This window comes from Gobio gobio, assembly GCF_949357685.1.
Source record: "Gobio gobio genome assembly, chromosome: 22".
Lineage (NCBI taxonomy): Eukaryota > Metazoa > Chordata > Actinopteri > Cypriniformes > Gobionidae > Gobio > Gobio gobio.
This window is the reverse complement of record NC_137118.1, coordinates 38,310,018-38,382,106: the sequence shown is the minus strand read 5'-3', so window position 1 is coordinate 38,382,106 and position 72,089 is coordinate 38,310,018. Positions and strand designations below refer to the sequence as shown.

Sequence of the window (72,089 nt, the reverse complement as noted above, 5' to 3'; positions counted from 1 at the left end):
TATATATATATATATATATATATATATATAAAGCTAATTGTCTGCAGCATTATTATATCTATCACATTTTTGTCTCCCAACTTCCATTTACTTTTTGAATAATTATTCAAGCTAAATATATAAGCTCATTTTCTGATATATCATTATATTTATCAAAGTTGTCTAACAACTTCCACCCAATTACTGTCACCATTATATAACTGTCCTCGTTTTCATTTGTCACGTGTTTCTTTGTTCAGATTCCCGCCACTCATCTGTTCCCACTCATTAGTTTGTATGTGTCAGCTGTGTAACCCATCATCCTCGTTTGTGTTCACTACTTAGGCCACATCCACACGAAGCCAGAGTTTTCCCTATTTGATCCCCCCCTCCCCCCTCGTCTCCAGAAATATCTGCGTACACACGACACCACTGATACTATCTCAAAAATTTTGTATGTGGCGCTTTAATTCTGCCACAGAGATACACTATAAATGGAGAAGAAGACTTGGAGCACTCGCGAAATGTGGGGTGATGACATCACCGTTTCACAGAATATATGGATTCGCTGTACACATGAAAACGCAAGGGTGTCGTTTTCAGATGAGGGACCCAGTTTAAAAAAATAGCAGTTTCAGGCTTCTAAAAATGCCAGATCTGTGTAGCAGAAACGGCGAAATGATACAAAATTTGTACGTATACAGCTAAACATGTCTCTGTGTGGACGGGGCCTTAAGTTGTTCCTTCTCCTGCACTCTTTGTCCGGTCACCGTTATGTTAAAGGGGGGGGGGGGGGGGGGGGATGCTGTTTCATGCATACTGAGCTTTTTACACTGTTTAAAGACTTGGATTTCCATGTAAAACATGGACAAAGTTTCAAAAATTAAGTTGGACGTTTGATGGAGTATTTCTGTGCCGAAAATACTCCTTCCGGTTTCTCACAAGCTTCGGAAAGTTTTTTTCAAGTATGGGTCTGTGTGACGTCAAATGGGGCGGAATTTCCTTATACGGGTCCTAAGGGCACTTCTCCCGGAAGGCGAGAGAGCGAAAGCCCATCAAAGCGCTTTGCTCGGCTGCGCTGCAGTCACAGGACTTCACGACATCAACAATGTCACCAAAGATGTGTGTTTTTGGTTGTCAGGGCAAGACGACCCTGCACAGCTTCAAAAAGAACCCAGCGTTAATGGGACAGTGGATGGAGTTTGTTTTTCCGGAGCAGCAACGGAGTTGTGCAATTGTTTTGTTTGTTCCCTGCATTTCTGCGACAATTGTTTTATAAACAAGGCCCAGTTCGACGGCAGATTTGTAGCTCATCTAATGCTGAAAGATGGAGCAGTCCCAGCGATAAAGGTTCATGGTCGTGACTATAATAGTCCATAAACCAAATGATATCCTCATAAACAATAAACACACACAAATGTTGTAAAACTTGCGCATGACAAGCCGCTAAGCAAGTATATAAGTTACAGTTACAGTACATACCATTGAGACGTCCTGCTGTAGTCGTTGCTGCTTCTCCTGTTCAATTTTCGCCTCTAGATCTGATTCTGGATCATATATGTATGGCTAAATCTGATTGATAGTCGTGGTTCATTTAGGATAACGTTTTTTTTCTCATGTTTAAGGATGTCACAGCTTTCAGACGGTCTCAACGCAATAGCTGTGCATGCTCATGACTCTTTAGCCCCGCCCACACGATACGCCTCCAGCTGCTCGGTTCTTTTCAGAAAGACTCTGTACAGCCCATCTTTCTTTTATAAATATAATACAACTAAAGACTTTTCGGAGATATGAATACTGTACTGACATTGACATGAGATTGACTGAAAGTGTGTTGTGCTATTTTTTTTATTTTTGATTATTTGAGATTAAACTTCTCGCCATCACCTGCCCTTCTGGATCGGGCCAAATTACCATCACCCTGTGGACCTCCCAGACACCACTGGACTGAGCTGGAGAGAAACTATAATCCGGTGTCTGGAGAGCGGCACGTCCCGGTCCAGAAAACAGTCAGACCCAGAGCCCAAATCACCTCCATCGACCGCGGAGAACTCGTGTGAGCCCCCCGCAGACAGAGAGCTACCACCTGCCGCAACACGTCATCCAGAGCATGAGAGAAAGAGGACAAAGCTGACCCTCGCCCTGGAAGTGGAGCTCCAACATGAGTCTGACCAGGGGTGTAAACGACACCAGCGGACGAGGGAGAAGTAACTATGGACGATGAGGACAGGCTGATAAACTTTAATGGGGAATTATCTACTCCTACCCTATCCCACCCAGTACCTTCATCATCGCTGTTTTCAGATCACAGTAATGACATTATGGACCATGTTCTCCTCTTTTCATTAACCTGCATGAAGTGTCCCATTCATCCCCCTTGGTCAGTCGTCACACGACTTCCACCACGGACTTGCATGACATCTGCTGCACTCCTGCCCTCCACCCCTATGGCTGCAGGGGGTTCCTCCTTCCCCTCGGCGTCGCCTCTGTCCTCCGACACACTGGCTTCGCTTCAGCCCTTGGGTACTCTGGCTCCTCCTTCGACGTTTGTCACCGCAACATCACCAAGATCTCCAGAGCCAGCGATGTCGCTTGAGTCCATCGGCTCTCCGTCTGCTCCTATGGATCCATCTGTCGAGTCTCCGTCAGTCGACCCTCAGATGCTGTCAGTCACTGCTACACCATCTCGGCTCCTCCCCTCCTCGACTCCGCTGTGGGCTATCGGCACTGGGGAGATCTGGGTCTGTGCCATCGGCCAACCACCATTGTCACCGCCAGGGGATCGTCGTCCCACCATCACCATTCCTTGGTCTCATCGGCCTGCCATCACCATCCCTTCGCCACATCCTGCCACCATCCCTTCTCTTCTGCCTCCTTGCATCGTTTTGCCATCTCCTCGTCCCCCTCCATCCCTCCCTATGTGTCGCGCCTTGTCAGGGCGTTATGTCAACATTGTGTTTAGTTCATGGACTTTCACTTTGTTTTCATTTGTCATGTGTTTCTTTGTTCAGATTCCCACAACTCATCCGTTCCTTTAGTTCATATGTGTGCAATTAATCATCGTCGTTTGTGTTCACTTCTTAAGTTGTTCCTTCTCCTGCACTCCTTGTCTGGTCACTGTTATGTTAAAGTGTGTTGTAATATTTCCTGTCTGCCTGTCTTTGGATTATTTGAGATAAAACTACGTTTGGGACTTACGCACTTTCGCACCAGTGACAATTACCTTTTAATATTTTATTTTGAAATATAAAACAAATTATCTGATTAAGTTTTGTCCCACAACTTCCACCCAAATACGTTTTAATAATTCATTTTATTTTTGAAATATTAACACATTTTCTGATGCATCATTATATTTATCAAAGTTATTTTAAGGTGTGCTTGTTACAGTGTACTATACATTTAAGTACTGAGTGATATTAATTACCATGTACTTACTATAATTATGGCAAGGGTTACACCGTGTCCTAACTACACGTGATAAAAGGTATCTTTTCCATGTTCATTAGAGTTTTTGTCCTAACCAAAACAACAACACAAAACATAATCTCAGGTAATGTTTATGTGCTTTTTTATGTTAAAAGTGTGTAATGTGTCTTTGAATATAATTTAGTGCTCCCAGCTTTGTAACGTATTCACACTAAAAGCAACAATGGATAATTCTCCTCAGATCTTGAAATTAAACAAATTGAAACAAGAACATTCAAACTGTGAACAAAAAAGGATATTCCATGACAAAGATTGTTTTTGTTATTTTTAGTAATGTTTAAATGGCGTAATATTTATGAATTTGATTATGTACTTATCCATTTCCTTGCGAGTGCACTCAAGATAAATTCTGATAAAGACTGGAGTCTGCGCAGTAGAGAGCAAGAAGTAGAGCCGCGATATCAAAAGCCCGCCCACACTCTCGCAGATACAGAACAATTAATTATGTCTGTGTGAAATAAACAGTTATGCAAATGTAGAAATTAAAGCCAAAGCTTCAATCTCCTCCCGAAAATCCAGAAAAAAGTCAGTTGCTGCCTCAGTGACTACACTAAGAGAAAAAGTCAATCTCAGTTGTCAATCATGACGTCACACCCTCTGTTTTTAAAGCATCCTCAAATAACTAACTAAAACCAAACTTATTGAAAAAAAAAACGAGCACTTGAAATTAAGTCATTGTGATAAAACTGCCTAAAATGACAGAAACCAACTCTGGGGAAAAATTATATGAAGTGTAATTTAATTGTTTAATTTGTTCTCACGTCCATTAGAATACATGGAGGGGGCGGGATTATGAGCCATACTGGGACCAACCACCATTTACTGTTACTACTGCAATAATATATGTAACAAGGACAAAAAATGTAAAATGACAACGAATGTAAAATAAAGTGTTACCAATTTTTTGAAGTTAGCATTTGTGGACGACTGCTGAGACAGTTCATCGTGTTGAAAGTGTTGTTGTGGTCTGCACATGCCTGCATGAGTGGCTTGTGTTATTGTAACTCAAGGGACTACAAGCCAAAAAGAAAGAGCTAGATTTTAACTCCCCACGTTCCCCAGGACCGCTCTGCCTCTGCTTCCTTCCTCTTCGTTCTATTGTTGAAGTTCAATTCCATATATCCTGCCTCTCTTCAGAAAGATAGAGCTACCGCTATAATTTAATGCAGCGAAGAATAGCCAAACGGATGTTTGAAAAAACATAGATATAGTTGTGGAGTGTCTCTTGGGAAACACAAAGTCAAAGTCTTGAGGGCTCAGAATGACTCAGTTGATTTTAGGTCAACTCTGCAGTGGTGGTATCTAAATCTTTACAGGAAACTTGGCAGTCACGATAGGGGCTTTTAAATCAGACTCTTTTGCAGTTGTTTACTAGCATTGGGGAATTCCACCCCACTTCAGCTGGGTGGGTTTAAGAGTTTGGTGGGAAAAGTGAGATGAGAAACCCACACTAGGAACCAGCTGGTAAGCCCTGCGGTTTAGGATTCTGCATGCAAGATATGGCAGAGTGAATGATCTGCTCTCTGATTCGTGTAAACGCTTTAAAGGAACACTCCACTTTTTTTGAAAATAGGCTCATTTTACAAGTCCCCTAGAGTTAAATAGTTGCGTTTTACCGTTTTTGAATCCATTCAGCCGATCTTTGTATCTGGCGATAGCACTTTTAGCATAGCTTAGCATACATCATTGATTCTGATCAGTCCATTAGCATCTCATTCAAAAAATGACCAAAGACACTTTCAATATTTTTCCTATTTAAAACTTGACTCTTCTACAGTTACATCGTGTACTAAGACCAACTGAAAAAGAAAAGTTGCGATTTTCGACACCTATATGGCTAGGAACTACTTTCTCATTCCTGCGTAATAGTTGCGGATCTTCGCGGCCGTACCATGGCTGCAGCGGCGTAAAGATTCGTTGGTATTCTGTGAAACATGGTGGTAGTACACCTTCGACTTACTATCACAGCCCTTTACAACACACAGAACCATGGCTATTCACACAGGTAAATCCACAACACAATTTGTCGGCTGCAAGCCTGAAACTTTCTCTGCACCTACACGAACTTAGTGCCGGTCACATTGAAAGTTACCTAGCTGGGGGCTAATTTCAGACGCTGCGTAATATCATTGTGCTGCTGCAGCCATGGTACGGCCGCGAAGATCCGCGACTATTACGCAGGAATGAGAAAGTAGTTCCTTGCCACATAAGTGTAGAAAATCGCAACTTTTCATTTTCAGTTGGTCTTAGCACACTGTAACTGATGTAACTGTTGAAGAGTCAAGTTTTAAATAGGAAAAATATTGAAAGTGTCTTTGGTAATTTTTTGAATGAGATGCTAATGGACTGACCAGAATCAATGATGTATGCTAAGCTATGCTAAAAGTGCTACCGCCAGATACAAAGATCGGCTGAATGGATTCAAAAACGGTAAAACTCAACTATTTAACTCTAGGGGACTTGTAAAATGAGCCTATTTTTTTTTTTTTTTAAGTGCAGTGTTCCTTTAAGTCAGTGTGAGTTTCAGTGCATGAGTCACCATTTGATCCCATTCCACAAACATCATCAGGCACACCTGAAAAGATGCTCTAATATCCCCCAACTCTGAATTTGTTAGAACATGCCAAAGAGGAATGCTTACACAATTCAAAGTCATACTATAGATTGCTTCCAGTAATTAATTCAGCAAAAGAATAGCTGTCCTGACATGTCCCACAGTGGCTGCAGTAACATCATATATCTTAATCTATTTTTATAAATACACTTTTATGACTTCATATTACTTAAAATATGTACTTGATTAATAAAAACAAAGTACTTTTTCCCTCTTTTTCCATACTTTAGTTTTTTTGTAAATCAAGAACACACACACACAGTCTGGAGGGCTATCTTTCTGGGGACTCTCCATAGCAAAATACTGTACAAACCATTTATTTTATCCCCTTACTACACTACCCCTAAACCTACCCATCACACAAAACTTTCTGCATTTTTACATTTTCAAAAGAACTCATTCTGTATGATTTATAAGCTTTTGTACCCATGGAGTCCCCATGAGTCTGTGTGCATTCAGGTTGAAGTCCCCACCGGGATAGAAACACACACACACACACACACACCATCTCAGGTGTGATCTACATAGCGACCATTTTTGGCGCATTTGCAACTGAAAATTACTGCGTGCGAGTGCGAAAATATATTTAGGCGCACCGGTGCGAGTAACCCGATCGATTCTCATGAATAGATGTAGGGGAGAACGAGGTAATGTGAGACATCGGGTAATGTGAGACACCCCCTGTATCTAGTCAACAGAACATATTTGTGGTCATATGACCATTATGTTTTCAAGCCCCTTCAATTTCCCCTTGGCCATGAAGGAGAGGACCTCATGGTGCTGTGGCAAGCATGTTTTTTTCGCAAAATTATTTTTTTTGCATGTAAAAGTAAATTTTCTTGCTGTCAACTTAATCAACTGTTGTGTCAAAGCAAATTGATTCAGGTAGAAAAACTTACCATATCACACATGTTGATGAACTACCAACATATAAAACCATGTGATGATGCTAGCTGAAGATTATCCTGAATTGCTAAGAGAGATTGTTTTTTCTAAAAATGTGGCGGTGGGGTAAAGTGAGACAAATGCTGTGGGGTAAAGTGAGACATGAGGCACAAGTTAAAGGAGCTGTATGTAGGACTGTGGCCAAAACTGGTACTGCAATCACTTTCAAATTACTGTAGAGCGGTGTATCCCCTCTCCCCCTCCCCCTGACTCGAGGTTGCCAGCTAGGCTGCAGGATCCAGCAGGAAGGTAGGCTGCTACACGGAGCTTTCAATGGCAAGTGACGAGTCGTACACAGTAAGTTTTTTTTCTTTCTGTTAATTATGTTTATGCTTCAAGAGCGATGTTTTGTGAAGTAATTATGAATCGCAAAAATGTACTAATGGTGATTAGCCAAATATAATCGTAAATATGAACGATCGTATGTGACATTCCCACATGAAAAAATACTATAGTAAAATTACAGCAAAGCTAAATAACATTAGCAATGGTCATACAGGTCCACTTGCAGCATGTTTTGTCCACTATATATGCGAAGAACGAATGAGGAATAATTTTTACCGAGGTAACGTTAGGCTACTGTCTCAAATACGTTTTCACATTGCCATAATAGGCGTGCTAATGTTTTTTTCCTCAGCGTCCCAGCATAATGACAGAGAAACGGGCTCTGATAATGCATTACTAATGTTAGCAATGACGACTCGCCGTTTTTATTTACCAAACAATTCCTTAACGTTACCTTTTCAATTCAATGACCCACCTCCTCCATCTGCGCTAACCAAACGTTACTTTGCACGAACATGCATAACTTTGTTCGACTGTCATGAATATTTGAAATGTCCATTTACATTAAGTACAAGTTAGCCAAACATAGATGAACCTTACCTGTCCAGGAGAAAATTAGCAACGTTGGCATCAGTCTTCAAATTGTTCTCCGTCTTCAGCCGTCTCCATCTTTCAAAGGCATCTCCTATACAAATCCTTGTTTTATTTCGGACACTGTCACAACGTTTTTCTGATTCATATCGAGGTCGTTTAGGTTTCGTAAAGTTAGACATTGTTTATCCAAAAAGTTTGTAGCTGCAGCTGTGGTAACTAGAGCAGAGCTGGCAACCCGAATGCAGAAACACTACTGACTTCGTGATTGGTAGATAGGTGGAGGGTGGCGCTTCAGGCCAAAACACAACATGTCAACATCAACATCAGTTGAGGGCTGCAACTTCACTTTTAAAATGACAATATCTTGGCCGGGCAACCGTTGTCAGTGATATAAGTATTTGAAATTAACATGATTTCTTAATGTCTAGTGACATATCAGGGCCATTTTATGATTAATTGAAATACATTTCTTACATACAGTTCCTTTAAGTTTAGTCTTAAACATATTTTAATGTAATATTACATTACATATGTTTTATTTTTAATGTCATAAACATTGTAGAAAAGCCATCATGCCAAGGCAATACACCAGGAAGACAACCTGGGGCACATGTTCCTAAAAGTGATGAGTTGAAGAAGCTGCCTCAACTTAAAAGGCCTGGAGAAGCCACACGGAGAGAGCAACTCCTCATCTTTCCCTGTAACCTTCATGAATGTAGAGTAGGCCTAGTTGTAGAGTATGACAGTAGATGGGTCTAGTCCTGTGTTGATCTGTGTGAGGCCCCAGGCTGTTCTAGCTGGTTCTGATTGACCTTTGCTCTGACCCCCAGACACTAGCTGGCTCTAAGGGTCCTGTGTACTGACCCCCAGCTGGTGTTCTAGTCTATCTGGTTCTATCTGTCATTTGAATGTTAATTACAACCTTTTGAATTATATTATGTTGTATTTGATTTTGTTCAGAGTTACTTTCAAGTGTTTAGAAAAATGTTTTGCTTAATTGACCAATCCCCATGATTCTGTTTCTAGTCCAACATTAGTTCTGGAATGTTTGGTTGTCAAGCGAGCTGTTAGGATTCAACATGTGTTACATATATATATATATATGTTACAACATGTGTTGTTAGGGTAGTTTCAGAGCAGAAAAAGTAAGTGGTACACTTTACTCCCTTGATTCTCTGGTCTGTCTTTACCCCTAAGCTGGGGTGAAGTGAGACACAAGACGACTTTTTTTAAAACAATCATATTTTCTCTGACCGTCGTCCTAAATACATTCTATTAATTTCCATTGCTAGGAAACATCCTGAATTAAGGTGAAATGTGTCAATGTTACTGATATTTCAGTTTAGCTCGCTTTGAGGGGCGCAAATGTAAAAAATGTCTCACTTTACCCCACTCTCCCCCTAATCGGAATAAAAACTACAACTGCCAAAGTGCATCAACACTGACTGAGCAACTGTTACGTTTCGTGCTGCAATCAACTGCTTTGCTTTTCATGCCTTCTGTCAGCAGAGCATGTGCAAAAAACGTGTGCAACGGACTACACTTCACAGATTGTTTACAAGGTGAAACCGGGTGTGACGCGGCCATGCGCACTTACCAGACGCCTCGCGCTGATGTTTCTTTGCAGCCAAAATTAACTAGAAATACCACATTTGGATTATCATAAACAAAGTGGGAAATTTAGCGGGGCTTGGGGCAAAAATGCCACCAAAAATGAATTAATGAAAAATTATTTAAAAACGCCCCTGTATGAGTTCTTGATTTAATCTTTATCAGCTGCAGTCCATAAAAATGACTAGATATGAGTGAGTACATCATGAATCCATTTTACAAACCGTGTTTTTATCTTATCCTGAATCACTACGGCACACAATTCCAGTTTGGGTCGCAGCGCTGCGGAGGAGCACAGTCCCTGCGTGACTCGCCATAGACATAAACAGAGAGAAGTAGCTCCGGCTGCAGTGTTCTTCCGCGAGACGCCTGCAGTTCTGTTTATTAAGCGCCAGAGCGCCTAAAGTCACGGACAGCTATTGCTCCGAGTATTGGCTTGATTGCAAATGTGATACTGACCTTGTACAAAAGTCCAATAGACAAGTTGATATTAAGTAACAACGTTTTAGCCACAATAGCCTACTGTTTATTTCGTGAAAATCAAAACTACACCAGAACTGTTGCGCATCTCCAAGCGGTTCGATTCGAATGAATTTGCGTTTGAACGATTGAATGAATGACTCCCACATAGACTTGACGCCGTCTACTGGCTGTTTAATATAAATCTTTTAACTAAGTTTAAGTTTAACTTGTACCTAGTCTATTTCTAAATTCAAAAACTTATATTTAAAACATTCATACAACATTATTTACCCATGAGCTGCATTAAATCTGTAAATGTGTCTAAACACCACTTCAGATAGAGCTGCTTTGCCACTTCTACAGTGCAAAGATTGATCTTTTGATGCTGATTTTATTAGATTGGTAACAGTCTGGATGTGTCTTATTGCTCTAACTGAATTTATTGTTTAAATTAACATTTTAAAAACAACTTTTCTATTTGAATTGAAGAAATTGACAAAAGATGATGCATATATTTAATACGATTAGAAAACATTGCTCTTATAATGGTAAAAATGCCCCTGGACATTAATTTAAAGGGACAAAGATCATCCTGTAATGGGAAAGTTATAATTGGAATGCGTGTTAGTGATCAGAAAGTGCTCCTAAATGTTTGACTGTGCTCCTCATTTTTTTTTAATTAGGAGCACAAGAGCAAAAGTGCTCCTCAAGAAAAATGTTAGCGTAGAGCCCTGCATCTAACATCTCAATATCGTTGGACTGCAAAACACTGTCAAAGAAAACATTACTGTCTATGAAGAAAACTGCAAGGCAAACAATTTGGCTCAAATTAATAATTGACGTTGGATTTGGCGGCCTCTTGTGGCCAATGGTTGCAATTCCCATTTCAGAGTTCAAGATTCAATCATTATTGACAGATTATATAATGCATGCTTATATTTAGATATAATATAGTGCTGGGCAATCGATTAATCGCATCCAAAATAAAATGTTGTGTTTTATTTATTCGTGTATATATTTTTCTTAAATATATACATGCATGTGTGTGTGTGTGTGTGTGTGTGTGTGTGTGTGTGTGTGTGTGTGTATATATATATAATTACACACAGTACACACACACATATTATGTAAACACAAACTTTTATTGGATGTGATTAATCGATTTCCCAGCACTAATACAATATAATACTTTTAATAATTAATCTGTCACTGCAGGAGCATTAAATTCAGATGATAATAAGTAACTAAAAAATGTATAGGGCCTATATGTTCAACATGAACTCATATTGCATGTTATTTGTAGGAATTTTTGTTCTTAAATGCTTTTTCAAATTCCATTTAAATATTCTTTTAAAAAAAATAATTTCAAGAGTTACTGGTTTGACAAAGGACGAGCACATCAAATGAGTATGAAATGACGCCCTCTCGTGGTCAGTGGTTGCAGTTCCGTCCGTATTCCAGGAGGAGTCAAGCGCCGTCAGAGGAAATGACGAAAGCAAGAGGGGGTCAGTTTATCAAAGTTTCAGCAAAAGCGCGCGCAGTTATTCAGAGCCTCGAGAGAAGAGTAGACGGGACAGATACAACTGCGTTTCTTTTACAGTCTGTGGACTTGTACCTGCTAACGTTACCGTTAAAACACTCCGATAGACTTCGAGGATTGAGTTCCTGCACTTGAAGACGAGCAGCAAACCAGGCCGCGCTTGTGTCATAACAGGAATTAGATAACTTTTGTTCAACCTCCCATTAGAAAGAAGCACAATGTTTGAGGCACGTCTCGTTCAAGGATCAATCCTTAAGAAGGTTCTGGAGGCTCTGAAAGACCTCATCACCGAAGCCTGCTGGGATGTCAGCTCCTCGGGCATCTCTCTGCAGAGCATGGACTCGTCTCATGTGTCTCTGGTGCAGCTCACGCTCCGGAGTGATGGGTTCGACTCCTACCGCTGCGACAGAAACCTGGCCATGGGTGTCAATTTGAGCAGGTAAAGATGGAAATTATTGTAGTTTGTTTTATTTGCCGTCTAAACGCTAAGAGCGTGAAAGTTGAGCATGTCTGTACATGTCCGACTGCGCGAGCAAACAGCAGCCCTCCATTTTTAAAATGTAAAACCAAAATATCTGTCCCTTCTCAATTTTTAGTTTTGAGATCCATTGTGTTAATGTGTTTTAATATATCTTTAGTGTGTCCCAAATATGTCTGTAGTAGTATTTGGCGCGCAGTGTGCGTTTCCTGTATTCTTCTCCCACTGCTGGTCGTGACGTCACTTACGCGCGCTCAAGCTTGTTGGCGGGAAAAAAAAAGCCGGGTTGCTGACTAACAAAATGGCTTTACAGTTAGACAAAGAACTTGTTTAAAAAGAAACGTACCACTTTTATTTTATAAAATGGTATATTTGTAGTTAAAAAAAGAACTGCGCACTCTTAAGCAAAGCATGGCATTTATTTACCAACGTTTTGGCTAGTAGCCTTTGTCAAGGTTCAACGCATATGTAGTTTAACATGGCGTCTTACAAGCAATAAGAACGTTTTTTATCTTTTATTCAGCATGTCATTCTACATGTTTCAATGAAAATCACCTGTTATTTAATTTTAAAAGGAATTGTTCTTGTTTTCTAGCATGTCAAAGATTCTGAAGTGTGCTGGAAATGAAGATATCATCACGCTCAGGGCAGAAGACAATGCAGACTCCTTGGCGCTTGTCTTTGAAACACTCAGTGAGTTCATAAGACTTAATTATGCATTTGAAAACTGGGAATAATCGATATAGCACACTAGTATACCAGAAAGAGCCAGTGCTGATCTCTGAATGTGTTTTTAGATCAGGAGAAAGTGTCCGACTACGAGATGAAACTGATGGATCTGGATGTGGAGCAGCTTGGCATTCCAGTAAGACTTTTTTTACTAAACATGATTGAAAGTCTGATATGATTGTGCATGTTTTGTCTTTCTACAATGTCCTGTTCTCCTCTTCACCTCAGGAGCAGGAATACAGCTGTGTGGTGAAGATGCCCTCTGGTGAATTCGCCCGAATCTGCAGGGATCTGTCGCAGATCGGCGATGCTGTCATGATCTCGTGCGCCAAGGATGGCGTGAAGTTCTCCGCCAGTGGAGAGCTGGGTACAGGCAACATTAAGCTTTCACAGACCAGCAATGTCGACAAAGAGGATGAAGCGGTAACATTCTTTTAACATTGGCTACATAACTAACTAAAGTCAGGTGTGAGTTTGTATGTTTGAGGTTAATTGACAACACGTTTCCTCGCAGGTGACAATTGAGATGAATGAGCCAGTGCAGCTTATTTTTGCATTGAACTACCTGAACTTCTTCACCAAGGCCACTCCTCTGTCCAAGACCGTCACACTCAGCATGTCTGCTGACATCCCACTAGGTATGGAAAATGCTCACATGCTCATTAAATTGCATTTCGAGTTGAGGCAATTAAAATGATTGTCCTTCTCCCTCCCCCCTGCAGTGGTTGAGTACAAGATTGCAGACATGGGACACGTCAAATACTACCTGGCACCCAAGATCGATGAAGAATCCTCCTAAGTCCAAGTAGAAGACTGAAGTCTGTCGTCTGTGGGGTTTCATTCCGCATATCAAATATAGTTTGGATAGATGTTTTGGGAAAATGAATTTTACTACTCAGTGTCTGCTGTGGTTTCCAGTTCAATGGATTCACAATTCTGTGACCTAAGCCATTTCATATGATTGGCAGATATATGGGCGCACTTAAATGATGGTAGTTTGGTCCTTAGCTTTACCAGGCACTGTGGGCTGAATCCAGAGTGCACCATGTACAGACCAGGCTTGGGTTCAGTCTCATTTTCTCAATCTTGATCCCTCTTGACTCCATTTCAGGTTTTTGTCCAACTGCTCATTCTAATGTATAGATAATTGTCTGTAAATATGCTAATTGGACACCGTTCATCCAGTCAACCATTAATAAAACTTTTTGTAATGATGATGATTTGTGTGCGTTTCTCCAGTCACAAGGTGTTTGATATTTGATATTTATTTAAAGGATAAAGTAAGGAAATAAGAATCGGCGCTGATGTGCTACGTGTAGGGAACCATAAGAAAGCGCTCTCCACCACAGGAGAGAGCACACCAACTCTTGAAATTTCATAAATGTTAAATTTGCATCACTTGATATTACTGTTGGTTGCTGAATGTTTTTATCGTAAAACGGTTGTTAAATATTAAATGTTTAGCTACTTGCTATAACCAAAGTGTCACGTTGGAATTCGCACTAACAGTTAACCCCGCCGCCTTTGATTTGATTGGCCATCTCACTCATTCTGACCGTGATGAGCAATGTTAGACCGTTGAGGGCTGAAGCAGGCTAACCTAAAATTGTAACATTTTACTTTTGTCATCCTAACGACAAACGGAGCAGTGTGTAATGGAGTATAGCAGAGCAGCATCAAGTATATCATATTGGCAATTTGGCCATTTCTAATTATTTGGGAGGACTTCTCCTTCTCAATGTCTATGGTGGTTATGGCTCTGATGTTCTTAAAGGAATAGTTCACCCAAAAATGAAATTTGTCATTAATTTCTCATCCTCTGGGGCCTGTTTCAGAAAGGAGGTTAAGTGAAAACTCTGAGTATGTTAACCCTGAAATAAGGGAAACTTGGTTTTCTGTTTCAGAATGGAAGTTAATGTCAAACCTGAGAAAGCAGGGTAAGTCAAACCGTTTTTAAAAGAGAGGTAACTTATATTCAGAGTCAGTTACCAGGGTAACATACTCTTTGAACCTAACCTGGTCAGGAGCAGGTTTTCTTTGGTAAACCCAGAGTTTCTTTCGTTCTCCTCCCCCTTTTCAAAGCGCCAGCAGTGTTTAAATATTTAATTAATTCAAACGCCACAAATGCTTTTCATACTGAGTATTTTGGTTGTATTTCAAGTACAAATATCAAAAAAATTATACATTTAATCTAAAGTAAGCAAAGTTTACTTAATACAAATGAAATGATCTCCCACTTGACAAAAATACATAGTAAGAAAAGCGTTTTTTGCAGTGCAGGAACATTCATTGCTGATATTTTCATCACAAGGAAACTGTCAAAATGACAAAAAGGGCATGTCCTTTTTATACAGGATCCTGACCTTCACTTAATAAACCTCTAGACGTAACCTAATATTTAGAATTTTCTTTTAGGATTTCCAGTGGTTGGACGCATAGATGACACTCATATTCCCATCATCACACTTTCTGAAAATGGATTACTGTATGGGATGGAAGGATGCTGCCAGATGGTAGTACGAGATATATGCCATAACCACCCCCACAGCTGTTAAATACATTTTTTTATGGTCATCTTTATTTCCTACAAATACTTTATTCTTTTTCCTGTTAGATGTCAATGTTCTTCCTCCATCTCCTCTTCATCTGTCAGTGGTGCTGGCAGTGGCGGCTCCAGAGATTTTCTGTTGCAGGTGCTATGGGGATGCTCAACACTTAAGAGAAGGTGCTTTGAATTTTGCGGCGTCATTATGGCATTATGGAGTCGCATTGGACCAACCTGGTATAAATTAATGCGTACACCCCCGCATTAACTATATTCGTTCCGCAACTATAGGCATATATATATTATATTATATATAATATAATAGGCCTAAGTATTCAACGCAAGGGCTATAGATACAACATACATAAGCCTGTTAATGTAAACCTCTGAAAATATTATTTCACACAATTATGTCACAGTTGAGCCCTGAATACAACGGAGCAGCAACAGAAGGCAACAGACACGCTTCGGCCTAAAATGCTCAGATCATGAAATCACATAGCCAGTTACCAACACACTAGTCTAATGATGAATCAGCAATGTTCCTATTGTTGGAGCATCATATATGTAACTATGAAGAGCCAAGATTTGTGCTTCAACCACCAAATTAATTACATTTTAACAGCCAACAGAGGGCGAAATCAAGCACTTACCATAGATGTCTTCACAACAAAACAATACGTCTATTGCTGTGATTGAGTGCGAAGGCATCAATGATGTTATCGCAGTCAAGGGTCCTCGTTCTCTCTGTGTTTATAGCCAAAAGAGCCAGATTACTGGTCCTTGCGTCTCCACTGCTGTTCCTCAGGTAGTTTTTTTACACGGCCCAGGCTAGAAAAACTGCGTTCACAGCTCACTGATGTGACAGGAAGTGTCAGGGCTATGCATATTAACGTGTACAGGTCCATAAATGCATCTTTATATGGCCGCATTAAGGATAAGAACTCCTTTGTGCTGTGGATGGCATGTCCCTGTTCTTCCTTCCTTTGTAGAAGCCGCCGCACCTGTTAGAGCTCTGCTGACAGGCTTTCCTCACTGACACCATAGTGTCGGGCCATGGGCAGCAGACGTTGTTTGTCCAAAAACGATGTGTGTTTTGGGCTGAGAGTTGGCAAACCTCTCAGTACATCATTTGCCTCTGTTGAAAAGCGCCGTTTCATTTCCACCATCAACCTGTCTATATTGGATAGAAAGAGTGCGTTTTCATGTCATCAGTATTGTCTGTCTGTGTTCTCTCTATCGGGGCCTCCACAATAAAATCCTCCAGGTGTCGAGTTTTCTGGGTCTGCCTTTTTTCTTTGAAGTTTCTTTGCACACAGAGTCTCTGCTTGTTGTTGGATTTCTTTCCACTGACTGTGCGCTTTTCTGATAGAGCATTAAAGGGATAGTTCACCCAAAAATGAAAATGTGACATTTATCTGCTTACCCCCAGGCCATCCAAGGTGTAGGTGTCTTTGTTTCTTCAGTAGAACACAAATGGAGATTTTTAACTTCAACCGTTGCTGTGTGTCAGTCATAGAATGCTTGTCAATGGGGTCTAATTCTATTAGGGTAAAAAAAACATGCACAGACAACTTCAAATTAATCCATGACACATTGATGTCTTAAGACACGAAACGATCGGTTTGTGCGATAAACCGAACAGTATTTATATAATTTTTTACCTCAAATACAACACCATGTCCGACAGCCCGGAAAGCGCAGCACTTCCGGAAAGGAAGGTCAATGTACACGATCTAGTGTAGAGACCTCACCAAGCCTGTAGAGACCTCACCAAGCCTGTAGTGCCCCTGTCAGAAACTGAAGCTTCCGTGCCTCGATCGCCCCCCGGTGGCTGGTCCCAGTATAGCTCCTAAACCCCACCCCTCCATGTATTAGAATGGACGCGAGACACACTAAACAATTCAATTACACTTCAAATAATTGTTTCCTAAAGATGGTTTCTGTCATTTTAGGCAGTTTTTATTACGATGATTTCATTTCAAGTGTTCGTTTTTTTAAATAAGTTTAATTTAAGTGAGTTATGTGATGCTATAAAAACGGGGGGTGTGACGTCATGATTGACAGCTGAGATTGAAGTTGTCACTGAGGCACTAACAGACTTTTTTCTGGATTTTTGGTAGGAGATTGGAGCTTTAGCTTTCATTTCTACATTTCCATAACTGTTTATTTCACATCAACATTATGAATTGTTCTGCATCTGTGAGAGTGTGGGCGGGCTTTTGACAATCGGCCTCTACTTCCTGCTCTATACTGCGCAACTCCGGTCCCGAGATCGCTACTGCGCAGACTCAGTCCCAAGATGTCAGCGCCGTGTACGGGCCTACGAAAGCTTCAACTATGGTCAGCGGAAGTCAATGAAGTTGCGTCGTCCATATTTTTTTACGGTCTATGGACCTCACACACAGGAAGTGATGTCTCTACACTAGATCGTGTACATTGACCTTCCTTTCCGGAAGTGCTGCGCTTTCCGGGCTGTCGGACATGGTGTTGTATTTGAGGTAAAAAATTATATAAATACTGTTCGGTTTATCGCACAAACCGATCGTTTCGTGTCTTAAGACATTAATGTGTCGTCACGAGCCGCATGGATTAATTTGAAGTTGTCTGTGCATGTTTTTTTTACCCTAATAGAATTAGACCCCATTGACAAGCATTCTATGACTGACACACAGCAACGGTTGAAGTTAAAAATCTCCATTTGTGTTCTACTGAAGAAACAAAGACACCTACACCTTGGATGGCCTGGGGGTAAGCAGATAATTGTCAAATTTTCATTTTTGGGTGAACTATCCCTTTAAGTACAGACTGGGCCAAATCCTCTGCCGCAATGAGGTCGAAATTGGGGGCCTGTAGCTGATCTGACATGAACTTTGTTGTTCTAAATAAATCCTGAAACATGATGAGATGCAAAACAAACTTGTCATCGATGATGGCTCTTGCCTCTGCCCTCCGATGTGGGTGCGACTGAGTGATGACATCACGCAGGGTGGCTCGGATAGCGGGGAGAGTTTTCTTGACGGTGCAGATCGCATTATAATGGCAAGCCCAGCGAGTATCGCACAGTCTCTTGAGTTACACTGGTTGTGCTGTCGGGTCGAGCTCTTTTTGTTTTCTCATAAATCGATCGTGCACCACGGATCCAGAAAAAATCTTGTATTTGTAGTGTCTCAAAAAACTCTGCTGCAGCGCTGACATTATGTACACAGTCCACAAACACTAAATTCAGCCTGTGTGCAAGGCAATGTATATAGATGGCTTGCGGCACCTCCTTTCTGAATTTTTCCTGCACATCATTATTACATCCTGAAATCACAGATGCTCCGTCGTAGCATTGACCAACACAGCAATGTATATCAATATTAAACTGACTGAGTGTGTGTTTGATGCTGGCTAGCAGAGAGTCTGCATCCAATCCATCTGCGGCAGTGAAATGCAAAAACTCCTCATGCACTTCCCCTGACTCTGGCTGCAAATACCACACGATAACAGAAATCTGCTCCTTTTTACTCATATCTTTACTCTCATCCACCAAAACAGCAAAGCACTCGGCATCTCTTACCTCATCACTTATCTTCTTTCTTATCATTTCTGCCATTACAGCAAATATCTCATTTTGAATATCATGGTGAGTGTATTTGGCGTTTGATGGGTTGGTAGCTAACTTCTTGTCCACTGTTGGATCAAACTTAGCAATAACATGCAGCAGCTCACAAAAGTTTCCCAAGTTGTGTGACGACTCACCCTCTCTGTGACCTCTCTGTGCGATCCCCTGGCAGGCTGTGAAGCGCAGGCTCTCCACCACAGCTTTCATGTGTTTTCTGTTCTCCATAACTAACGCAGAATGCCCCTTATCAAGCAGGTTTGCTATTTTAGATCCGCTTGTCTCTTTTTGCTTGAACTCATTCCATCCTTACATAGCAAATTTGTGCCCCATACTTTCATGATGGCTCTTCAGAGATGCTGATGCTTTCCGCCAGTTGTTAAATCCGTTGCTGCTGCTGGTAAATGTTGGCTCTACATGAAATCCGTGCCCTTTTCGTTTCAGAAAAATGCCTACACTCAAAACAAAATGCTTTATCTTTGACCACGCTGTATTCCAGCATGAATACTGATCCATCCAACTTTTGTTAAAACTTCTCTGCTGATTCCCAAATTGCTGTGTGGGGTATTTTTGAAGGACTGGCCTTCTTGGGCCCTCTTGAGGATGGTTGCTAATATCACCTGCAGCACAAACCGTAACGTTAGCATCCTCAATGGAAACCGCCGCCGCCGATTCTCCGTCTTCAAGTTCATCCCCAGGATTTTCTTGTTCCTGAGGCTCTATGACGACGAGTGTTGTGTCTGCACCTTCACAGTCTCGTTTCTCGTTTCATGATGTGACTCAGAACGTGGACGTTTAGGGAGCAAAAAACTATCCATTTTGGTGTAACGTTATTTTACTCTGCTCAAACTCGCTATCAAAAATAAGCTGAAATGAGTTAAGGTTTGCGGGCGCCGAAACCATTGGCCAAAGAAGATCACCTGTTTGGGCCTCATGTAATTTTAAATGATTATTTAATTCCTATTTTAAAAACATGAAAAAGAATAATCAAACATGACATTAAAATATAAATATTAAAAATTACAGACATTTCTTGGGGGTGCTGGACAGGTGCTATGGCTATTATAGGGGGAGCTGCAGCCCCACCTAGCCCCCCCTGGCGCCGCCACTGTTGGCTGGCCTGAGTAGAAGTCAAATGTTAATGTCATAACCCTAATTAATAAATGTAATAGGTGGGATTAGAGAACATTTCATTATGTGAAAAGAGCATAGACCCTTTTCACATTTCTGGGTTTCTTTGAAGCTGAAGTCGTCATAGTTGGGTTAACTTTTATAGCGGTGAATGAGAGAATACATTACATATATATTTGTGTCCCTTTTTGCTCAAATAGCAAAAGAAAAACTCCTCAATAGTGATTTCACAACTTTCAAAAAGAGGGAAAAAATAGAGTGAGATTGATAACGGAAGTGAAAAGAGAGAAATATATTTTTCACCATCACTCCCATAGACGCTTTATTAGAAACCCTCACAGCAGCGGTAACTTGTTTTTTGAAATTTGATGCAAAAGTAATATAATACAAAGTATTAGTGTTATAAATGTACATACATTTAAAAAAAAATGTTTTTCCAAAAAACGTTGCAGGATTTACGATATTGATGACCATTAAAACACGTCATCACAGCCTGTGAAAAGGTTCTATGTGGGAAAAGCTGCTGCACATTGGACACTGAATTATATTTATTTAATATGTCAAATGTTTGTAAAGACATTAAACCTACACCCATGAATATTTTATGCTTAAAGCTTTTCCTGATTGAATTATGTTTTTATTTTTTAATTTTTAGCTGCTGACACATTCTTTTTTTGCCTTTTGGATACCATGAAAATTAAACTTAATTAAAATAATTAAGAATTAAACTTACATATTGACCCGGAAGTATGCAAACATCTTTTTGTCGGGTGCTGTTGCCATGGTGAATCGTAATTTCAAAGCTCCATTGATCGTGGCTTTTCACAGTTGGAGTGCATGGGCTTAACTCAGAGTCAGTCTACTCAGAGTTGATTGAACTACCTCAATTTGGCTGTTCTGAAACCCAAAACTCAGAGTTTCCCATCTCAGAGTAAGTCAACACAGAGTTCAGGTTTAAACTCAGAGTTGGTTGAACCTCCTTATTGAAACGGGCCCTTTTGTTCCAAACCAAAGCCTGCAGCACTCCTGTTAAAAACTGAAGCCTACGTGCCTCGATCGCCCCCAGGTGGTTGGTCCCAGACAGTATAGCTCATAACTCCGCCCCTCCGTGTATTCTAATGGACGCGAGACAAACTATACAATCAAATTACACATCATATAATTTTTTCCCAAAGTTGGTTTCTGTCATTTTATGCAGTTTTTAACACGATTAATTAACTTCAAGTGCTTGTTTTTTTAAATACTTTAAGTTTGGTTTTAGTTATTTGAAGCTATAAAAATGGGGGTGTGACGTCATGATTGACAGCTGAGATTGACGGCTTCTCTGAGTGTAGTCACTGAGGCACCAACTGACTTTTTTGGGGATTTTCAAGAGGAGATTGGAGCTTTAGCTTTAATTTCTAAATTTCCAGAATCGGGCCTCAACTTCCTGCTCTCTACTGCGCAGACTCCAGTCCCGAGGTCACTACTGTCCCAAATCTGCACAAGATGTTAGCGCCGTATTCGGACCTCCGGAGGTTTCACTTTTCTTCAGCAGAAGAGAATGAAGTTGCGTCGTTCATATTTTTTTACGGTCAATGTTCCAAACCCGTTAGACCTTCGTTCATCTTCGGAACACAAAGTAAGATATGTGTGATGAAATCTGAGAGCTTTCTGTCCCCACATAGACAGAAACATGACGGCTTTCAAGGCCTAGAAAGGTGGGAAAGACATTGTTAAAATAGTCCATTTGACTACAGTGGTTCACAGTGCAGAGTTCTACGGCAGAACAGTGGCTCACTATTGGCTGAGGACCATATACATGAGTTGTGATGCTTACGTGAATCAGGTAGGAGAGTGTCAAGGAAGAGACTGTTGAATAAAGTTATTTTGTTTGTTTTCTGCGCACAAAAAGTATTCTTGTTGCTTCATAACTTATTCACATGGACTATTTTATCGATTTCTTTACTACCTTTCAGGGCCTTGAAAAGTGGTTGTTGCACTCTAAAAAATGCCAGGATGTTTCAACCCATGTTTGGGTCAAATATGGACAAATTGGGTTTAAAAAAACAAAGTAAACCAATGGTTGGGTTTGTCCATATTCGACCCAAACATGGGTTGAAACAACCCAGCATTTTTGAGAGTGTTTGTTGCTGTCTGAGGGGTCAGAAAGCTTGCATTTCTCTTTACATTACTTTTACATTACATTTCAAATCATTACTTTGTGTTCCGAAGATGAATGAAGGTTAGGTTTGGAACGACATGAGGGTGAGATTAATGACATATTTGAATGTTTTGGGGGAACTAATAACCCTTTAATGTAATGTGAGAATGGAGAATGATGAATTACTGTTTGGAACTATTTGAAACTCTGATCACTAGAGGGAGCCAGAGTAACATTTACATGCAGTGTTATGTTTGGACTAGCTTTATAAAAACACTAGCCTTTTCATAATGCTAATTAATAAGCATGTTTATTTTAATTTCCGGGCAGTCCAAAATGTTTTATTGTTAAATATACGTGCAACATTTCAGCCGTAAATAAATTATAAATGTTAACTTTCATTACCTGTCTAATGATTATGCTGAAATATAATAAAATAATGGTTTCTGTTTTTAAAAACACATATCGCGTGTTGTTATCGGTACTTATGTGTAGTGAGTTGGCTCGTGATTTGAGTTTCACACTAGGAAGGAAGAATCGATGCACCCTGGGTTTTGTGGTGCATTGTGGGACTTTTTAGGGAGCAAACATTTCAGTGCACTGGAAGGATTCTGCGATTGAGACTCCCTGATCAGTGCCCTACTGATCACTGCACTACTGAACTAGGGAGCTGATTGAGACGCACCCCATATCTAACACCTTCTGACTTACAAATGGAAATGTTTCTCTTAATGATCTATTCCCATGAGCATATTCTTATATGCTATTACAATGCCATTTACAATGGACAAGTGCAAATTCCCCTTTTACAGTCAATAATAAAACATAAAATATATTAAACAGCCTATCTTTGGGACCTTTCGGGACATATGTGCAAAATCGTTTTTTCAACCGTTGGAACCTTTTGGGACATAAGTGCAAAATCGGTTTTAAACAGTTCTTTGAAACGAATGATTGGCGTCATTACAGCGATGTTGTTGAGAAAACCACTGGTCTCCATGAAACTAGCCAAACACATGATGAGGAGCCTATGTATGTGGTCTATTTATTTTGCATTTTACTTTTCGTTTACTGGTAACCTGGTTGCTCTAGCTTGGATATTTGCACTTTGAAGACATCTTGTGAAGATTCCCAAAAGAGTTATTGCATAGTTAGGCCTGTGCGTGGCGTAAAAAAACCAAAACAAAACAACTTGGACATATATGCAGAGTTTAATGGTTTTATTTATTTTAATATTTCACTTATTTCCAATTCTGTCACCATTACATATTTGTTATCCATAACAATTAGCGCAGAATTAGCAGTTTATAGGAAAAACATTGATACAATTGCATTTAACCATTTGAATTTGACAAACATTGATTGGAAGCATAAATACTAACAAACCTTAATATGACAGCCTACACACTTTTAACAACTGTAGATTAACCCAAATAAAATCTTAACATTCTTAGAGAAAAAAAAAGTATGCATCCTGTTTTGAGGGTGTCCCCGAAGTGAGGTTTTGTGAGATTCAGCTTACTTCTTGGGACAATTTAGCTGTGCCCACGATACACTCAATATCTTACAAGATACTGCAGTCTCCTTTGTTCTCCTTGTGCTTCTTTTTATGACTGTAGTGATTTGCCATGACATTAGATCCCTTCATTTCAGAAATGATCTCCAGCATTTTTTTCACCTGGTGATGGCTTTTGTCATTGTTGTTAAATGCATGACATCTTGATTGACAAATTTTGACCAGTTCCTGAAGTTCTTTGTCGCTGCCACTGATGTAATCATTTAAAGACCGGTTCTTCAGCTTCTCTTTCCCAGTGAAAAGAATCACAGTCTTCGAAGTCACATCGTCACCAAACTCTCTCTTCAGATGTGGGAGAACCTCTCTCTCGCCGTCTGTGAAACGGCCGAGCTGCATAACCAGCAAATACACATCGGGCCGTGGCTGCGTGAGCTCTTTGCACTTCTTTATCTGCTCTTCCTGGTTTTTCAGGTCTTCACTGAAGAAATCCGGGGTGTCTATAACCCTAATGTTCATGTCAAGAACAGTTTCCTCTGCCATCTGGCACACCTGTGTTACTGGCAGAGAACTGGCACGGGATTCAAAATGTTGCTTTTTTAGAATGGTATTTCCTGTAGCACTCTTCCCACTTCCTGTCTGTCCCAGCAGCACAATGGTCATTGGTTTCGGCTGATGCACCTGAACTGATGATGTATAGTTAGAGTTAGTTAGAAGACACAGTCCGTTCAATTTAAGTGCATAGATACCAAACTTTTATTATCCACTAGTGTGCAGGTGACATGCTACTTAAATGTTTTCTAGTTGATACTCTCAACTCAAACTCAAAGTTTTGTTACCTGGTGGGATTGTTTTTGGTTGCTTTGTCTCCATATTGGCATGCGTCCTTCTGGGACTGAAAGAGTGATTGATATACGGTTATACAAATTGATTAATTTCTTGCTTTCCATCATAACTATTTATCACCTACCGTTCTCTGTCAGATTCAGTTGTTTGTTTCTTTTCCATGCTGTCTATGTGTTTTATCAGTTCTTTGATTAAGTCTGTATTCTTCATGTCTTTGTTGTAAACACACAATCTGTTTCCACACTCGTTCAGGATTTTGGAGTAGTCGTTTTTGAAGGATACTGGTCTTTCCATTGAACTCGAAGATAACTTTTTTTCATCGTTAACCAGCACAATTGTGTTTTCAACCATTTTCTGTCCAAGCTTGTTCTTCAGTTCAGTAAACATTTCCATCACTTTTGGTGACACCATTTTGTTCTTGAGAATGAGGAGGAACACACGTCGACTTGCGAATGATGGCTTCAACTCCTCCATTCTGTCAGCTTCTGGATCTGATGAGTTTGGTTTATGAAAAACGTCTGGAGTGTTGACAATACAGATCTTCTGACCAGCAACAATACCCACAATCTTCTCACAGGTGACTTTTTCTGATTGGAAATGATCTCTGTCAAAAATTGTGTTCCCTATGAAACATTTATTTTTGCTGTTCTTTCCCAGCAGGATCACTGTCATCGTGCATTCACCTCCATATGTCTGGATGGTCTGTTCTGTGATAAATTCAAACAATTCACAAATCTTTGAAATTCATCCTTTGCAACTTGCAGAAGCAGAATATAATTTTTTTTACACACTGCAGGATACAATTATTGGTAATTTAACATGGTGGTTTTCAACTGGTTTTGTCACAGATTTTACTTTGGCCCTATTTTAACGATCTAAGAGCAGGGTCTAAAGCTCATGGCGCAGGTGCACTATAGGCTGTGTCCGAATCCACTTTTTAACCATGGGAAAAATGGTCTAATAGGGCTGTATTCTCTTAATGAGTCTTGGGTGTGTTTTGGGCATAACGTACAATAAACCAATCAGAGTGTAATCTCCCATTCCCTTTAAAATCCAGTTGTGCCTGCACCATGGCGGATTTGTATTTACATGGCGGAATTTACAAGCGGAAAAACTGAACGTTTCTCTAGCGAGGAAACGGATCTGCTGCATCCCTGTGTGTGTAATCTAGATTCTAGATGACAGAGAAAAGTAAGTTGACTAAGAAATCTGTAAGATATACCTTTGCTGCTTTTAGGCACCCTTGACGCTTCAGGTATTTCCTTCATTGGTACATATTTATCCATGTCTTCATATAACCTGCAGCAATAAAATGATGGTACCGGTCAAATTATAAGCATATATGGATATACAGATATTTTTATTTTTAAATCACTACTTTCATATGTGTGTCTTACGCCTCATCATCAGGTGTGGAATCGCTTGATTTGATAGCCTGCATTGCCTTCCATTTTTCCATAACCTGTTTGGTCAGCTTATCATCTTTCTTGTCTTCTTTCTTGTTGTAAACACACATTCTCTGTCCACACTCATCTAGTAGTTTTTTGAGATTCTCATCAGCTTGGTCATATTGCTCTTGACTGTTAACTAGCACAACAATTGTATTATCCACCATTTTCTCTCCAAATCTCTTTTTCAGCTGGCTGAACATATCAATCTCTTCCTGTGAGAGCTGTTTGTCATGCAGTACTAGAAGGAACGCGCGTGGGCCTGGATATTGGGGTTTTATCTCCTCTATTCTGTCAGATTCTCGGTCTTGGTTGGGTCTGTGGAAAAGGTCTGGAGTGTTGATGATACACACCATCTGATCACCTAGTTTTTCTTCAGCTCTTGTGCATGTCTCTTTTCCAGCAGTGAAACGTTCTGCCTTTAGTATGATATTCCCTATCGTAGACTTATCTTTGCTGCTCTTTCCCAGCAGCACCATAGTAATCTTGTCACCTCCACCAGATTGCGCCACCTTTGCATTCTCCACTATGATAAATCGAAGAATAATTCATAGTTTTAAAATGTAGTCAAAAGAAAACTGAGTTTTGGATTAGGATAAACTTAATTCCTAATTCGAAATCCATGATGACATAATATGCATTGCTCGTTTACAAATATTTAAGAAGGATTCTGTAATCTTGTCATTTTACTTTACAAGGCAACAAAGTTGGAGTTGAGTTTGAGTATCACTTTCTGTAAATCAAGTCAAAACACTACAATTTGACAAAAAAAATTGACTAAAATGTATATTTAAAAAAACCAAGTGGCTGACTTACGTTGTAACATGTTGAGTTATTCCAATAGAGTAAGAATCATTAAATGTGTCTCTTGCACTCTAGAACGGACAGTCATGAATAAATGAAAGCAAAAATGTACTTGACTTAAATGCTTGAGAATAAAGGGCTTGTCTAAAATCTGGTATAACACGTCAAGTCACTAGTATGCTAGGGAACAGCTGCGCTTGACTTTTGCATCTCTACTGCACTTTTTTTTTGTTTTGTGAAAATGTTTCGCTTAATGTAATAATATAAAAGAACCTTCATATTCAAAGGATTAGTTAACTTTTTAGTTAACTTTACTTAATGTCTTAACTTAATTGTAAAAATCTAGTAATATGTACTATTCACATGCTATTATAACTCTCTTTCTATTGATGCAGTGATGCAACAAGAAATCACCGCTATTTGGTTTCAGAGGAAGAGAAGTAATAAATATGTTGCTTTTAAAAGTTGATAGCTTCTGACTGAATAATTAACTATATATTAACTATATGATGATTTAGTCAGAAATTAGGTCGCCTTTTAAAATTAACCTATGTAATATTTCCCTTTATGTCGTATAATGATCGTTTACAATTTTATTGCTAACACTTACGCCATAAACACCTGTGAAACTTTTACTTGGGTTGATATCATTTCCTATTTCACTTTACTTTTTTTTTTTTAAGGCAATTGGTTTGCATGCTTTTTTTAAGTAAGTCTAAGTAATTCGATTTTTACTCACCCTCAAGCCATCCTAGGTGTTTATGACATTCTTCTTTTTGATGAATACAGTTGGAGTTATATCAATAAATATCCTGATGCTTCCAAGCTTTATAATAGCAATAACCGGGTCCATTCAGTTTGAAGCTCAAAAAAGTGCATGCTTCCATCATAAAAGTAATCCACATGGCTCCAGGTTGATACAGAAAAGGTAAAGAGACCACATTCCGCAACTTACAAAAAAGCGTAACTGGCGCGACGATGACGTCGGATTTAGCGTAAGCGTTTTGAGGCGTTACACTTTCTGCGTAAGTTGAATACAGAAGGCGGTCTGGCAAAAGCTATATATTTTACTTTGTAAAGTTTTAAATATGGATATTTTTCTTGCAAAACCCCCATCGATTAGCTTCAGAAGACCTTTATTAAAGCCGCACTAGGTAACTTTTGCTCTTGGGCTCCCCCTACAGTTGTGAAACAGTATTGTCCTCTACTACTGTCGTAAACGGTCACTCTACATCAGGGGATGCATCGCACGTGCATTTGTTGACATGACAACTATGATAGCCCTGAACTCTGCAGGAGTTCACATGTAGGTGTTCTGCTTGCGTCGCGTGTGAAATGTCTTCATCCCAGGTACAGTGGCATATGTTTCAGCATGTCATATGAATACAATTTCATGGGTTTTATTTTTTTCAAACGCCAAATGATCGCGATGCTCACGTTTACAAGCCAGCGTCATTATAGTAGCCTAGTCTATTGGTTCCCGTTTTACAGAATCTATATGATACTTCAATTCAATGTTTGAGTGGTAGGTAATAACCATATATCGTCAATATTATAATATCAAGCTACCATAGATGGATCTGCAAATTCGAAAAATCGATTTGCATTAAAGCTTGAGGAAAGACAAATAAACCAATATCACAGACATATTAGGTATCCTAAAATATGATTTTGTATGTATTACGTATTTACTTGCAAGAATGTAGCCCCTCCTCCTTCAGCTCACGCCAAAGAGCAAACGCTGACCCAATGCTGATCCTCGTCCTGCCTTTAATCCCATCACTTTCTCGTTTTCTCTTTTTGCTTTCCTCAGACAAAACCTTTGCTTTCTTATTTTTCTGTGCTGCTTCGGCCATGACTATAACATTCGGCAAACAAATGATTTGCGAGCGATTTTGTCACGCACGTCCGAATTTAAGGAAGTGGGGATGGTGGTGGAAGTGACGTATATGCCGTAAAGCAGTCTAATTTTGTAGTTCTTTTTGTTCTCGGGTTACTACCCGAAACCCGAAGTTTAAAAGTACGGTTAAAAACGATACAGACCCCGTCAGGCTATGGCAGACGTGTCATTCAACCTATTGTAAGTCGATGTATCATCACAAGAGTTTTGAAAATATATTATGAAGGTTGAAAAGTTACCTAGTGCTGCTTTAACACCTTGTGGAGTATGTTTATGATGGATGGATGCATTTTTTTTTTGCTTCAAACTGAATGGACCCCGTCACATTATAAAGCTTGGAAGCGTCAGGATATTTTTATGTAACTTAGATTGTGTTCATCAGAAAGAAGAAAGTCATAAACACCTAGATGGCTTGAAGTGAGTAATTCATATGGTAGTTTCCATTTTAAAGTGAACTACTCCTTTAAGGCTTTGATTATCTATAGAAAATTAGCGGGAGTTTAGCGGGAAAAAAACATTTAACCATATGGTATTTGTACTAAAGTTGTAAGCCTAAACTTGATCTGTAAACTTGTCCCTCAAATCTGATTGGTTGATTGGAATGTTGTTCTAGGATCAACAAATATGTTGATCCAGGAACATGTTGCGCTTGGTGAAATCAGGTACTGCGGTGGGTGGAGTTACTGGAAGTAGCCTCTGGCAATTTTATGCAAATAACTACTCTACCAAACTTTTCTTACAGTGTGTTTCCTGAAACTTTAGCAAAGAATGTGTGATTCATTTCAGATTGTCATGACTATAGTGAGATTGAATGAAGACCCTGAGTTGTTTTGCATGTTTATTGCACCATCTTTTGGTTACTCATAGACATTACACTGTATGATTATAACTTGTCTTTGCTGTATTTAGCTAAATCTGACACCAATTCAGTTACACAGGATATACTAAGTGGACTAAGCTGATTTCTAACAGATTCTAACTTCTCAGATTCCTGCTTATCCTACATGTTTATCTTTTGTCCCATAAGCTGTCGAAACAGCTTGGTGCTTTTCACATCACTCCTGAAAACATAATCACATTACACTCGTCTACAATCGTTTTGATGTGTTCTCATCAGTTTGATCTATTGAGTTCTTCTCTTCCTATTAGAAGCATGTTATCAAGTAGCCTAATTTCTTTCCAAATCTCTCCTTTAATTGGGTGAACATCTCCATCTCTTCCGGTGAGAGTGTTTTGTCTTGCATTTACATGTACATGTAACTGTGTATGATGGTTTCATCTCCTCCATACTGTCAGCTACAGGATCTGGGCTTGGTGTATGGAAAAGGTGAAGTGTTGACAACACAATCTGATCAGCTACTCTACCCACAACCCTCCTACACGTGTCTCTTCCAGGCATGAAACAGTCATGCTGAAGGATACTTTTCCCGGCACTTGACATCGCTGTTCATTCCCAGTAGCACAATGACGATCACGCAGCAGTCACATGCGAATGGCTGGACATTTACACTCTCCATTATATAAAATAATTAGAACATAATTCTTCCTAGAGCCCTTTGAAATATGCCTTTTCCTGACTGGAAGGATAGCAGTGTTTCCTATCAAACAACTACTTCTTTTGGCATGTTGAATTTCTCGTCTGTTGACCAGGTTGTGAGAAACACCTGTGTTATTTCTGTTATGTGGTGAAGCAGGAAATTAGCGATCAAATGAAAGTAAAAGCTAACTTCGTACATTTGAAAAACAAGTGGCGTCACAAGAAAATCTGGTACTAATACGGTCTGGTACAAAAAAATAGTTTCAGTCGATGTTGAGAGAAACTGTTGCTGAAGGAAATGGACTGTATGAAGTGTCTGTGTTTTCGCCGCACTTCTACTGTGCGAGGTAAGTTTTTTGCTAAAACTGAGCAGACTTTGGTTTAGTAAGATTTTTAATTAAAAAAGCTTAAAATAGTTAGAATTTTGTGTGAGTAAATGGAAAGTGGGAACAGTGAGAATGTTTGCAAATTACTGTCTGCAAATGTTCTGTAAAATCATAAAATAGGCATTAAACAAAAATAAAATACTTCAACCAAAACTAAAGGTCAGATAGGTGTCATCTATACTACATTAAATGTTTTAATTAAATGTTCAAGTACATTACTCTGAATGTTTGACGAAGATTAAATGTATATTATTTTAATAGATTTGCATCATAAAGCATAAAAGTACCTTCATTTGATACAATATATTATACAATATATTTATACAATGTCACAGGCAGTCCTCCTCTGTCTGTCCACCAAATCGGCTTTATGTTTCATTCTTGCTTTTTTTTGTATTTAATTTTTCTGTGTTGATAGGTCGACCACTTCGCATAGTAATGATTGGAAAAACTGGAGTGGGAAAAAGTGCTTTAGGGAACACCATCCTTAATAGAAAGGTTTTTCACTCAAGCCCATCTGCAAACTCTGTCACTCATTTGTGCCAAAAAGAAAGTGTCTATGACCATAGAGACATTTATGTGGTTGACACACCTGGGATCTTGGATACCAGCAAAGAGAAAGACATCATCAAAAGAGAAATAGTGAGATGCATTCAGGTTTCAGCACCAGGTCCTCATGTGTTCCTGCTGGTGATGCAAATTGGCCGCTTCACTGCTGAAGAGCAACAATCTGTCCAAGCCCTGCAAAAGCTTTTTGGAGAAGAAGCTTCAAGATACATGATAGTGGTCTTCACTCATGGAGATCAACTCAATGGTCAAAAAATAGAAGACTATGTATCAACAGGCCATGCAGAACTCCGTAAAGTGATCCAGAGCTGTGGTAGTAGATATGTTGTGTTTAATAACAATGACAGCTCAAGTGAGGAAATTAATTGAGAAAATAGATGAAATGGTGGCGGCAAATGGGGGAGAATGCTTCACTGAAGAAATGTTTCAAGAAGCGGAAAAACTAATTCAGCAACAGAACATGGAGAGAGCGGTAGCAGAGCTTCTGGAATATCAGTTTAGCTTTCTTGGGCTTCTGGACAACAGAGTCGTTTTGTTCCAGCAAACATTGATGGAAGGCCTTCACGAACAGTTTGCCATTGATAGCTCTTGCAGTTACTAAAGAGACTTAAATCAGACACATCTTGTGTTTATAATCAGCTCTATTTTTATATTACACCTTACTCATTTTAACAGAGAGGTGGCCAACCTTCTAAGAATTAATATATTTTCTTTGAGATCCTTGATGAGAAAAGATCTTTAAAAGATCCTATAATTTTATCAAATGTTGTTAAGACCTCCACAGTGACATTTACTGTGCAATTTCATTTTAACTTGTTAGAAAATGTACTCCTGTTGTGGATAAATATGTTTTTATTTAAAATTTGATGTATAATTTAATTGCAGCAGATTGCAGAATGAATGACGTGGAGTTGGACTCCTTAATGAAGGCACTGTTTTCTCTAGCACTGTTTTAGGTTGTTTTGCACAATTTAATACTAAATAGTGATGGTATACATGAGATTAGCAGTTAATTGTATGCCTATTTACCGTAATTACATGCATCAAAATCATTTTTCAGAATTAACACACACAAAAAAAGAACTGTCTACTTTATAACTGTAGACTTAAATGTATCCCTGTCTTTACTATTCTTTCTTCTTGCATTTCTTTAAAGTAATCTCTGAATAATAATGTGTGTTCTTAATTTTACAAAGAATTACTTTTAATTAATTTAACAAATTACTTTGTGTGTCTAACAGAACAAAGCACCCATAGCACTCGACAGGCTTTATTCATTACCCCCCCCCCCATCACATATTTTAGTAATCATCATAAACATTTGAAAGCTTAAACACTCAAAATTCAACTTTTGACTGATATAATACTTGTGATTGAAATTAATACTTTTATTCAGCAAGAATGCATTAAATTGATCAAAAGTGAAAGTAAAGACATTTATAATGTTACAAAAGATTCAATTTCAAATAAATGCTGTTCTTTTGAACTTTCTATTCATCAAAGAATCCTAAAAAAAATTGTTCACAGCTGTTTTCAACGTTGATAATAATCATAAATGTTTCTTGAGCAGCAAATCATCATATTAGAATGATTTCTGAAGGATCATGTGACACTCGGAGAACATGTATAACCATAGCAAAAGTACATTTCTTACTTAAAGGAACTGTATGTAGGATTGTGGCCAAAACTGGTAGGCTACTGCAATCACTTTCAAATTACTGTAAAGCGGTGTATCCCCTCTCCCCTGACTCGAGGTTGCCGGATAGGCTGCAGCAGAGCCATTGAAAATTATTATATGGCTATAATATAATTATTATATTATATTATTATATGGCTCTGAGCTGCAGGATCCAGCAGGAACGTAGGCTGCTACAATGAGCTTCCAATGGCAAGTGACGAGTCCTACACAGCAAGTTTTTTTTCTTCTTATGTTTATGCTTCATGAGAGATGTTTTGTGAAGTAATTATGTATCGCAAAAATGTACTAATGGCGATTAGCCAAATATAATTGTAAATATGAACGCTCTTATGTGACAGTACATTGTTAGAACAGTAAGTTAGCTGTTAGTCTAACTTGTAACGGTAGGTATCTATCATTAACGTAAGTAAGTTACAAGCACAAGCCTAAGTCACTATGTGTCATACAGGTCAACTTGCAGCATGTGTTGTCCACTATATATGCGAAGAACGAATGAGGAATCATTTTCACCGAGGTAACGTTAGGCTACTGTCTCAAATACGTTTTCACATTGCCATAATGGGCGTGCTAATGTTGTTTTCCTCAGCGTCTCAGCATAATGACAATTCAATGACCCACCTCCTCCATATGCGCTAACCTAACGTTACTTTGCACGAACATGCATAACTTTGTTCGACTGTCATGAATATTTGAAATGTCCATTTCAAAAACATAGGAAGCCAGATGAACCTTACCTGTCCTGGAGGAAATTAGCAACGTTGGCGTCGGTCTTCAAATTCTTCTCCGTTTTCAGCCGTCTCAATCTTTCAAAGGCATCTCCTATACAAATCCTTGTTTTATTTCGGACATTGTCACAACGTTTTTCTGATTCATAACGAGGTCTTTTAGGTCTCGTAAAGTTAGACATTTTTTATCCAAAAAGTTTGTAGCTGCAGCTGTGGTAACTAGAACTGGCAACCCCGATGCCGAAACACTACTGACTTTGTGATTGGTAGATAGGTGGAGGGTGGCGCTTCAGGCCAAAACACAACATGTCAACATCAACATCAGTTGAGGAATGCAACTTCACTTTTAAAATGACAATATCCTGGCCGGACTAATGATGTCAGTGATATAAGTATTTGAAATTAACATGATTTCTTAATGTCTAGTGACATATCAGGGCCATTTTATGATTAATTGAGATACATTTCTTACATACAGTTCCTTTAAGTTTAGTTTTCATCTCTGTTTTTTGTGTTTATTTAAAATAAGACAAATCCGATATTATTTGAATCTTATATCTGTTATTTAACAGTTGAGATCGTTATTTAATAGTTATTTAACGTTATTAATATATATATATATATATGGTTATTTAACAGCTGAAGACACGAGCCGCGATTTAAATCCCAGTTGCGCAGATGGGGTGCGTTGTAACACTGCGTTACAATGAGCCCCTATTAGAAATATGCCATTATATTCTATACTTTTATGAATTCTTTTGAGAAACCATGAGAAAAGGGTGAATAATGACTGAGAGTTAATGTTCAGAAATGATTAATTATTATTATGTTTTGAACTATGCTGTATTAGCGATGTGTTTGTAGTCAAATTCAAAAATGCTTATAATTTTAATGATTAAAAAATGCTGTTATTTTATTTTAAAAAGTTAATAATTGTATTTTGTTGACAAAATATTTTAGTTTGTCTTGTATATTTTTTTGATTATATCAGGTAACATTTTAAGCTCATATGGTCATGTTACATTGTGCCCCACCACATGTTACAATGTACCCCACCTATGGGGCATGTTGTCACATTTCACTTCCATTCTTTCGGGGTAAAGCAAGAAAAAAGTATACACTGTATTAATGAAACAAAACCACATAATTGTACTAGACATGTGTGCAATTAATGTGGGAAAAAATAAATACTCTGAACCCCAAGTGGATTTACACAAACTGAGAACCCCGCTCTCCCCTATCCCTTTTGGCCTCTTCGGTCAAAAAATGATGTTTGAAATGTGGGCTGGGGTGACACTTGGTGACTTTTGCTATGTGAACACAAAACAATTATGGACATGATTCTGATATGTTAAAGGACTGAAAAAAAATAATAAAAATACTTGGCTCCTTCGCGGTCAAAAAGACCAACATAGAAAATGAATGGGAAATACAAAACCAAAAAAAATTAATTAAAACCCAGAGAATCTTTTGTGGTACAAACTACAAATCAGCCCCTGTGCTGAAAAAAGCACACAATTCTTCCTAGAGCCTTTTGAAACATGCACTTTCCTGGCTGGGAGTATATCCAGTGTTTCCTATCAAGCACTTTTCAGCGCTGTTTTGTCACAGTAGGACCACAGTGACAATGCAGAATTGGCTGAATCTTGTTCAGATTTTTCTCCAGTAAAGGATTAAACCAGTTTTCTCACAATTAAATACAATGTGTAATTTCAGATACAAAGAAACATATAAAAACTATCAGCAGAATGTTCAAAAATGAACAAAATAATAGATAAAAAAAAGAAAATTAAAAACCTCCAACTAACAACTACTTCTTTTGGCATGTTGAATTTCTCGTCTGTTCACCAAAAAAAAAAAAGTTGCAGCTTGGAATTTTCAGTATACAATCTAAAAATTACATTAAACTGACTTAAAAAAATGAGTTGTCTTGTATAACATAAAAAAAAGTTGCAAAAAAAGTTGAAAATTAACTTATTTTTAACTTATGTTGTGATAACTTATTGATCATATAATGTTTTACTGTGTAGGTTGTGAGAAACACCTGTGTTATTTCTGTTATGTGGTGAAGCAGGAAATAGCGAGCGAATGAAAGTAAAATCTAACTTTGTACATTTGAAAAAAATTAACAAGTGGCGTCACAAAAATATCTAGTACTAATACGGTGTTGCAAAAAAGTAATTTCAGTCGATGTTGAGAGGAACTGTTGCTGAAAGAAATGGCCTGTACGAAGTGTCTGTGTTGTCGCCGCACTTCTACTGAGCAAAGTAAGTTTTGTGCTTTTTACTTTAATTTATATTTTATCATGTTAATAAATAATTAGAATTTTGTGTGAGTAAATGAAAAGTGTGAACAGTGAGACTGAACCATTTAATGTCTATTGTCATAAGGTCCCCCTCCAAACAGGGGTTTGCCAATTATTGTTTGACAAATTTGTAAAATATACATTGAACAAAAATATAATAGTAAGTCAACTTCAACCCAAGCTAAAGGTCAGAGAAGTGTCATCCCTTCTACATTTAAATGTTTTAATTAAATGAATAAGTATATGACTCGTATGATTTTTGATGTAGATCTCAAGTATTATTTTAATGTAGCCTATTTGCATCATAAAGCATTGATTTGATACAATATTAGGCCAGGCTTAAAATGCAAAACTGAATTTTATACAATGTCACTTCCTCTGTCCTTGTCCACCAATGCAGTTAAAATGTATCAATAGAAGTTTAATTGTCACTATTTTTTTTGTCCTTCATTTTTCTGTGTTGATAGGTCGACCACTTCGCATAGTAATGATTGGAAAAACTGGAGTGGGAAGAAGTGCTTTAGGGAACACCATCCTTAATAGAAAGGTTTTTCGCTCATGCCCTTCTGCAAACTCTGTCACTGAAATGTGCAAAAAAGCACACGTTGTCTATGACCATAGAGACATTTATGTGATTGACACACCTGGGATCTTGGATACCAGCAAAGAGAAAGACATCATCAAAAGAGAAATAGTGAGATGTATTCAGGTTTCAGCACCAGGTCCTCATGTGTTCCTGCTGGTGATACAAATTGGCCGCTTCACTGCTGAAGAGCAACAATCTGTCCAAGCCCTGCAAAAGCTTTTTGGAGAAGAAGCTTCAAGATACATGATAGTGGTCTTCACTCATGGAGATCAACTCAATGGTCATAAAATAGAAGACTATGTATCAACAGGCCATGCAGAACTCCGTAAAGTGATCCAGAGCTGTGGTAGTAGATGTTGTGTTTAATAACAATGACACAAAGAATCGACCTCAAGTGAAGAAATTAATTGAGAAAATAGATGAAATGGTGGCGGCAAATGGGGGAGAATGCTTCACTGAAGAAATGTTTCAAGAAGCGGAAAAACTAATTCAGCAACAGAACATGGAGAGAGCGGTCGCAGAGCTTCTGGAATATCAGTTTAGCTTTCTTGGGCTTCTGGACAACAGAGTTGTTTTGTTCCAGCAAACTTTGAAGGAAGACCTTCACGAACAGTTTGCTATTGATAGCTCTTGCAGTTACTAAAGCGTCATATCTTAAATTAAGTCAGTGCCATTGTTTTGTGTCAAGATGCACACCAGTAATGTTTTTTCTTTCTAAGGCATGTTTATAAATGTTACTTAAATGTGCTAATGGAACTAAGGTCAAATCCTGGCTTAATCTAAGCACTGTCTGAAACTGGCCATTGTGTTTATGTTCAGCTGTAGTTTTATTTTACACCTTACTCATTTATGTGACGTTACACAGTGTACGTTTAATTCAATAGAGAGGTGGCCAACCTTCTAAAGAATAAATGGTAGTTTTCTAGAGATTCTTGATGAGAGAAGATCTTGATCTGTAACTTGATCCTATAATTTTATCAAATGTTGTTAAGACCTCCACAGTGACATTTATTGTGCATTTTAATTTGAACTTGTTAGAAAATGTACTCCTGTTGTGGTGAAATAAGTTATATATAATTGAATTGCATGAATTGCATTTAATTGCACTGACTCCTTTTCTCTAGCACTTTTGTTTTTGAGTTCTATTTTGTACAATTTAGTACTTACAGTATATATAGTGATGGTATACATGAGATTAGCAGTTAATTTTATGCCTATGTTCCGTAATTACATGCATCAAAATCATTTTTAAGAAAAAACATCTACTTTATAACTGTAGACATAAATGTATCCCTGTCTTTACTATTTTTTCTTGCATTTCTTTAGAGTAATCTATGAATAATAATGTGTGACATCTGAAGTCATTTTAAGAAACATTGGAAACTTTTCACAATTTAGCATTTTTTTTTTACCATTATCTTTTAATATTTGTTAAGAATCAGTTATATTCTGTAAATACATGTAAAATTGTTATACTGTGAAAACAAGAGGTCTGTATATGTTTTTTTTTAATGAATATTAGTGTGATGTATTAGACCCAGTGATACATTATATTTAATGTAATTCTATTCCAAATTAATGCTGTTCTTTTTAACTTTCTATTTACCAAAGAATCCAGATTTTTTTTTTAACATTGAAAATCAGAAATGTTTCTTGAGCAGCAAATCATATCATATTAGAATGATTTCTGAAGGATCATGTGACACTGAAGACTGGAGTAATGATTCTGAAAATTCAGTTTTGCATCACAAGAATAAATTACATTTTAAAATATATTCAAATAAAAAACTGTGATTTGTTTTGTATTTTTAATAAAATAAATACAGCCTTGGTAAGCATAAATACCTCTTTTAAAAACATTAAAAACCTTTTGAATGGTAGTACATTGGCATATACAAATATAGTTCAGTACATTTGCTTTACAGTAAACTTTTTCACTTTTTGAATTTTTTTGAATCAGTTTTCTTTAAAAAGAGACCAACCTTGGGTCTGCAGTCATGAATTACAAAATTATTTAAGCACAGATCTCTGCTCGAAAAAAGATTGACAGTAAATATGTTAAAACAACAATATTTAACGAAATAATGGGTTTTGACTGGGCAGAAAATTTGAATGTTTTTACATTTAGGCATTTGGCAGACCCCTTTATCCAAATCAGTTTAATTTAAATTCAAGATGTTTTTTTTTGTTTTGTTTTTTAATCAAGATATATATACACTGAACAAAATTATATGCAACACTTTTGCTTTTGTTCATGAGCTGATCTCAACGATCTAAGACTTTTTCAATGTACACAAAAGACCTATATCTCTATATATATATGTTATAGTTACAATAGTTAAGCTGAGAATTTGACTTTTGGGGTTCAAATCTGACAACTGTTGCAGACCTTACAAAGCAACTTGACAGTAACTTGCATTTTTAAAGCATGCAGTGGTCTTACATTTCCAGTTTGAGGCATGACTATGCAAATTATGTTCTAGAACACAACAGGAAATAAAAAAAGTCCCTTCAAAAACCATACCAACAGTCAGTAAACACTATACTCGCATGTCATCTGTGCTGATCAGATTCTATGCAGAATGTTTCCCAAAAGGAGGAAATTCTTCAGCATGTTTCTTACAAGGAAGAGAATGAAACATGTTTGTCAGAAGGAATGTTAATGATAGACTGAGATAACCTACGACACAATAGTTTGCATTCTCTTGTTATCATAAAAGGAAAATCTTTAGAATCTTTCAACACAAAGAGTATAGACTTGTAGGAGGACCACATTCTCTGAAATTTTACCCCTGACTAGCACAAAAAATGGTCCAAATTAACTTTTTTTGTATAGGGCCTACCATTTGTTGTATTAGGTTTCACAGTTCAAATATTTTAGTCTTTGCTTGTCTATTTTACTGTTTTTTGTTTAACATATGAAACTGTAGTGGATAAATTAGATTTTTTTTTATTTGTTCTTGTAAAGTATTGACATGCAACATAACAATGACGTACAGTGTATTCATTTGATTGTGGCAAAAATGAACTAAACATGTTTTCAAATCAAACTACTCACACAGAACAAAAGGCTACCAGTGTCTACTGGATTCTGCAGTCCTTTTTCTCTGATTCTTTAGAATATGAGTAGTGTTCTAAAATGTCAGGGTTTCCATTTTTCCTCTTCATCTCCAAAATCATCTCTAATAGTCTCTCGACCTGAGAAACATAGTGGTCATTGTTGCTAAATGCTTGACACCTTGACCCACAGGTTCGGATCAACTCTTGCAGTTGGGTGTCAGTGTTTTTAATGTACTCGGATACAGTTTTCTCTCTTAATTTCTCTTTCCTTGTGAAAAGAACAATGGTTTCTTTTACCACATCTGCACCAAACGCTCTCTGTATGTTCGGAACTATCGCTCTCTCGCCATCTGTGTAACGGCCAAGCTCCATGACCAGCAAATACACGTCAGGCCCTGGCTGCCCGAGTTCTTTGCACTTCTTTATCTGTTCTTCCTGGTTTTGTAGATCTTCATCAAAGAAATCTGGGGTGTCAATGACCCTGATCTTGATTCCACAAACAGTTTCCGTTGCCATCTGACACGCCTGTGTCACTGGCACAGAACTGGCACGTGATTCAAAACGACGATTTCTCAGGATGGTGTTTCCAGTAGCGCTCTTTCCACTTCCTGTCTGTCCCAGCAGCACAATGGTCAAGGTGTTTTTCTTCTTGATGGCAGCTTGGTTATCTCCTTAAACATAGCATAGCATAACGTAACGTAACGTTACATATAACATAACATTACATTCATTTCAAAAACTGCATCCTTTCTTTTCTAATTCTACATGGAGACATGGACCTCTTTTGCTGTACACTATAGTCTGATTGTGAAAAGGTTACCTTTTCACTTCTTTTTGCACTGCGCTACCAAAATAGATTAGTGTGCAGTCCAATGCTATTTTACATTTTCATTTTGGTACCATCATCATCGCACATGGCTTAAGAATGCTTGGACAGTAAAATCTTCTGTCTAAAAGCTCATCTCCACCTGATAATATCTGACTTACACTCTACTGGCTCAAAGTTCAAAGCCAGTGCTACGTACTTCATCTCTGTTTTCGTGAATCATAATAATCATATTATTATGCTTTAAGGGATAGTTCACCCAAAAATCCTAGGTGTATCTGACATTCTTCTTTCAGACGAATACAATCAGAGTTATATAAAAAAATGTCTTGGCTAATCCAAGCATTATAATGGCAGTGAATGGCTGTGTTGCCAAGTCCAAGGGTTGAAGCGACCCATATTGTGTGATATTTAGCCCCGGGAAAGCAAATTTTAGCAGGCAACCCTGCCAAAAAACATATTTTACCCTCCAAACAAATTTTTACCGGAGAACCTCCCCTGAAACGCGATTGGGCTAGTTTTGAGTAGCAATTGGGCGGGTTTTGTTGTGAAAACCTGGCAACCCTGGTGAATGGCAGGCCAAAATTTGAAACTCAATAAAGTGTATCCATCCATTATAAAAGTAATCCACTCAGCTCAGATTTTACTTTATAAAGCTAATCAACTTTATAAAGTAAAATATCAAGCTTCCGCCAGACCGCCTTCCGTATTCAACTTACGGAGTTTAACGGCTCTTGCAGTTCAAAACGCTTACGCTATACGTCCTACGTCATCGTCGCGCCAGTTATGCTTTTTTTGTAGGTTGAATATGGAAGGTGGTCCGCCGGTAGCTAGATATTTTACTTCATAATATATTAAATATAGATATTTGTCTTACAAAAACCCATCGATTTGCTTCAGATGTCCATAACCCCCTCCTTGTGGAGTACGTTTTTGTGAAGGATGGATGCACTTTTTTGATCTTCAATTTTTGAGCTGCCGTTCACTGACATTATATAGCTTGGATTAGCCACAACATTTTTAATATAACTCAGATTTTGTTCGTCTGAAAGAAGAATGTCATATACACCTAGGATGGCTTGAGGGTGAGTAAATTATAGGATACTTTTCATTTTTGGGTTAATTATCCCTTTAAATTTAGACTTTCTGTGAAGTATTGAACTGATTTAAAAGCATAGTTCACCTAAAAATGAAAATGCTGTCATCATTTACTCAGTTGTTCCGAATGGTATGCATTTCTTTCTTCTGCTGAACACAAAATAACATATTTTGAAGAATATGGGTAACCAGAAGGACCCCATTGACTTCCACAGCTTGGAAAAAAAATACTATGGAAGTCAATGGGGTTTGGTTACCGATATTCTTCAAAATATCTTCTTTTGTGTTTAGCAGAAGAAAGAAATTCATGCAGGTTTGGAACAACTTGAGGATGACTAAATGACAGAATTTTCTTTTTTGGGTGAACTATCCCTCTAAATATGTCACTATGTTAATATAAATAGCAAGATAGTCTTGTAAGTATCAAACAAATCAGCAATCGACCATCTCCTTTTTTTACATGAAAGGCTCTCCTCTATTCTTTCTTAGATTCTTTCATGGGAAGAAATTAAACCTTTTTGTTTTTATCTTCTTTTTATCTTCTTCCTCTGATTATTTAGAATTCTAGATTATGATATTATACCTGGTATATGCTCTCGTGGCATTGCTTCCTGTGGATTACAGACCGCCCATTCCACAGATGCGGTCCTCTGTAATGATCTGCAGTTAAATAGAAAATGGATTAAGGAATGGATTTGACCTCTCTGGAATGGGTACGATCATCTGGATAAACTCATATGTTTAGTCTTACCTTTCATGCTTGTTTACTTGCAGCTCAGGCACACTTTTACAACATGTAATCAGTTGTTTGATTAAGTCATGTTGCTCCATATTTTTGTTAAAAACACACACTTTCCTTCCACATTGATAGAGAATGCTATCCAGGTTCTCATCTGTTTCTTTGTTTGGCCTTGCTGATGTTTTATCTTCTCTACTGACCAGAACAACAACAGTGTTGTTCTCCATTTTCTTTCCGAACTTTTGCTGAAAAGCTACAAGCTCTTCCATATCCCTCTGAGAAACATGGTCACGCTGCAGAACGAATAAAATCATACACCTGGATGATGTCTCCATATACCTCTGAATTACAGCCTGAGGCTCTTGAATAACAGTAATCCATCTGCCTCCTATCTGCAGCGATACCTCTTCAGCAAATGTGGACTGTTCTGGCAGGAAATGTTCAAAGCCAAGAATTTTATTTCCCACCAGACACTTACACCAGCTGTTTGCCCCTATCAGAAACATTTTTACGTCTCCACGGACTTGCTCAGTATGGTCATGTCCTGTAATGAAGTTCACAAAAGCATTTTTGAAATCTTGAATTTGAGACTTCACAGTAAGGTTGTTAACATTTATTAATTATGTTAGCATTTATTAATCATGTTAGAGTCTGTTAAGTATGAATGGCTTTGTTTGTGCCTCATTTGTAAGCTATACTTTGAATAGAGCATCTGCCAAATTAATAAATGTAAATGCAAAGTGCACTCACACATTTTAAAATGTACGAGTACATGTTCAAATTAACATGAAGGTAAATAAAGGCTCTATAGATATATAATTTTTTTAGTTCTTGCTAACTAAATGTTAGTAAAGGACACTTTATTGTAAAGTGTTATCAAAATATTCTAATGCTCTTTTAAGTTCGTCTTAAAGGGTCAAGAAATGACTTTAACAGAAGTGTGTGTGTTGAACATCATGGAAGATAATGTTAGCATCTGTTAGTTTTGATTGTGGGAGAAAACTAGTTAATTTTAAACCTTTTTGCTCTATTTTCATAGCCTGTCGTCGTCATACTCAATTCTAGTCAGAATATGAGTCTGATACTGCTCCGTTGGGCTGTGATTAAGGGGCGTGTTTTAACCGAGCCAGGAAAAACCTCAATTGGCTAGACCTACAACCAATCAGAGCAACTGAGCGACGCATAACGTTAGTTGTCAAATGTCAACAGAACTCAACTGCACTGTGTTGCCAAGTCCACGGGTTGAAGCGACCCCAATTATGTGATATACAGACCCAGGAATGCGAATTTTAGCAGGCAGCCCTGTCAAAATAACACATATTTTACCCCCCAAATGCAATTTTCTTCAGGAGAACCCCCCCAGAAAGCTATTGGGCATGTTTTTGGCTAGTTTTTAGTAGCAATTGGGCAGGTTTTGTTGTAAAAACTTGGCAACCCTGTTTGCACGCACGCTGGAATAAGTAACGTTAGAAGAAAAAGATGAGTGTAAACGATCTTTGCCGGTGTTGTAAAAAAAGAATTTAAAGATACACAGAGTACTTACCAACACGATCATCATTTCTGAGAGAAATAGTAAAGGTGAATGCATATAGGAACAAGTTCTCCATTTAGAATTAGAACAAATTAAACCCAAGCACCTTTGATGACGTGGATGACTACGTTACTGTTTATCATCTGTCCATCATCGGCTAAAGCCCGCCCTGACAATTTCATTGGTCCGAACAGTGTCTGTTCGGGCATAATTACTCCTCTACGGATCAAGTCCAGACCGAACTGGCCAAGCTCAAATGTTCTGGGCGGGGCTAAGTTCGGCTGGCATCCAGGCTACTATTTTCAACTTCCTGGTTTAAATTCGTCTTCATTTCAATGTCATAGGATGTGACGTTTTCTCGGACTATAGTACGGCGATGACTCATCGCTGTCTCATAATTATTCATGAGTCTGCGCGTCTTTGTCCTATGAGAAGACGTGTTGCTTAATTCATGATAGCATGCGCTTAATTATTCATGACACGTGGATAGGCATTTTCCTCTGACTGCCGCTTCAAACAGTGAGCATTAATGGATTGTTTTTTTCGCTTTGCATGAGTTTCTGTGTTGCCTACGTTCTCTTCAATAGATCCTGAGTCTTCACACAAACGCGATTCATCCACACTGTAAGGGTAAACGCTCTTCACGGCCATTTAACCGACCAAACGGCTTATAAAAACTCCACAAAATAAGCCTCAAAAGTTATCAAAGGTATGCAACAGCGTGTTCATATATTTTTTCGATGCAGAGAACAAATTGCGAATGGCTGTGCATTTAATTGTCCATTGAATTATAGGTGTCACAGGTTGTATTTGTGTAACGGTGAGCTTACAAATCCATGTATATTGTGTTGTGTGTAACTTAATGGTCATTTGCAGCGTGCATTTGTGGGAAGCTTTGATGCTTTTAATGAGAGCGAAATAAAATGGTCTGAATCAGAAGCTGTTGATGTGCTGTCAGTCTCCCCTCCACCACTAAACCACGCCCACTTTTATAGCATTTTTCAAAACTGTGGTTAGAACTGACGGCTGACACACAGGGTTTCATGACCCTTTAAAGCTTTTCAAATACACTTTAAATTATATGATCAATAAGTTTTGACATGTTTTTACATTGCTTAAACTCATCAAAATAAGATTCAACTGATTTTTAAAATCAGTTTAATATAAATGAAGTTAAAATTACTTAAACATCCAAGTTGATTGAGTTTAAAATTTAAGGCAGCAACTTTTTTTTTGTACCAGTAGTCACACAATATTTTACAAATTAATCCAAAGTGACTTCAAAGTATACATTTTACAATATGTGAGTTCCCTTGGAAACAGACCTAAGACTTTAGCATTGCCACCTCCACAAACTACTAGTTGAGCTACAGCTGAGCTCTAATCGTATAACTTTATCTTACATCTAACATCAGTAAGTCTCTGAAACGCTCAAATGGATAAATGTTTCAAAGATTCCTCGCTATTAAACCTTAATTATTTCAGATTAAAACGGCAAACATTTTTAGAAGCTTACCTTTTGACATACTGACTCAATTTCAGATCATTCCACACAAAAACAAACAAAATGTGAGACACATTTTCTTGAAAGAGAATTTCTGGTAAGAGTCTGCACTGTATCTGAAAGTGAAAATCTGGGGAGGTTGAAACTTTTTTTTTTTTTACTTTGAAAAGGGGCGGATCAAAATCTTCTCTAAATAGGTCCTCACTAAACACTGAGATTATAGTTATTTTACTTTGGATATGATTTTATTTTTCTGTGGAGTGCCAACTCGTTCTGACAGCTCAAGAAAAAAGTATATACAGAAAAAGATAATGACTCAAAAGACATTTGACAGACCTGGAATCTTCACATGAGATTAAAATGCATGCACTAGGCCTGAATAACCAGATTCAAGTCACATGATCTTGTACTCCTGCATATTTGTCACTCCTATTTAATTTATTCAAAGGTTACCAGAGTTTGACTGGCCATGTGACATCAGCATACCCAATGAGAGGGGAGCTGCCATAATTTAATAAAATAAATTAAATTGATATGCCAGTGATATGACAGGAGTTTATTTTTTTTTATAAAAAGTAGTTCTATTTGTTTCTTTAAATATAAAACTTTAATTCCTGGTTTCACAGACAGGGCTTATTTTAAACCAGGATTAGGCCTTAGTTCAATTAGGACATGTAACATTTATAAACTTGCCTTAGAAAATTTAAATATCAACAGCGTACTGCACCTTTAAGTGGAGTCTACCTAGGGTGAGCTCTGGGTATGGTTATAGGTATTTTATACACAATTTATATAGCCAAAACTCAGTTGTTTGTACATAAACTTTTCACTATGCGAATAGTGGACATTTATGTGGATTTTTTATGAAATCCTCAGGCTGACTGACCGATTGTTAAAAATCCACGCCTTGTCATAAAGGTGTCACGAACTCCGTGGTCATGGACGGTGTGCACCTGAGGTTTACCTGATGGTTTTTGTCAAAGGTAGGAATCATTTTCCAAATGATAAAACTTTAAGTTGTCTAAATAATGTAATACACAATAAGGGCCGCGTTTAGTCTGGCAAAACAGGGAACTCACGCGACTCTCCTCAAAGCCTGGGGGTTTGGTTTATAAAAAAATCTCCCGTTTTAGGTACAATTTATTTTAAAACAGTTTAAAAACTGTGTGTTAATATATTCGTAAACATTTAAGAATGTAAATCAGCAAATATTTAACGATTTTCTTTTCGTCTGACTCAACCGTTAAACGATGTCTCAAACTCAAGCTCATAGCTAGGCTAGATGTAGGCTAAGTTACTATTTTAATAGAAAGAAAAAAACTGAGTGGATAAAATTGTATTTAATCAGGAATTCAAGTGAGATAAAAATGACACTGTACTCCAGAAAATACTCAAATGTAGCTTACATTAAAGATGCACATTTCTAAATAAATAAAATGTTTTTGTTAGAAGTAGAGATCGAATTCATCCCACGATTCTAAAGAAAAAAAAATGGACATATATATATATATATATATATATATATATATATATATATATATATATATATATATATATATATATATATATATATATATATATATATATATATATATATATATATATATATATATATAAACATGCATACTTTCTGACAAAATGTTAATCACTTTAGTCTATTTGAAAACATATTAATTTGAACGAAATTATTAAAAATAATAATTTGAATGGAGTCAATGTCTCATTCATAAAGACTTGTTTCATTATTGGAAGCATCAGCGTTTGTGAATGTGAATAAATCTTTTCAATGAATGAGCAATGACAAACACTTTTTTAAACACTCACTTGTCGCCACCTCCAGGCGTAACGATAAATATAATACAAGTGTCAAAATACTTTCAGTTGATCACTACCATAGCATGGTGTTTATACCCAAACTTTAAACTTTTATCCCAATACACTTTTATCCCCTGTTATTTAAATGTTTACACATAAATAATGATGGTCCCACTTTATAGTAGGTGGCCTTAACTATTATGTACTTACATAGAAAAATGTGTACAATGTACTTACTGTGTTCATATTGTGTTGCAAAACACTTTTGCTGATATTGAGGTGGGATACGGGTAAAGTTAAAGACAGATGTGGTGGTATGGGTAAGTTTAAGGGTAGGGTTAGGTGTAAGGGAAGTGTCAACAGTGTAATTATAAATGTAACTACAGAAATTAATTACAGATGTAATTACATGCAGGCATTTTTTAAAATGTAAGTCCAATGTAAAATCAATCATGTACACAATAAGTGCATTGTATCAAATTATTACTGAACAAGTGTCTGTGGGTTTTACCTGATTTCTGATCAGTTTTACACATTTGTAGAATTAGATACATTTTAATTAGACATTAGTATAATTAAAAGGAATAATAGTTAGTCTCGTATTGGCCTGTTTATCTGAGCCATCCATGGAACAAACAAAACAACCCCTGACATTTGATTCAAGAACATATAGACACATATTTAATTTTATTAGATGATTAGTTAATTGCATTTGAAAGATTTTACTTTCAATAAAACTTTTGCAATAGATTTGTAAAAGGTGTTTTTATGCATGTTTGGCCTGGGGTTTTGTCGCATTTACACTGATCTGACCAGCAGAGGGCGCCTTGGAGACGGGTGTTGAATTGTTTCAAAACTTCGACACAATTCGGCACATTTGCTTCAACTGTTTTAGTGTTTCAAGAAGCCTCGGTCTGCCCATCACTACAGTCAATAACTTGTCTTGTAAAGACGAGACCAGACAATGAAATGTGATGAGAGTGCTTCTGATAGACTGGCTGCATCCGAAAATCTTCTCGCATAACCTTATAATATGCCTCCTGAACACTTTCCATATATGGCGCGCGTCTCACTGGATCATTGTGTGATACTTTTCTATCATTTTTGTAATGTTTTAGCCTGGTCGCTATTAGGGATGGGCGATATGGACTTAAAAATGTATCCCGATATTTTCTAGTATTTATTGCGATAACGATATCAATGACGATAAATGTAGTATCATTCCCCATGTTTTTGGATACAAGTGAGAGCTGCATTCTGCATGCAGACTCAGAAAAACAAACAATGATCTTAAGTAAAACGTACCCGTCATCAAATAGGCTCCTATAATACATAATATATATACATTTATTTTTTTTAATGTAAAATTCCACATCAGCCTTTTCAGAAATGGAAAAGTTGCAGATATAATTGTCTTCTGTAAATAATGTTTAATGTTTCGGTAATGTTTAAATAGTGCAACTGTGCTGAAAAACATCACACAATACAAACAATAATAATTCAAATCAATGACAAGTTTTAAATGTAAACCGATTCTGTATTTATTCATACACTCATGGTGCAAACAGTGGTAAAAATAGCAGAAAACAGCTAAAGTAATTATCCCAAAAATGTCTTCAGATTACAAAAAAGTTACAAATAATGATTTAATGATAGAACTTCAGTAATTTGAGTTGATAAGATAATAATACCACGAATTCTTCAACTAATAAAAATAAACTGCACTAAGGATTAATGAGCTTCTGGGTTAATGAATATTAATCACATTGTCAGCGCTCATTCAAACTGATTTGCTGAAATCAAAACACAGTAATAGGTGCGTGCCAGCCAATGAGGTTCCCGTTTGTGCATTCGTTTCTTCCTGTTCATGAAAGGCTGAATAATTCAAAATAAACACCATTATTTTACAGGAAAATACAACAAAGGATATTGTTTACATGTAGCACGTCAATTCTGTGTGGTATAAGACTTTCTCGCTCTCTCTTTGAGTGTGTGTGAAACACTGAGCGCTCTCAGTCGCGCGCCTCACACTAGTGTTTAATGTGCGTCAAATACACTGCGCATTCATTGAGTTGAACTGAAATACTATGCTTTACCAATCGATTGAGACAGAGCGAATCTCTTAAGCGCTCAGTCCAAGTGCTCAGCGAGTGAAAATACATCTGTATGTACAGGTTCAGATTGCCCTCAGGTAGCACCTCGTTTAGCTATGAACTCTTCCGCAGCTTTCGCTGTTTTCGCTCTGCACGTGAGATGCGGATTCAGTGCCGCCGCTCCCATTGCGCAGCGCTTAGGGCACCGAGTGCTGCGGGGGCACTACAAGACAATTCTCTCTCCAACCCCCGTTCAGCTATACAAAGTGACGAACGCAGCCACCAGGGCCATCATAAAGTAACAGCGGCGGCACTGTGCGGATGGGTCGCGCCATCAACTAGGCTTTATCGTTATTATCGCGGGAAGACAAATTCTTATCGTGGGGAGAATTTTTACCGGCATATCGCAAACGATAAAATATCGCCCATCCCTAGTCGCTATCCACTGCCATTGTAGGAAGGAGCGTGTGCAGGACTATTTTTAAGATTTCTGCTTTTGAGGTTCGAAAAAGATAGAAGGACATAGGCCATTAGAACAACAGCAGGGTGAGTAAAAGGTGGCTTTATTTTAATTTCAGGGTGAACTATCCCTTTAAAAGGAAAAAGGTACATTCATTCATTTTATTATAAGAACTCTACACAGAACTCTTATTTGACATCGTTCCAAGTTACTGTAATCGTTATATGCCACGCAAGTCTACAGTGTGCGTGTGAGACAATGGGCCATATCATACACCTGACGCAATGTGGCGCCAGGCACGACACGTGTTTTTTGCTAGTTTCAGCCTGGCACAGTTATCATTTTCATGTCCTGCGGCATGTTGTTTAAATAGCAAATGCATTTGAGCCCATTTGTGCGCCCAATGTTATTAAAAGAGCATGTTAATATGTAATATGCGCCTATAGGTGGGTGGGTCCACAACGTGCGTACACAATTCTTATTTGCACAGGGACTCGCGAAGCAGCACTCAAACATTTTTAAATATGAAAAATTGAAGGATTAATATTGTGTACATAAATATAAAAGTCCCTACATGTCATAATGGATAGTCATTGCATGTATCCGAATTAGGGTTTCTATTTGCAGTAATGATGAGCAAGCAGGTTTCATTGGATGAGCAGATCTGTTTCCTTGTGTAACCCTTTCTGTTCAAACCGCCCCGCTCCAAGCAGACTCGATCCAGGGTCCGCCGGCATGGGAGTCAGACACTCTAACAAGGAGGCTAAAGGCTGCAACCTTTAGCGTCAGACGCTAGAGCATCTCTTGAGATCCGAGGAGTGAGGTTTACTCGCACAGCAACTACTAGCTGACCTGAAAATTCCACCATGTAAATAGCGAATCCGCCATGGTGCGAGTGCAACTGGCTTTTAAAGGGAATGGGAGATGAGACTCTGATTGGTTTATTCGGCCAAAACAAAACTCGACCAAAACTCTTTTGGACCATGCGCCAACCATTTTTCCCATCGTAAAACTAGCAAAAGTGGATTCGGACACACCCTAAGTGCACTTGCGTCGTGCGCTTTAGACCATGCGCTTAGATTGTTTATGGCCCTGTCTCAAATGTCACACTAAACCCTCGTGGTCTTCCTAAGAGTCTGCAATTTATTGACGTAACGCCGTTTTGACTGTCGGGAAGAAGTTCGCTGCGGAACCCGCACCAGTGTGGGCTCGGCAGAAGTGCGCATCGAGGGCGCATTTCGTCCGTGAAGGGGGCGCTCGCGAGCACCCTTCTGAGACCTAAAATTACTAATGGGACACCCTACTGTCTCGTGGACTTAATGGTAGAGTTGTTCCGATTCCGATACTTGTATCGGAAATATACCATATATACCATTTTCTTAAACAAGACCTATTTATGACCGCAAGCTTTGCCTAACCACTGCGCGGTTCTTCTTCGGTGCTCAGAATGCATTGCAGAAACAGGAAGTTGTGCTGTGTTGCCACAAATAACCACTGTTTAGAGCAGCGAAGAAGAAATTAAAACGTGTTAGCAGTAGGCTATGTCCACTGTTTACTGGCTGTTTAGCAGTATTTCATCTCTGTGTGGATGGCTGGCGCCCGCGAGCGCACACACACACACACACACACACACACGCGCGTGACACTCGCCCGCTGTCTTTATAATCTCTGCCGTGTGTCACTATCAAGCGGTAAACTCCACCAGTTTCTCTACTTCCATATTCACAGTCTATGGTCACTATATGAGGACACGAACACATAAACTGTCACTTCATGAATACCGTTTCATTTGGGAAAACTGTCATATGAGGAACACAGACACTGAAATATTTTCACGGCAACCCGTCAAAATAAAAGTTTGGTTTAAAACATTTTAAATTGACAGAATATATTAGGCTACTTCTGTACAGTAGATTTAGCTACGTCTCTATGTAATAATAATACGTCTCTACCAATAATAATGCCTAGATGGTTGCTTATTTTTCACTTGTTTTGTTGTAAAGAGATTATTTTCTGATTAATATATATTTTTATATTCCTACATTTATTTGTTGCACTGTTTTTTATACAGTTATATTGTACAACTAAAATACCTTTTTTCAGTTTGCAGTGTTAGATTTGTGGCTGCATTTAAAGTTCTTTTTCGCTTAAGAAAAATAAATAATATTACTGTCAAATGCATGTCAGATAATACAAATTCAGTAATGAATACAGTAGTTCACTGTATGTATTTGTTTATGTTTCATTAAGGAATAAGTCTGAAACACACCATAAAATAATTCTAGCAATTCATACAGGGCTAGTAGTCTATACAGTATACAGATACACACCCAGGTATTGGATCAGTACTCGGTATTGGCCGATACCCTGAGCCCAGGTATTGGAATCAGTATCGGGAAGGGAAAAAGGGTATCGGAACATCTCTCCAAAAGTGCATATGAAGTGTGACATTTGGGACAGGGACAAAATAGGGCCCAATATGTTGTTCTTCTGTTGTCGCAGAGTTAATCAGCTTTAAGGTGCGTTATTGGCATGCAACGCCACCCTTCCATTAAATGAACCACCGTCACCACCGCATCAGCACCGAAAACATGGGGAATTTTTGTTTGACAATAATCGCACAACCTACTCTATATTCTATAATTAAATCAACTAATCAAAAATCGTGACTCATCCCTAAAAGGGAGACATTTTACAGGAAAAGAGGAAAAGAATGCAGCGACTGAAAAGAGCTCTTGCTACAGATATTCTTGTGATACCATGATGTCACGGAAAATTGACAGCTCATTCAATCAAACTGATGGAACAGGATTATTTGTAGCCTTATAATTTGAAAGTATTAGTCTTTTTGAGCAGAAGTTCCCCAAACTCGAAGTGCCTCCCATAATGCAAAACGCAGTAGGTTCGTCAGGAAAAAGGTGGATATGCAACCAGGCTTTTGTTGAGGAACCCCTGCTTAAGTTTCTGTATTAGGTAATCTTCTTCCCTCTTTTAGGGCTCAACAGAGCTTCAACATTCATGACCTTGGTCTTGAAGAACGGCACACAGTACTCCAGAGAGGGACCTATACCACTGTGCAAAGAATCAATAAAGGACAATTTAAAAAGTCAAAGGGATAGTTCACAACCCCCAAAAGGAACACAAAATACACTTTGAAAACTATCCCATTGTTTCTTGTCTATAAGATAAAAGTTAATCAATCAAAATATATACTTTTGTTTTCCACAGAAAGGGTGACCTATTACTTTAAATACTATTTAGTGAAGTGTGTAATTTCTGTACACCTTGTGACTAAAATGATATTGCAAAAATAATGATAGTTCCCAAATTGTTGCTAAACACTGCTACTGTCAGACTCACTCCATTGGTTGAACTAGAAGTTGACATGCCAAGAAGCAGTTCAGTGTTTTGAGAGCTACTGTGTTTACCCATGAATTACTAATTTATATTGTATATATTTGTATATATTACCGTCAAAAAAATTGCACCCTTCAATATTGATGCTAGGGTCCCCTCAGTTAACTGGATGTAGGCCTAGGGGTCATGAATTGATAAATCAACTTTCCCTTGAGCTAAAGATCATAGTAATATAAGGTTATCCTGTAAATTTCATTAACTTTAGAACTTGGGATATCCTGTAAGTTTCATTAACATGAGATTACATGAATGAATGAACCAACACACTAATGTTTTTTTTAATATGTGATAGTATTATATTGTTACAGATAGTATTGATTATGTGTACATGTCTAACTGAACATACCTTAGCATGCTGTTAAAGGCTGATAAATCCTTTATTTGTAGTGTTGTGGTTCATTGCGATTCAGGATCAGACTCGGACATGTATGGGCCAGTGCTTGCAAAGCCCAACGTCCCGGGGCTATGTGTTTTTTTCAGACGGGCTACCAAAACGCAATCTTAAATAGTGAAATAACAATAACCTTTCTTGATGTACGTTGTTCACTCTCTTGACTTGATATTTGTGTGTGTGTGTACAAAATAAAAAATAACATTCCAATCAATTGCGGGTGGATGAGAGATGAATCATCATGCGAGCACAACTGGCTTTTAAAGGGAATGGGAGATGAGACTAATTGGTTTATTCCACGTTAAGGCCAAAACACACCCAAGACTCATTAAGAGAATAAGGACAACTCTTTTGGACCATGCGCCAACCATTTTTCCCATCATTAAACTAGCAAAAGTGGATTCGGACACCCTAAGTGCACTTGCACTCCAATTGCGGGTGGATGAGAGATGAATCATTGTGCTTGTTTGATAAAGACATTTTGCGAGCCCTGTGGGCGATTCATTCTGGTTGCCGTTTCCCTACATGTTTTCAAAACAATTCGCACATGTACTGACAGGGGAGCTGAAGCTCATTAAATATGCAAATCTTTTATCCAATCCTAGCCATTGACGTTTACTTCCAAGTCTTCTGTGCAGCACGCCCATAAAAACTCAGCGTTTCTTGAGAGAGCCTCAAAACCAGGGCAGAAAATAGCCTATTATTTATTCATAATGATGTTTTTGAATGTAAAAACCATATGAACGTCATAAGTTGACCTCAGACAACAGTATATATATATATTAGGGATGCCACAATTCTCAATATAATATTGAACCGTTCGGTACGACCTTCACGGTTCAATACGTGCCTGTGAATTGCGGTTTTTCGGTTTTGCATTTAATTAAGTATTTTTCTACAAATTCTATCATTTGCCTCCACCCCAATATAGGCCTATTGAACAACGCGACATACATTCACATCACACGTTAGTGGTAGAGTTATACTCACGGAACACTTTAGTTATTAACAATCACGAAAGTTCATTATTTATATGCGTTTTAAAGCCTTGCTGGCGTGTGCGCGGGTTTAACATGCGCTTCTCAGAGTGCGCACTAAACACTTGTCAAACACGTGATTACTGGACTAAGTAGTCGTCTAACTGCGCTAATACTGTCAAATACACACAAGGTTTACATAAACACAGTCGGTTATGTCTAAAGTGAAAGTAAAATCGGCGCGTTTCTGTATATTAGATGCACGCAGGTCTTGAAAGCAAATTGACAGCAATGCAGTAGTGAACACGCTGTCCTTAAAGGGACAGTTCACCTCTAAAATTATGTCATTATTTACTCACTCTAATATTGTTCCAAACCTGTATTAATTTCTCATTTTTGAGTGATCTATCCATTTAATGTTAATACAACAACAAAAGACAAAGAGAAAATCACTCCCTGCTCTTGACTGAAAAACTCTAATACAGTATAGCTTTAATAAGAATCAATGTTTTATAGTGAAGTCTATGTAGTGTTTTATTTTTACATTTATTCATTCAATTTCATACTTAAATGCTGCTGTACAGCTCTGAGCTGTAAATCTTTATATATATACAATATACTAGGATTGTGTACAAGGGTTTTTTTAAGTAAAGTTTTAAGTTTAAGTAAGGTTTTTCAGTTATTTTAAGTAAAATAAAGAAAGAGTATTGCAATTAAAAAATAGTATTTTTTCTCCTTAACCCCTTGCAGTTCCTGTCGCCTCAGAATAGAATAGCAAAAATCTGATGTGACAAGCCATCAGAACTGAACCGAACCGAAAACCGTGGTTAAAAACCGAGATATGTATTGAACCGTGGACTAACTGTATTGTTGCATCCCTAATATATATATATATATATATATATATATATATATATATATATATATATATATATATATATATATATATATATATATATATATATATATATATATATATATATATAGTTCATGACCCCTTTAATATTATGGTTTCCACGCCTGTTAAAAGTAATGGAATTTAAAGTAATGATATGCATGCTTCTTCATATGCTCAGCTGTAAAAATATGTAATCATATAGATTTTACTCTTTTTGATTTTTTAAAAATGATTTTTTAGTCTTTTTTTTTTTATTGGAAAATTCATGGAAATTAATAAAATATAAATGGTTCATAGTAAATATACATAGGTATGCTCTAAAATATTTAATCATTTCAGCTGTAAAATATTTCATCATATAGATTTGGAACTAAAAATTCTGTGAAATTTACATACACGTGTCATTCTAAATCTAGAAAAGTGTTAGAAAAATCATTGCAAATGATTGGTCAGTAGGTGTGGGAATCCTATGTGTGTATGAGAGCCGAAAAGTAGGTAGGTAGATATATGTAATCAGCAGATTCATCATCCCTAAGAAGATAAGGACAAAAATGTCATTTGAGTAATTCTGAGTAATTAACTACTCCATCATGAAGGTACATGTTTAAAGGAAAGAGTCAAAGTTCAACAAGCTTCAGTGTTCTCCACACTTATGACATAATGACTCTCTTCTGTGACCAATTAACACTTTTTTGACCATGTTATTCATCTGACAAAGTGTTATGCTCTAAAGAGCCTTTTAGCACCTATCACAAATGTTTGTATCTGTAATGATGTCTCCTCTCTCAAAGTTCAGTGTGGTCTCTAGTGTCTCTGTGCTTGACTTATGATGCAACGATTCTGTGAACTCTTGTGACCAATCAACACAAAATATGTTACTCTCTTGAGAGTCTGTTTGCACTTGTCTCTGACATTTGTCATCGGTAGTCTCATTAAACATGCTGTTGAAGCCTAACAATCAAAGGTGTTAGGCAAACAGGCAGGCGTAACAGGTTAACAGACTTGAGCTGATGCAACCAGAGCTAACACAGAGATTTTAGCTGAGATCCTTTTCCTATTGGGAGTGGGTTTCTCATCATTACACACAAACACTTAGAACTTTATCAAACTTTGTACAAGACAAATAAAAGTGTCACTTTAATGTATGGTTTCATCTTTGGAATAGCAGAAAACAAGACTTTGTGAATGTTTCTGTGTGCATAAATACACAAGGCTTCAGCTACAACTAGTAAATGGGAGGTTTAACACTAGTGGTCTGTATGTTACAGAGTCAGTTAATACATGTTGCTGCAATCTCAGTTAAAGGGATAGTTCACCCAAAAATGAAAATTAGACCATGATTTACTCACCCTCAAGTCATCCTAGGTGTATATGACATTCTTCATTCTTCAGACAAATACAATCTGAGTTATATTAAAAAAAGTCCTGGCTATTCCAAGCTTTATAATGGCAGTGACTTAAGTCCATAAAAGTGCATCTATCCATCATATAACTGCTCCACATGGCTCTAGGGGGTTAATAAAGGCCTTCTGAAGCGAAGTGGCATGTCTGTGTATGAAAAATATCCATATTTAAAACTTTATAGACTAAAATAACTCGCTTCCGGCTGTCAGCGGGACGCAAGTTGCCTTACGGCGAAAGAGTAACCGTTGACCCATGCGTATTGACGAATGCAGAAGCGCAGAGGATAGAGCAAAACAAAACAACGGTCATGAATTAGAAGTCTAAAACAAGAATTTTTAAAGAGAAATGGCGGAGAATTTCGATAGAAGAGGGGCTTGTGTTTGTTGCCCAGCCGTATCTGCGAAAGACGTCAAAGCTTGCGATGCTTCTATACATCGCGTCAGGGGTTACGCTTTCGCCGTAAGTCGACCTGCGTACCGCTGACAGCTAGTTATTTTAGTCTATGAAGTTTTAAATATGGATATTTTTCTTACACAAACGCACAACTTCACTTCAGAAGGCCTTTATTAGTAACCCTCTGGAGCAGTGTAGAGCAGTTATATGATGGATAGATACAATTTTATGGACTTCAAAAATGACCCAACAAGTCGCTGCCATTATAATGTTTGGAAGAGCCAGGACTTTTTTTAAAAATATAACTCAGATTGTATTCGTCTGAAAGAAGAATGTCATATACACCTAGGATGACTTGAGGGTGAGTAAATTATGGGCTAATTTTCATTTTTGGGTGAATTAACCCTTTAATCTTAGTGTCTGTTTCTTCAGCAGGGTGTTTTTGCATGGAAGGCAAGATTGTTGTCTTTTTCTGAGGCAGCTAAATGCATGTGAAGTTCAACCACCTTCATCATAACAGATGCTTTCCCTCTACCACACAGTTGAATTATCATTGTCTGTCTCTGTTGTAGTTGTCCAACCATGTCAGGGTAATGGTGGTGTTGATTCAGATGAGATACATTTATTTGTCTGTTTTCTAATGTACAATGATGACTATAAAAATGAGAATAACCAGAAACAAAGACTGGATTGTGAGACAAAGAGAGAATATATATTTTGCTTTCTTTCTGGTACAGCAAGTACAAGCAGCCTAATCAAGTTCACTTTATGTATATAGCACATTTACAACAACCACTAGGCTGACCAAAGTTCTTTACAAAACAAACAGATATTAATAGCAAAATAGTACCTGCATAGAAAAATGATTTGTAGCTCATAGCAAAACTAAGAGCAACCTTAAAATAAAATAAAAAATAGCAAAGCAGTATCAGACTCGATTTTAAAATAAAACAGAAGTGGGAAGCAGTATCAGACTCAAATAAGTAATGGGAGGACTGGAGTAGCAGGACAGTATCAGTGTCACTGGTGATGCAGGTGTGGCGGCAGCCATCTCGGCCAGAGACGGGGGCTCTGGGGTGGCGGCGGCCATCTTGGCCAGAGACGAGGGTTCTGGTATGGTGGGAGCCATCTTGGCTGGAGACGAAGGCTCAAGCGTGGCTTCAAGCCTTAGAAGGGGGGTTACGACGGGACGAGACTGGACAGGGTGTGTCCAGGACCGGGACACAATGCTCTCCAGACACCGGATAACTGCCTCTCTCCAGCTCAAATCCGTGGTGTCTGGGAGGTCCATGGGGTGATGGAGAGTGGCCCCGATCCTGAACAGCGTCTTCAGTGTCTCGTCATCGAGGACACTGGTGAGGGCAACAGAAACAAAACAGGGAATAAAGGTAAGGAGATCTTGGCTCTCCTGGGCCAGAATGATGATTCTTGCCCTATTGTCCATTTTGGGTGGTCAGATCTTCGGTCAAGGTGTGTGCAGGCAGAAAGGCAAAGACAGGTAAATACTAGTGCTGGGCGGTATGACCAAAAATGTATATCACGGTATTTTTCTAAATTATATCGGTTTCACGGTATCTGACGGTATTTTTTTCCCCTATGCATGACAAGGTGTTAATCACATTTTCTACTGATTGAGACAGTAAATAATGCAGTAGATTAACTAGAATGCCCTATTTTACTGTCATGACGAGTGAATATTGTAGAAAAATTACACACTAGAGTTAATACAGGTTTACAAAGCCCCACAAAATGATGCTGTGGAGAGAAAACAACCAATAAAACACAGAACTGCAACACGCTCAGAGTCATACTTACAGACACCTGAATATTAAAAGTTGAGTTGAGGGCACCTTAAGCACAATACATTAAGAGCACTCTCTGAACGAAGGACACACATCAGTTAAACACAGAAAGAATAAAGCAGTTACTTTTTTGCCCATTCTTCTTTGAATTGTCAGTTTATTTATTAACTTGCATCATTCATTGTCTTTAGTGTAGCAGAATAATCCATCGTGTCAGCGCGTTCGTGATCAGACATACGGTTGTATCAGTGTAATCCAGTGCATACATTTCATTTTAGTAAAACGTGATGAAATATGCGCGCATACACGCTTCTGGTTCATGTCTAGAGCACTACAGTTTATGAAATATAAAAAATTTAAACACGCTCGCCCCGGTCTATATCAGTGCCAGAGATCAGTGCTATTTGATCCATGTGGTGAGCGTTGTTATCACGGCGCTCCGCGCGGAAACCGCTCTCTCTCGCGCACCCCGTGTAATTTGAATTCTCCATTGTAATCAAGGGCTGAATACAAAATTGCCCCCTATAACCTCAAATTGCAACCTCAATGGCATTATTTGGAGGGGACAGCGCTTTGTAGTGGTGTCCTAAACCCTAGTGGATGTTATGAGTGCACTTATTCTATCCCATTGCACCGCAATAACGAGTGTACAGCCGATGTATACACAACGCTGTCAGACTTCACGCACGTTTTCAATCACTCCTTCAAATAAAGTGATAACTTAGGGAATAGTGAATGAGAGTATAGGATTCAGCCATAGGCTGTGCTGTTAATGCGATCTCAACTGTGCTCTGACTGCTCTTACTACAGTGCATCAATGAAATGGGTCCCCTCTCAAACAATGACGCGCTGCGCCGCGTTCCGAACGTTGTTTAAGCGACATATACCGGTATTGCGGTATCATCAAAATTCATATCATAAAATAAATAAATACCGGTATTCGGTATGAACCGGTATACCGCCCAGCACTAGTAAATACAATACTCAAAACAAAGTTTACTGATGAAGGATACTCCGGTGAGACAATACAGGCAGGTCACACACACACACACACACACACACACACACACACACACACACACACACACACACACACACACACACACACACACACACACACACACACACACACACACACACACACACACACACACACACACAACGGAGATCTGTCACAGACTGGGAAAAAGGGGAGAGCTAAATAGGGGAACACGAACAAGATAATTGACAAGACACAGCTGACAGAACTAAACTAATGATGACGGTGACCATGACGAAAGACGATTGGCAGGAAAATTAGAACCAAGGAACATGTGACAGGAAGAACACAGGAAGTCCATAGAACAAAACAGAACATAACAGTTACAATCAGACTCAAAGATAAAATGAAACCACAGAAATGGCAAGTAAGTATCAGACACAAAGAATAAAATAGTTAAACAGAAGTGGGAAAGCAGTATCAGCCTCAAAATATGGAATGACAGGACGGGCAGAAACATCAGACTAAGGAACAAAAATAGCAAAACAGAAATGGCAAAGCAGTAACACACTCAAATATGGAATGACAGGACGGGCAGAAACATCAGACTAAGGAACAAAAATAGCAAAACAGAAATGGCAAAGCAGTATCAAACTCAAATATGGAATGGGAGGACAGGATTGACAGAAACATTATCAGACTAAGAAAAAAATAGCAAAACAGAGATGGCAAAGCAGTAACACACTCAAATATGGAATGACAGGACGGGCAGAAACATCAGACTAAGGAACAAAAATAGCAAAACAGAAATGGCAAAGCAGTATCAAACTCAAATATGGAATGGGAGGACAGGATTGGCAGAAACATTATCAGACTAAGGAAAAAATAAATAAATAGCAAAACAGAAATGGCAAAGCAGTAACAGACTCAAATATGGAAAGACAGGATTGGCAGAAACATCAGACAAAGGAAAAAAATACAATGGCAAAACAGTAACAGACTCAATATAGAATGGAAAGACAGGAGTGATAAAGACAGTATCAGACTAAAATATAACATAACACAACAGAAATGGCAAAGCAGTAACAGACTCAAGTGAAAAAAAAGAGGGAAAAACAACCTAGGGATGGAAATCAAAATGCTAGAGAAAACAGGTAGGTTTTTAACAGAGACTTGAAGACTGACAGGGTAGGGGCCATTCTAATCTTTAGGGGCAGGTTGTTCCAGAGACGAGGCCCTGAGACGAGGCCCTGCCACTACAAATGCACGCTCCCCTCTACACTTGAGTCTAATGCGAGGGACTACCAGCAGAGCCTGGGCGTTGGATCTTAGGCTTCTGGACGAAGTGTATACGGATGAACAAGACCAGAGAGATAACAGGAGCTAAGTTATGCAAAGATTTAAAAAACAAAGAGTAGAAAATGGCTCTAATGGCTCTATTATAATGATACATTGACGTGCAATTTGTCATTTGTTGATTCAGTACCTGCTTTCATTCAGTAGCTGATTGGTGAGTTCATTCAGTGAAGTATTCATCAGGCTGATTCAGTGCTTTTTACAATACAGATTGTTTCAAAGCAGCTTTACAGTAATAACTAGGGGTGTAACGGTTCTCTGTGATGACCAGTAATGACCTCAAGGCTAGATTATTGTAATGCTCTACTGGGTGGTTGCCCTGCTCGCTTAATAAATAAACTGCAGCTGGTCCAAAACGCAGCAGCTCAAGTTCTTACAAGAACCAGGAAGTATGACCATATTAGCCCAGTTCTGTCAACACTGCACTGGCTCCCTATTAAACATCGCATACATTTTAAAATCTTGCTTATTTCTTACAAAGCACTAAATGGTTTGGCTCCCCAGTATTTGAGCGAGCTCTTAACATATTATACTCCATCACGTCTACTGCGGTCTCAAAATTCTGGCCAGTTGATAATACCTATCAAAATCAACTGCAGGCGGTCGATCCTTTTCCTATTTAGCACCTAAACTTTGGAACAGTCTTCCTAGCATTGTTCGAGAAGCAGACACTCTGTCAGTTTAAATCTAGACTAAAAACTCATCTCTTTACTATGGCATACACAATTTCTTTTTAATTTATATTATTCAAATTAATTAAATGCTTGTTAGGCTCGATAACTAGGTCATGCGGAACCGGGAACCCTTCCCATAACACCTGATGTACTCGTTACATCATAAAAAGAATGGCATCTACGCTAATGTTAGTCTCTCTGTTTATCCCGAGGTTTACTGCAGTCAGCCGGATCCGGGCCGTATCCAGATCAGATGATGGACCCGCGCCCAGACATGACTAACACATCCCTGAAGTGTCTGCAGAGACCGTTTTAAGTAGACTCCCCCTGAAATTGCCTCATCGACACGGCATCCTCCCCACGGCACTTCTCCGGCGTGATGACTCCGATCTTTCGAATATTCCTATCTAATAATTGCCTCACTACACTTCACTACTGACACTACATTTTCAACTAAATTACTGATCTGCCCGCATTGTCACTATATGATAATTGAAATGAGCATTGTAAAAAAATAAAACCACACTGTTCTCCACCCACATTTCATTTAAAATCTAGCATCTATAAAAAACAGATGGTTACGCTAATGTATGTTTCTTTCGAATGATGCAAATGCTGTCCTCAATAATACATTACAACAGCAATAAAAAACGTGAACAGAAGTCACTCTTATTAAACGTTGTTCAATGCCAGGGCTGTATGCTCGAACAAGACCAGTCAATTACGCCGTCATCACCCGGGTGTTGATAGCAAGACCAGGTGAGACCTAAACAGCACACGTTACTATTAGTGTTTTAACTAAACTCATTTAAGCCTTGCCAATTTAAACATTTGACCAAAAGAGAACTCGCCCACGCTGTGAGAAGATTTGCGCACACATCTCAGACAGCACGCAAATATTGAGTTCTCTTCCAAGATTGCGCTTGAATGGGCAAATTCACACAAAAATTATCTTGTCTTGATGAGTATCCTAGCAGACATAGTGTGTTATGCCTTAAATTACCTTATACAGTCGAGAAAGGCAACGCATATGACAATATCAGGATCCATACATTATGTCTTAAAATGACAGCACTGTTTATTTTATTAGTATATTTGCTCTAAGGTATTTATTTGTGCTGTTGCTTGTAGTTATATTATTTGTTATTTCCCCTGAACATAGCACATACAGTGCATCCGGAAAGTATTCACAGTGCTTAACTTTACACATTTTGCTATATTACGGCCTTATTCCAAAATTGATTACATTCATTATTTTCCTCGATTCTACAAAAAATACCTGTAACAGTTAGTCCACTGCAGGCAAGTTGATAGAACCCAAGTGCAGTTTATTTACAAAGATTCAGACATGATCAAACATAGAACAGTAACTTGGCATGAAAACTTTAAATACACAGAGACTAATGACTAACAAGACACACCTGTGAACAATTAAGACAATAAATCAGTGACAGAACTGGGCTGCGTTCAGCCCCAACAAAACGTTGCAAAACGTGTTTTAAATGGAAACGGTGCTGCGTTGAACACCCTGTTCTGTTGAGGCAAGAGTTGTAGGCTAACTATGGCAGCCGAGAAGGCCATTCTTTGTGTTCTTTTTGAGGAATTTTCGGAGCCTGATGAAATCGATATAAATACGTGTTTAATACTGCAAAATACATGCAATCACTGCCCTTGCCGTCCAGAATAAAAGACAACATCCCAATCCCGTTTAATGAACTTTTTTTATCTCCTGGTAATCAATTCTAACTTAAATCATTTTATGATCTAGTTCTTACTTTTTTAATAGCTTGTATTTTCTTTCTCACTTTATGTCAAGCACTTAATTACCATATATGAAATTTGGTATATAAATAAACTTGCCTTGCAATTAAGCTAAACATATAAATAAATTCATCATCATGTTGATTATATATATATATATATATAACTCTTACGACAATCATGTCTTCTAATACCAGCGAACACATTAAACAACTTTACTTCCATTGTGTGAGCTGTCTCTTTAATACCGCGTGGTTTATATACATTTTGCCGCTGATTGGGCTGACATTTTTGACACACCAACCAAACGAGATCAAACGCATCTCAAACCTGTTGCACACCGTTGCAGACCATTTCCAGGAAACATGACGTTCAACCAGAAACCGTAGCAAAACGTTGCGCACCGGTTTGAGTTTTGAACGTGCCCCTGGTTTATGATTAAATCAACCAATGACAACATGACACATAGAGAAAGGAACCAATCAGAACAAGACACATGAAACCAATCAGAACAAGACACATGAAACTAGGGAAGCACAGGACATGATCACGTAAGGGCAAGGAGGTCACATGACAAGAACCAGGAAACATGACTGTGAACATGACAAAATAAGAACATGAAACATGAAAATGACACAAACCGTGACAATACCCCATAATGACAACATGAAAGAAGTTTGTTTGAAAACTTCAAATTTATTAAAAACAAAATTTACATTGTGTGTTAACATGCATAGCTGTTTGAGTAGAATGTAGGGAAGTAGTAAGATTAGTAGTAATATTCTAATATCCAGCGTATAGCGTTAGTTCTGGCAGGTCTTGTTAGTCAAGCTCGCATCAGCTGACCATGTCTAGCTACTGTATAGGAATACGATGCCTATCACTGCATGCATATAAGCTCCTTCAGTATTATCAGCTGCTATCGCATTTCTCCGGGGCTAATTGCCCTTCTCCATCCCCAGCTCCTCCTCTTGTCAGTCAGGATTAGGCATCTGAATCCCCTTGAATCAGACTAAATTCCCGAATAAGGTTGTACATTTTAATATTGACATTAATGATATAATCTGCAATACATTGTTGCTTCTGTTCTGAACCTGTTCTGTTCTAAACTATATGCTAATCGTCTATCACTTTGACGATAATGATCCTGACAGAAAGTAGTTTATGTCAAACCTACAGTAAGTGTGTCTGTGCAGATACTTTAATGTGTAAAATGTAATGTGTACATTCTCTTTAATGAAAAGATTATTGGATTTATTTAATTCAAAACTGTGTAAATTAAATGAATACCATCTATGAATATTTAACCAGTAGGTGGGTTGAAAGGTGGATTATCAAACGTCATGTTGAATGGGTTGTCTCTGCGCTTTTTTTGTTGTTGTAAGTATATAACAGAGTAATGTCAGTGATAATCTCCAGGAGGACAAACTGACAAGAATCCTGGTTTGGATTTGGAATAGATCTCTAATGAAGCACAGAGTCTACTCAAAATTGAGCTATCGTCAATATGTCTAACTGGGGCGGAACAAACACAGAAAATGAAACAATCCAATACTGCTTTCCGAACAACAATTTGTCTTGTACCAGAAATGTAAAACCTGGAGCCGAGTACATTATTGTGTACATATTCATTTCTACAGTATCAGTACTCACTGTGTTTCTGAATTTGCTGGTGATCATCTCCATCGCTCACTTCAAACAGCTCCACACTTCAACCAATGTGCTGATCTTTTCTCTGGCAGTGGCAGATCTGATTGTGGGACTGATTCTTATGCCAGTACAGGGCATCAAATTGATTGAGTCTTGCTGGTTCTTTGGAGAAATATTTTGTTCGATATTTCCTTTTATTTTCTATGTTGTTGTTGCAGCATCTCTTGGTAATTTGATTATTATATCTGTGGAGCGTTACATTGCTGTGAATGACCCTTTGCGATATCCATCAAGGGTAAATATTAACAGAGCAGTCTTTTCTATTGTTGTAAACTGGGTATTTTCCTGCATATATTCATTTTTTCTTTTGCATGAGTCTTTACTCTATCCAGAGAAAAATTATACATGTACTGGAGAATGTAAACTTTTTATAAAGTTGGGATTTATCATAACAGATGTCGTAGTTACTTTAGTGACACCATGTTGTTTAATCATTTCTTTATATCTGAAAATTTGCTTCGTAGCACAAAATCAAGCTAAGCATATAAATTCACTCACAGAGAAAAAGGCAAAGTCAGACAAAAAGGCTGCAAGAACCTTAGGGATTGTTGTAATGGTTTATCTTCTTTGTTATATACCATATTATATAGCTGCTCTTACTGTTGGTCAAGACACAGGTGACTCCTTTGTAATTAATTTAATGTATTGGATTTTATGCATGAATTCATGCATGAATCCACTTATTTATGCAATGTTTTATAGATGGTTTCGAATATCAGCAAAATACATTTTGACTCTGAAAATATTCAAACCTTCATCAGAATACTTCAACCCATTCATGGAAGAGAAATTATCTCCTGCTGTTGCATGACTGTAAAACCTATGTAAAGCACAAAGGGTAGGGGAGAGTGGGGCACAACAACGCTTTTTTGACTTTCTCAGTTTGTGTGAATCCACTTGGGGTTCAGAGTATTTAATTTTTCCCACATTAATTTCACACATGTCTAGTACAATTATGTGGTTTTGTGAATGGGCCCCATATGTGGGGTACACTGTAACATGTGACGGGAACATTGTAACATGACCATATGGCAGCTTAAAATGTTATCTGATATAATCAAAGAAATATCCAAGATTAACTAAAATATTTTGTCAATAAAATACAAATATTAACTTTTTCAAATAAAAAAATTGGCATTTTTTAATCATTAAAAATAAACAAATATTTGAGTTTAACAACAAACACTACAAAACACAGCTATACAGCATAGTTCAAAACATAATAACTTCTGAACATTGACTTTCAGTCACTATTCACTTTTTTTCTCATGGTTTCTCAATAGAATTCATAAAAGTATAGAATATAATAACTAATAGGGGCTCATTGTAACGCAGTGTGACAACATGCCCCACTTGCACAACTGGGATTTAAACCCGGCTAGTGTCTTCTGCTGGTTAGATCAGTATTAAAGGGCACCTACTATGCCACTTTTTACAAGATGTAATATAAGTCTCCCAGGTGTCCCCAAAGTGTGTCTGTGAAGTTTAAAGGGCATATTGCAAGTGACATTTTTTTCGAGATTAATATATAACCTTGTATGAAAATACCATATGAAAAGGTAATGCAGGATTTAAAGTGTTTTAAAAAGACATAAGAGCACAAATTTAGTAGAGAAAGTGTCCGTTTCGTTGGCCGTTTGGAAAAAGCGCTTTTTTTTCAACATCGTGTCATATTACGTCACAAGAGGGAGTCGCTTGCCGAGCTCTGCGTTGGCTCAGTGAAGAATAGGTTGGTATTCACTTCAGTACGAGTCTGTGTATTTTCAGTAGTTTTTCTATTCCAATTTATCATTGTCATGGTAAATTATTGTGTCCAGTCTGTCAGGACATCGAGTCTACAGGTTTCCTAAAAAAAAAAAGTTAGGAATTCTGGATAGTGGCGTTTTGTGCAGGTGAAGAAACGGGACTTCTCTTCTGCATCTGCCTCGAAACACGCGGTGGTGTGTATAGTGCTTTAGACCGGAGGATCATCCCGGCGATATGATTGAGTCAAACATTTTTATACTCATGTAAGGCCGGCTACACACTGGCTGCGTGGCGTGAGCGTGGCGTTTTCTATGTCTTTACACACCAGAAGAGTGTCTGACGCGGCACTGCTGCTGCTAGGTGACATACATGAGGGCTATACTTCATGTTAAACATAAATATATATATAGCCTACTGATACAGCAAAGACCAGGGGTGCGTCCCAATCAGTTCCTGGTTCAGTAGTCAGGGCACTGATCAGGACATAAGTCAATGGGCTGACTCCCTAATCAGTGCCCTGACTACTGAACAAGGGGGCTGATTGAGACGCACCTAATGTCGACAGTATTGACGGCAAAATTGGCTACAGAATATTTTGTTCTGTATTGACAGGTGCAATATTTGAAAATTTAGATTTTTTTTTTTTCTTAAATACAATTATATCTGCATTTATGTGAAAACCTAGAGATTTTCAAATATCAAAATGTAATTTATTAATATGTATTCTTGTCAAAATGACAAACAGCTTTTCCTATTCTATTTTGCCTGGAAACGCTTCCAACACACTTGCGTGTCGCGTTGGTTCTATTTCTAGCATGCGCTTTCGGCGCGGCTCAAGCCGCGTGTGTCACGCAGCCAGTGTGTAGGCTACCTTGCCTAACGGATGATATTAAATGAATAAACATCCACACGAGATGCTTCTTTGCCGTCATGTTTACATTGATAAATACAAAGTATGTACATTAACACAAATTAATACAGTCTCACACTTTTTCGAAAAAAAAATTTGGAATTATGTGCTGGTAATGTAAATATTTTATTCATGCCACATTCAAGTTCACTCAAATACATACTCATAACGTCATATGCATCCTTCCTCACACGATCAGTGAATCGGCACAAAATAAACCCATAATACAGAATTAATGAATAAAGGATAAACACAATAACACTATACTGTCTGTGGTTCAGCCGCCGGCAGGAGATGTGACGGTCACGGATCCGTCAGAGATGCAGCTCGGAGAAAACGTGAACTGTGCACTGTGACGTGAGTCTTGTTTTTTAAACATTTGCTAATTACCAAATCAGTCGTGATGAGAAACCGCTAACGTTATATCACATACCGCTTAGTGTGGACGGATATTAACGACGTGTGACTTTTCCTAATGGTCAAAGCTTATTAGTTTCTGTTATTGGTAAGTATCAATACTAGATGACAATAACGTTACCAGCTTTGCTATTGCCTGATACATGATAATAATCAGAACAGTATTGTAATCTGAGCACAGTGTTCATATCGTTAGCTAGCATATATATATATATATATATATATATATATATATATATATATATATATATATATATATATATATATATATATATATATATATATATATATATATATATATATAAGCTAACACTGTTCTCTCACCGAGACACCTGCTCTGTTCTCTTCACACAACAACTCAATTTGTCTCCTCTAATCGTTGTTCTGTCTAATCCTGGTCTGTCCCTAATTGTGTGTCATAATTGTATGCATCTTCAGGCAGGAAATGCAGAGTCTGTTACCCTCGAAACGAAAACTAAGGATGGGGCCTACACCAAAGAACTTCTAATTATCATACTTGCTGGGCTATCAATAAACTTGTTACTTTTTGCACTTCATCTGGCTTCCGAATCTTTCGGGTAGAACTAGCTTTATTAAGAACACATTTCTTACGTCAATGCTGCTGTTAAATTCTTTGGCGAGGAGATAAACATGGCGGACTGTGAACAGATCTCTGAGGGCGGGGTCTATGCTAATACAGCAGTGTCCATCAACACTCGTGGGCGGGGCCTGTGAAATGTGACGTCTCTTTACCAGGAATCTGCAAACGGCTTGTTCTGAGACACTGCTTATGATTTATGGGGAGTAAAAAAAAAGGAGTGGGTGGATTTTTACCAATATAGGGTGGTTGTGTACACACACTGCCAACACATTTATGGTCAAACACCTTATAAAAGTTAATTTTGCATAAAAGGTGCCCTTTAAAGAGCTATCTCAACTGTAAAATAACAGATATAAGATTAAAATAATATCCTATTTGTCTTATTTTAAATAAACACAAAAAAAGAGATAAAAAATTAACTTAAGTAATGAAATGTACTTTTGCTATGGTTAAATAAATGTTCAGGCATAACGTCCAAAGATTTTTTAATTTTGGCACATTTTTTTCTCTAAATAGTGTTGATATGGCAACTAGTACACTACATTTCGACATCCTGGCATGTGTGGAACGTTTTAAACCATGTGTGTTACAACTAACCCCGCATTAGTTTGTGCCCCGCTCACCCCTATAATTCACACAAAAATGAAAATGATTTCATCATTTATTCACCCCATGTTGTTCCAAATCTGTATAACTTTTTTTTATTTTTATGTGGACCATAAAATTTTTTAAGAAATATTGCATATTTTGAGAAATATATCAGCATTTTTTCAAATATAATTTGTGTACGTCGGAACTGACAGACGAATTGGGGATAATTTTCAGAGACCAATCTACTTTGAGTGCTTTAAAATGAGCCAGTGACCGTTGGCATGCGGTTCACGCATTCCACGTTCCACCCCGCACCGTGGGTATTAATCAAGCACAGCGTAGTTCAGTCAGGCCACGTAGGCATAGTGCTGCTGTCAGCTGATGCGGTCAGCTGTCACATCGTTCCAATCACTTCACTGCTGAGAGACACTCATCCTCATAGAAAAGCTACAGTAGACGTCCCAGGATTCACTGTTACCACTGTTCCACTTAAATACATTACTTAAGTGTCTTAAAATCATGTGTATATTACTCAAGCTGATGGTTCCATGGGGGGTTAATGCAAAGCGCTTGTATGTTTTATTAATCATGGAGCAAGAACCCCCATAAAGGATCCATACTGCCAAATATAAACTGTGTTTCAATAAAATCAAGCGCCAGCGTTAGTTCTGGCAGGCCACGTAGTCAAGCTCCGCTATCAGCTGATTGGGAAATTCTAACTCCGCCCCTCTTTCAGCTGATCGTATGCTCTCAATTGGCTTCTCTCAAACAGGGCGGCTTACTTAAGCATAGCTTCACTTCAATCTGCCTGCTTGGACGCTTCTGCTGCACGCTGCTTTGCAATCAGGATAAGAATTTATGGTTTTCCTATGCTTTATCATCTATGCATTTTGTGCAGTCTGCTTTATCAAATCACCAAACCATACACAAGGCTTTTTAAAGTGCAATTGCCTTTCACGTTGTATTCATGTATCAAACGGAGCTACAGCAATTCTATGTTCGTTTTGAGTGAGATAAGTAGGCTATGTGTTGGCTAATGATTCAATCACGCAATGTGAGCATTATTTTGGCAAATATGTATTCAATATTTACATACTTGCGTAAGACGAACGTGAGCTGCAGCTGCATTTTCATCAGAATTATACCAGGACATGTACTAATTCATAACTATGGGAGCAGTAACAATTATGACCATGTGTTGGATACTTTCGTCAGCTTATTACTAGACTAACTGCTGTCTCGTACGAATGATTTATTTATTTATTTATTTTTCGCAGCTTACCCGAGTATGGCGGTTCAAGTCTAACGTTACAAGCTATTTCCTCAACGAAAGCAACCCCACTTGCTGAGCCTGTTATTTTATCATTTGGCAAACGTTTTACTGGGTTTTGTGTCTCGGGCTCTGGGATACGTGCTCCATTGCAGTGTGTTTGCAGCGATGGGTGGCGGCCGATCGTCATGAACGTGATCCTGAGAGGTGGTCGTCAGAGAGGTATTTATTAGTTAAAATCACTCACTGCTCAAATGCATGTTTTGCTTTAAAACAAGGTTTGTCAGGAGCTAATTAAATGTGGAATTCGGCAAGCAAAACAGAATCATATCACAAGGAATTGTGCAGTGTGAAATATTGAGAGCAATTCGCCCCCACACGGTTCACCTCACATTCATTCAGGTTGTAAACGTAAACTCGCGTTTTCGTCGCATGGTTCACAAACTGTCTAATTTGGAGTTTGCATAGCTGCATTATTTTCATGGACTCTCTGAAGGTATACTAATGTTATGTGACTGACTCAAGAACAATTTCAGAGAAATCTGCACTCCACAAATTAAGTATATCAAGCCTATGTCTCAGCTGGCAATTTCACACTCATTCATCTGTCTTCACGAAGCTAAGTTTATTTTTAACTCTGTTAAAATTATCAGGTAATTTGGCAACGTAATTGACAATGGTATCTGCATTGCTTAAGCTTAGTCGTTTTCAGTAAAATGTTAGGCTTATGGTTATTGTTCTTGTCTCTATAGTTGGTATTTGTAAATTGTAACTCATTTTAAGCTAAAGTTGATATGGGAAATTGTCTAAACTATAGTTGCGATTGGGAACACATTTGTCTTAAAGCTATTATTAATATTGGAAGTGCTCGTTCTTAAAGCTATATCTAATATTGAGTGCTTGCCTTAAAGCTATACTTATATTGGAAATGCTTGTTATTAAAGTTATAGCTAATATCGGAAGTGCTTGTCTTAAAGCTATAATATTGAAAGTGCTCATTCTTAAAGCTAAAGTTGCTATTAGAAATATTGTCTTAAGCTATAGTTGAAATCGGGAACGCACTCGTTCTTAAAGCTATAATATTGGAAGTGCTCATTCTTAAAGCTATAATTAATGTAGGATATGCTGTTATTAAAGCTATAATTAATATCAGAAGTGCTTGGTCTCAAAGCTATAATTAATATTGGAAGTGCTCATTCTT

General features: G+C 38.0%; 5 protein-coding genes and 1 pseudogene across 6 annotated transcripts; 4 read left to right on the top strand and 2 right to left on the bottom strand.

Annotated features, from left to right (window-relative positions):
* The first annotated feature begins 11,440 nt into the window (after positions 1-11,440).
* On the top strand, positions 11,441-13,941 carry pcna (proliferating cell nuclear antigen). Its single transcript, XM_079804237.1, has 6 exons — positions 11,441-11,958; positions 12,593-12,690; positions 12,795-12,862; positions 12,955-13,149; positions 13,241-13,364; positions 13,449-13,941. Exons 1-6 carry the CDS (start codon positions 11,738-11,740, stop codon positions 13,523-13,525), a joined length of 783 nt encoding a protein of 260 aa, XP_079660363.1. The 5' UTR covers positions 11,441-11,737; the 3' UTR covers positions 13,526-13,941.
* A 9,402-nt stretch (positions 13,942-23,343) lies between these two features.
* On the bottom strand, positions 23,344-26,874 carry LOC307118571 (GTPase IMAP family member 8). Its single transcript, XM_079804226.1, has 6 exons — positions 26,773-26,874; positions 25,906-26,482; positions 25,731-25,807; positions 24,633-25,215; positions 24,502-24,557; positions 23,344-24,348 (listed from the first exon to the last, which is right to left on the bottom strand). The coding sequence occupies exons 1-6, from the start codon at positions 26,780-26,782 to the stop codon at positions 23,714-23,716; spliced, it is 1,938 nt and encodes a 645-aa protein (XP_079660352.1). The 5' UTR covers positions 26,783-26,874; the 3' UTR covers positions 23,344-23,713.
* Positions 26,875-31,021: 4,147 nt separating this feature from the next.
* On the top strand, positions 31,022-32,643 carry LOC307118493 (GTPase IMAP family member 9-like; the record flags this gene model as incomplete). The annotated part of the gene is made up of 1 exon (XM_079804121.1): positions 31,022-32,643. One exon carries the CDS (start codon positions 31,022-31,024, stop codon positions 31,517-31,519), a length of 498 nt encoding a protein of 165 aa, XP_079660247.1. The 3' UTR covers positions 31,520-32,643.
* Positions 32,644-35,792: 3,149 nt separating this feature from the next.
* On the top strand, positions 35,793-37,108 carry LOC307118419 (GTPase IMAP family member 7-like; annotated as a pseudogene). Its single transcript has 2 exons — positions 35,793-35,841; positions 36,347-37,108. The product of its transcript is annotated as a GTPase IMAP family member 7-like (transcript).
* Positions 37,109-38,275: 1,167 nt separating this feature from the next.
* LOC307118666 (GTPase IMAP family member 6) lies at positions 38,276-45,355 on the bottom strand. Its single transcript, XM_079804378.1, has 4 exons — positions 45,236-45,355; positions 42,201-42,732; positions 42,033-42,109; positions 38,276-40,196 (listed from the first exon to the last, which is right to left on the bottom strand). Exons 1-4 carry the CDS (start codon positions 45,243-45,245, stop codon positions 39,547-39,549), a joined length of 1,269 nt encoding a protein of 422 aa, XP_079660504.1. The 5' UTR covers positions 45,246-45,355; the 3' UTR covers positions 38,276-39,546.
* Positions 45,356-65,150: 19,795 nt separating this feature from the next.
* LOC307118418 (trace amine-associated receptor 13c-like) lies at positions 65,151-66,164 on the top strand (the record flags this gene model as incomplete). Its single annotated transcript, XM_079804027.1, has 1 exon — positions 65,151-66,164. One exon carries the CDS (start codon positions 65,151-65,153, stop codon positions 66,162-66,164), a length of 1,014 nt encoding a protein of 337 aa, XP_079660153.1.
* Between the last annotated feature and the right edge of the window lie 5,925 nt (positions 66,165-72,089).

Excerpts from the sequence above, each read along its gene's own strand:
- pcna (XM_079804237.1), top strand. The coding sequence starts at position 11,738 with ATGTTTGAGGCACGTCTCGTTCAAGGATCAATCCTTAAGAAGGTTCTG. Across the intron at positions 11,959-12,592 it reads ATGGGTGTCAATTTGAGCAG|CATGTCAAAGATTCTGAAGT; the intron begins GTAAAGATGGAA and ends CTTGTTTTCTAG. Across the intron at positions 12,691-12,794 it reads GCTTGTCTTTGAAACACTCA|ATCAGGAGAAAGTGTCCGAC; the intron begins GTGAGTTCATAA and ends ATGTGTTTTTAG.
- LOC307118571 (XM_079804226.1), bottom strand. Across the intron at positions 25,808-25,905 it reads TCCACACCTGATGATGAGGC|GTTATATGAAGACATGGATA; the intron begins GTAAGACACACA and ends TTATTGCTGCAG. Across the intron at positions 25,216-25,730 it reads GGTGCCTAAAAGCAGCAAAG|AACAGACCATCCAGACATAT; the intron begins GTATATCTTACA and ends AATTTATCACAG.
- LOC307118666 (XM_079804378.1), bottom strand. Across the intron at positions 42,110-42,200 it reads CAAGTAAACAAGCATGAAAG|ATCATTACAGAGGACCGCAT; the intron begins GTAAGACTAAAC and ends ATTTAACTGCAG. Across the intron at positions 40,197-42,032 it reads GCCACGAGAGCATATACCAG|GAGATAACCAAGCTGCCATC; the intron begins GTATAATATCAT and ends GCTATGTTTAAG.